This window comes from Apium graveolens, chromosome 2, assembly GCF_009905375.1.
Source record: "Apium graveolens cultivar Ventura chromosome 2, ASM990537v1, whole genome shotgun sequence".
Classification (NCBI taxonomy): Eukaryota; Viridiplantae; Streptophyta; class Magnoliopsida; order Apiales; family Apiaceae; genus Apium; species Apium graveolens.
Genome location: NC_133648.1, coordinates 10,049,586 through 10,121,674, shown reverse-complemented (window position 1 = coordinate 10,121,674; position 72,089 = coordinate 10,049,586). Strand labels below are relative to the sequence as shown.

General features: G+C 34.7%; 1 protein-coding gene across 1 annotated transcript; it reads right to left on the bottom strand.

The window, feature by feature from the left end:
* Positions 1–37,214: 37,214 nt before the first annotated feature.
* Positions 37,215–47,821, bottom strand: LOC141685344 (uncharacterized). The gene is made up of 4 exons (XM_074490454.1): positions 47,695–47,821; positions 38,039–38,994; positions 37,480–37,791; positions 37,215–37,226 (listed from the first exon to the last, which is right to left on the bottom strand). Exons 1-4 carry the CDS (start codon positions 47,819–47,821, stop codon positions 37,215–37,217), a joined length of 1,407 nt encoding a protein of 468 aa, XP_074346555.1.
* Positions 47,822–72,089: the final 24,268 nt, after the last annotated feature.

The window sequence follows — 72,089 nt, the reverse complement described above, 5'->3', positions numbered from 1 at the left end:
TATTTCACGAATCACCGATCACATAACTGATTTATTTCAGAAATTAAGTAATTTCATCGAAATAATATAAATCAAATACGCAATAACAGTCACAGCAACAACCAGGGACGGGTCCCGCTACCAGCACGCGCAACACGCGCGGCAGCGGCGAGTTTCACTGGAACAGGGAAGAGAAACAACACAAAACAGCCACACCGAACATCATAACAGAGAAATAGGGGACAATTACAGGATATACACATCAATCGTGTATATACATACGGACACGAACCACACGCCGCAACTATCACCTCGCCGGAAAAGCGAGGGAAGGCGGCGACGAAAGTAAGGGCAGAAGCGGCCGGAACAGGGGCACCAGAACAAGGACCAGGCGGCCAAAAGAAAGAAAGAGGAAAGAAAAAAACAGGCCAACAACACCTGGGACTTACCACTGTAGAGAGTAATTACAGAAAGAGGGGTGACAAAGGAGAGATTGAGAGAGTCGGGTAAAGCCCGGAAAAGAAAAGCAGCGGGTAGGGGGGGGGGTGCAGGGATGATTTGGGGGCTTTGTATTCTTTTTTTTTTCCTTTCTTGTTATAATTATCCTGACTCGTACCGCACTTACTGATTTCAACGAATAATTTACGAGTAGGAACAGCCCAAAAATTTATCAGAACAGATTTAAAATTCTCAATATAATTTAAAACTAATATTCTAAATTTTCATGATTTTTAAACCATTTTTAACTTGCCAATCATATCCGCATTTTAACGAATTAACGAATAAATGCGGGAGTGAATAAAAGCCAGAAAATTACCGGAATAATTTTAAAATTCTCGAAATATTCTAAACTTAATAAAATATGTATCTCAAGATTTTTGAAGCATTCTGGAATTAAATACTGATTTTACAATTAAATAAAATCAGGAAATCATTTAAAATTAAATAATTAATAAAATATTGATTTCTAAATTTTATAAACCTCTAAAAATAATAAATAAAATTATAAAACAATAAAATAATTTTAGAGACAATTTTAGCATTTTTAAGAATAAATATTCAATAAAATCGCTTTAAAATGAATTAAATGCATACAACTCGATAATTTATTATAAAATTAATCTTCGCGTCCAACAATTCACAAACAATTGATAATACAGCAACACATAGCTGACAGAACCATCACATATTTTATTTATTTAATAATTTGATAATTACATTTACAGATCGGTTCCGAAAATAGGTTACTTAGCCGCTAAGTAACTGAAAAGACGATACCATTTTAATACCAGAATTAGATAATTATCAAAACAGAGCTTCCTATAAAATTCTTTATACGAAATTAAGGTAATAATGTCTCGCATTTTGAGAATATGGGTTCTTATCGATATATAAAATGATTTGCGTATCGAAAATTTCATACCGGTACTCCTACAGGTCAAATCGTAACCCGGATCGAAAAAGTTAAAACACAGAAAATGTTCGGAATTACCAGATTAGGTTAGGAAGGAGTTTTCGGAAGAGTTTCGGGTTGTAAAAACGCAAAAACGATTGAAGTCGGACGATTCCCGGCTTTATAAAATAATTTTTATAATTAATCAGAAAATAATTAATAATTCATAAATCATCATAACATCATTTAACATTCCAAAAATTTTCCACAAAAATACCTTAATTATCTATGTTTTATTCTGGACATATTAAAATTAACATACTCGCATCTTATTACATACGAACATCCAAATATTAGTATCAAACACCAAATAATTCACCAAAATTCATATAATATTCACATAATAATCATATATTGATATAAATAATTACACGATATTTCCCGGATGTTACAGTTTCTGTGTCCGACATGATTGTGTTTGGATCTTTAACTGTATGTATGTTAACAGATAAGTTCTGATACCAATTGTTAGGTCACACACACACTGTAGAGGGGGTGAATACAGTGTATAGTACACTCAAATCGAACTTTAAGAACTTAAGTAACAGAAAACAAACTTTTATTGAAACAATAAACTCTGTTACAATATGGAACTGTTACCTCTCAGTGATGAACAAATATCACGAGAGCTGCTAGGGTTACAATGAATAATCTTTTCTAATAATGATAACACTTATAGTGTAAACCCTATGTCTGTGTTTATATACTACACAGTTACAAGATAATCGCTAATTGATATGGAATATAATTCTGCTTCTTAAAATATATCAATCAGATATCTTTTCTTCCAAGTATTCCATTCTTTACGGAATTCCTTCTTCATGCATATCTCTTCTTATGTTTATCTTGATCTTCTTTCCTTTAATCAGCTACTATCCTTATCTGATTATCCTTCAGCACTTAAGTTCTGATATTTATCTTCTGATAACATAAGTACTGATATCCTTAAGTCCTGACTTCCAGTATAAGTACTGATCAACGGTTAAGTACTGATATCCTTAAGTCCTGACTTCCAGTATAAGTACTGATCAACAGTTAAGTACTGATTTATCCTGTTCAAATAAGATCTGAAAGCTAAACATAAAACATATTAGCCATGACATTATCAAATATATCTAACAGATTGTCATGCTGAATTAATATTGAATATAAATTCAAAATCAATTCTGAAAATTCATAATATTAATTCAAAATTAATTAATCAATTAATTCAATTAATAAATAAATTAATCTTTGCAGATATAATTTATTTTCTTAATTAAATTATATGACTTAATTAATTAATAGAGAATTGATACTAGTCTTGAACAACAACCATTCTTCTGAAAATCACTAAAAATTATGAATCAATTCCACCACTTCAATGTTGACACTCGATGTACTGTCTGGTTCATGAGTGACTAACTTCCGTGACGTTTCTTCATGTCTTGACTTTGATAACTTGATTTTCTTCAGATTAAATCCCTGTAATTATCTGATACCCTGACAAGATCTCTGTCACTTGATTAAATCCACAATCTTGATTATATCACCGAGGCTTGATCAATTTCTTGAACTTCTTCCAGTGAAGTAATTCCTCAAGTCTGCAGATGAACCTTGTTTCTGAATCTTTTGACAGATGTTACTTTGTGAGATCTGTTTGACGATAGATCCACTATTTACTTGTTACATTCTTATTTGAGTAGATTTATATTCTCGAATAAACAATTAGGCTATGACATATGCCTTTCAAGTGCCATTATCACTTCTTATGATTTTCACAGAGTCTTTAACCAATTTATCCAGTTGTTTGACATGATCAATCAAGATAGATGCAGTTTCACTTTTTGTGTGCAAGAAATACACCCATGTGTATCTGGTGAACTTATCCACTATGACCATAGCATATTTCTTCTTTGCAATAGACATGACATTCACTGGACCAAATAGATCAACATGTAGTAGGTGATAAGGCTCAAGAATTGAAGATTCAGTCTTGCTCTTGAATGAAGATTTTCTTTATTTTGCCTTTTGACAGGAATCACAAAGGCCATCAGGAGCAAATATTGATTTTGGCAGTTCTCTCACAAGATCTTTCTTGACTAGTTCATTTATATTATTGAAATTTAAATGAGAGAGTTTCTTGTTCCAATTTCAGCTTTCTTCAATTGATACTCTACTTAACAGACAGATTGCAGAACCATTAGTACTTGTTGAAAGCCTGGCTTCATAAATGTTACCATGCATGTATCCTTTTAGAACAACTTTGCATGTAGATTTGCTTACAACTTCAAAATGTTCTTCAAAGAAAACCACATGATAACCTCTGTCACAGATTTGACTAACACTCAGCAAATTGTGTTTAAGTCATGAGACTAGAGCTACTTTTTTAATGATGACATTCCCAAGATTGATATTGCCATATCCCAGAGTTTTTCCCATGTTGCCATCTCCATAAGAAACGCCTGGGCCAGCTTTCTCCACAAAGTCTGATAGCAGGGCTTTATTTCCAGTCATATGTCTTAAACATCCACTGTCCATAACTAGGATATTTTTCCTGTTGCCCTGCAATCACAAAGACCACTAATGATTAGTTTTAAGGACCCAGACTTGCTTGGATCCTTTGGCCCTATTAAGTTTGTTAACATTTGCAACGGATTTAACATCAGAGTTTATGTTAACAGCTTTCTTATCAGAATTTACAGTATCAGACTTTGCATCAGAACTTACACTAGAAGGAATAATGCTAACTTTCTTTAACGAGGGTTTTATTTAATAATAATCATAGTACAAACTATGATATTCCTTACAAGTATAAATGAAATGCCATAAACTACCACAATGAAAACAAGGATTTTGTGGCCTATATCTAACAGACTGACTCTTAACTCCTGATTTTGAAGGTAAGGAGTTTATGTTCTTTTTCTTCCTGTAAAAAGATGTCAGATGGTTAGAATTTCCACAGTTATAACATTTCTTTCTTGGAGCATTAGGAACAGGCTTATAATCATTGCTTTTATTCACACCTACCTTTCCATTCCTATTTTTCCTAGGTGGCTTTACCTTGTTTACATTCTTAACATCTTTCAGTTTATGCTTAAGCTGCTTCTTTGTCATTAAGCCTATGTTAACTTCAGTTGGCTTATCCTGTTTTGGTTTGTCAGAAGTTAATTTCTCTTTACTTCTGATTTATCAATATCAGACTTTACAGCTACAAACTTAATAGGATTTAGCTTTGGCTTTTGTTTAACAACTATAGGCTCAATTTCTACAATTCCTTTATTATTCTTATCATCTCCATAACCTAAGCCCTCTTTCCAGTTTCCACTACTTAACAAATTCTGAGTTGTTCTGCCAGAGTTAGTTCGAGTCCTGATAATCTCTCTTTCCTTTTCTAACTCAGTTTTTAGAGATTCATTCATTTTAAGTACTTCATCTCTAACATAGAAAGCATCATCTCTATCTTTCTGAGTGTGATAGAACATAACTAACACTTTTTCTAAATAATCATTCCTCTTTTTATAAGCAAGATTTTCAGAAGTTAATCTTTCACAATTTAAAGTTTGATCTCTATAAATAATGAACATGGTTTTTAGATATCTTCTCAACTCAGTAATATCATCAGTATGAAAAGCATAAGTTGTTTGAGGTACCTTTAACTCAACAGCTTCAGAACTGCTATCAGCATTTGCCATCAAGGCATAGTTCACCTCACTTTCAGAATCTGAAGTGTCTGTCCAGCTTTTCTTCTTTGTGACAAAAGCCTTGCCTTTGTCACTTTTTGCTTTCTTACAATCAGGAGATATGTGGCCTTTTTTATCACATTTGTAGCATTTGACATTTGAGTAATCTCTTCTGTCAGACTTTCCTCCTTTGCCTTCAGATTTTCTGAAACTTTTCTTATCAGAACTTGCACCTTTCCTAGAAAACTTCTTTCCCCTTCTGAATTTCCTGTATGCAATCTTTGTGATTCCTTTCACCATAAGAGCATACAGCTTCATCATCTCTTCATCAGGGTCCATCTCAGATAGACTTTCAGTTTTTGAATCCTCATCACTATCAGGACTTGATGACTGAATATCAGATTTTGTGATGAGAGCCTTTCCTTTGCCTTTCTTTGAGACAGCCACTTTAGGGGATTCCTCCTCAGCCTTAAGAGCAACTGTCCTTGACTTTCTCCCATGCCTCTTGCTTCTTTGATCCATATCAAGTTCATGAGTCTTGAGCATACCATAAATTTCATCAAGAGTGGTTTCATCAAGAGCATAGTTGTCTCTTATAGTTATGGCCTTCAAATCCCAACTTTCAGGAAGAGCTAAAAGGAATTTAAGATTAGTATCTTCAAGATCATATTCCTTATCCACCAGTGACAGATCATTCAAGAGTTTGACAAATCTATCATATAAACCAGTTAATGACTCATCAGGTTTTGAGTCAAAGTGCTCATACTCTTGAGTGAGTATAGTCCTCCTGTTCTTCTTAATTGAATCAGTTCCCTGGCATCTTGTCTCCAAGGCATCCCATATCTCCTTTGCAGTCTTGCAGTTAATTACCCTGTTTGACATGACATTATCATTGGCACTGTGCAACAAATGGCTTACCTTTGCATCCTTTGCAATAGATGAGATATCTTCAGCTGTATATTCATTTTTCTCCTTTGGTACAGTCTGTGCTGGCTGATCTGCAACTACAACAGAGAGCTTGGTTGGCTTATGTGGTCCTTCATTGATTCTGTCAAGGTATTCTGAATCTGTAGCTTCCAGAAATATAGACATCCTCACCTTCTATATGGGATACTCAGAAGGTTTCAGTATGGGAACCCTAATAGTCTCATATCGATTATGGATTTGAGTCTTTGGAGTTCCTTCAGTTTTGGTGGGCTTGGTTGGAGTTTGTGCTTCTTCAGACATGATTGTTTTTGGATCTTTACTGTATGTATGTTAACAGATTGCTTTGATACCACTTGTTAGGTCACACACACTGTAGAAGGGGGTTGAATACAGTGTTTACTATAATCAAATTGAATATAAAAACTCAAGTAACATAACACAGATTTTATTCAACACAATAAACTCTGTTACAAAGAACTATTCTCTCTCAGTGATGAACAAATTGTTGGATTTTTAATCGCAGCGGGGCGTGGAAAAACACTTTTACACATACAAAATCAAAATAAAAGCATATAAATCGTGAATAAAAATTCGAGGGATCGAATCTAACCTTTAAATATTAATCGGAGACAACGATCAGAGATCCTTAGCAGTTGCTCCTCAAGTGTGAAGCACTCCACCGGTATCCACCAAGAAAACGACTTTTAGGAGGAGGAGGAGGTGGAGAGAATTTGGTTTTCTGAAACTTTTGGGTTTCTGGGATTAGAATAAAATAGGGTCTATAATAGTGTATTTATAGGCAAAATTTTCAGCTGAAATTTTCCCATAAATAATATTATTATTATCCCATTTATTATTCTCATTAATAATTAAAATACCTTTTAATCATTAATTCTTTTTCTAAACACTTTAGAAATAATTCTCTCTCTTGATTTAATTTCCAAAAATTAAATCCTTAATTAATAATATTAAGAACTTTTCTTAATTAATTTATAATCAATTAAATCTCATTTAATCAATTATTAAATTTGCCAATTAATTATTTATTCACAAATAAATAATTATTAAACATTATTAATTAATTCCTCCACCATAAAATCATTCTCTTTTTATGGTGTGACCCTGTAGGTTCAATATTAAGCCGGTAGTAGAAATAAATAATAATAAAACTATTTTATCATTATTTATATAAATTCTCTAATTTATTAAATATGATTAATTAATTAATCACATTTATTCTACATCGTGAGTGATGCTTTTCAACATATCGCGACTATCCGGATAATATGAATTCACTGCTTAGAATACCAAGAACCTGTCAGTGAATAGTTACCGTACAATAAATTCCTTCTACCCTACAATGTCCCGATTAAATACAAGGCATGGAACTCGTGTCAAGCCTATCAAATTCAATCACTTTGCTTACCATTTACTATGCGTAGTTCTATGCAAATTAGAAACTTCTTTCTAATTTCATTTACTCTGGCCAGAGATTCCTGAACTAGCATAAGTGGATCAGCCTTGAACATTCGCTTCCTTCACTGGAAGGGGTAGATCCTTTATTGATCATACACTATCTTCGTGTACAAATTCCTATACCCAGAAGAGCCCTAATAATTGTCCCTGGAGACTAAGAACTAAACCAAAGCATAGTTCAGTGTACACAAGATGACTATGATGATCTCAAGTCTAAGGATACTTGTACAACTATCACTAAGCGAACAACTGCTGACACGTGAGTGAACTCCATCAGTTGTTCAGCTGGGCGAGTCATGTTCAGTGAACTTATTCCATAATAAGCACCTACATACTAGCTATAGTGTCACCACACAAATGTCTATGAGAACAGACATCCTTCATAATGAAGCAAGCATAGTATGTACCGATCTTTGCGGATTATTAATTACCAGTTAGTAATCCTATGACCAGGAACTATTTAAGTTTAGAGTTATCATCTTTTTAGGTCTCACTATTATGATCTCATCATAATCCATAAAAAGCTTTACTCTAAACTATGGTATATCTTATTTAAACACTTAAATAGATAAAGCCCGTAATAAAAACAAAACAAGTCTTTATTAATATCAATGAAATTGAAAACAGATTACATAAAAGTTATTCCTAAATCCTAATACATGATTGGACTTAGGACATATTCCTTTCAATCTCCCACTAGTACTAAAGCCAATCACTCTGGTATCTAATACCCATCTTGACGATCAAAGTGACTTTCATAAAGTAGCTTTGTGAGTGGGTCTGCTATGTTGTTATGTGTGTCAACTCTATTTCAATACAATACAAGAAATGTTATCGCGCTCCCACTAACCCTTTTGTAGACACATGGTTCATCCACGTTTTTGATAAAATCAAACTCTTTGATTGTCTCATCAAAACGAATGTTCCATCTTTCGAGAAGCTCGCTTTAAACCATATTAATCGCAAGCAAAATCCGAACTGATTTTAACAGGGCTATAGGTAAAAGGTTTCATCAAAGTCAATCCATTGCCTTTGTTTGAATCCTTTTGCCACAAGCCTGGCCTTATAGGTCTCCACCTGGCCATCTGCTATAATCTATCTTTTGTATACCGTATACATAGATTCCATTCTGGATTTCATGGCACTATGCCATTTCTCTGAGTCAACACTACTCATAGCCTCATTATAGGTCACAGGGTCGTCATCATCAAATGATTGACAACTCATTGTCATTCTCAATGACAAGGCCATAATACCTCTCAGGTTGGCGAGACACTCTCCCTGTTCTATGAATGGGCTATTCCACAAAAGGTTGTTCAGTCAGAACAGGTGTTTCCATTTGATCCGTAGTAGTTTGTGCTTCTTGAACTTCATCAAGTTCAATTTTGCTCCCACTGTTTCCTTCAAGGATAAACTCCTTTTCCAAGAAGGTAGCATGTCTGGATACAAACACCCGATGATCGATGTAAAAGTAATACCCTAAAATCTCTTTAGGATATCCCACAAAACTACATTTTACGGATCGATATTCCAGCTTATCTGGGTCAACTTTCTTGACATAAGCTAGACATCCCCAAATCTTAACGTGTTTAAGACTCAGTTTCCTTACTTTCCATATCTCATATGAAGTTTGAGGAACAGATTTGGAAGGCACCATATTCAGTAAATATACCGAGGTTTCCAATGCATAACCCCATAGGAATACTGGAAGATTTGCATAGCTCATCATGGACCGAACTATGTCTAACAAAGTTCGATTTCTCCTTTCAGATACCAATCTGGAGGAGTCCACTGGGAGACTATACCATTTACTTTGAGATAATCTAGAAACACTCCATTAAAGTATTCACCACCTCGATCTGATCGAAGAGTTATAATACTATGTTTGGTTGTTTCTCCACTTCATACTTATATTCTTTGAACTTTTCAAAGGCCTCAGACTTGTGTTTCATCAAACACATATCTGAATCTAGATCTATCATCTATGAAAGTAATGAAGTATGAAAATCCACCCATGGCTTGCGTAGACATTGGTCCACATACATCTGTGTGTACCATTCCTAGCAAATCTGCAGCCCTCTCTCCATGTCCACTAAATGGAGACTGCAGTGCCACTATGAAGTGAGATTTTCATCATCCCTTTTCTTTTATTAGTTTGTTCAATCTGAAGTAAATTATGTCACATATATACAGACCATTATTTAAAGTACCACGTCCATAAAGAATATTATCTCTAAGAATAGAACATTCATTATTCTCAATAATAAATGAAAAATCCAGCCAAGTCTAACATGGGAATAATATTCCTCACAATCGAGGGAACAAAATAACAATTATTTAAAACAATAGTCTTGCCCGTAGGCATATGTAAATGAAATGATTCTACATCTTCAGCAGCAACTCTTGCTCCATTTCCCATCAGTAGAATCACCTCCTCTTCCTCAAGAGTCCTACTTATCCTTGGTCCCTGCAACAAATTGCAGATGTCAGAACCATAGGCGGTATCTAATACCCAAGTAGAAATGACATATTCACTTCTTTCATGAACATACCTGAATCAGAAGCGGTAGTCTCACTACCCTTCTTCTTCAATTCTGCAAGGTAAACCTTGCAGTTCCTCTTCCAGTGCCCCACCTTATTATAGTGAAAGCAAACAACTTTGCTCTTGGGGTCTTCAGCTTTTGGTGGAACCGGCGTTTTCTCACCCACTTTCTTCTTCTTGGAAGAGTTCCTCTTCCTTTTCTTAGGATTGGAACCTTCACCAATTAGAAGAACAGAACTCTTCTTAGGGGGAAAATTCGATTCCGCAGTCTTCAACATGTTGTGGAGTTCAGGCAGGCTGACATCCAACTTATTCATGTGAAAGTTCACAACAAACTGCGAGAACGAACTCGGAAGCGATTGCAAGACCAGGTCTTGGCTCAGCTCCCCATCCATGGCAAAACCAAGTTGTCCAAGACGTTCAATCAAATTGATCATCTTAAGCACATGGTCATTCACAGATGATCCCTCAGACATCCTACAACCGAACAACTCCTTCGATATCTCATATCGAGCTGTCCTCCCTGCCACATCATACAACTCTTGTAGATGCATGAGGATAGTGTGAGCATCCATATGCTCATGTTGCTTCTGTAGCTCAATGTTCATGGAAGCTAGCATGATGCATTGAGCAACATTCGCATCATCTATCCACTTACGATACACAACGTGTTCATCATTATGTGCATCATTAGCAGGTTCAGTAGGCTTAGGTGAGTCAATCACGTATTCCGGCTTCTCAATCCTGAGAACAATTCTCAAGTTTCGAAGCCAGTCAGCATAATTAGGACCAGTCAATTTGTGAGCATCCAGTATGCTCCTGAGTGATAGTGCAGAAGACATAACGTACAAAGTAAATCTGTAAATGATAAACACATAACAACACTTAGCAAATATTCGATTTCATTTTAAAACACTATATGAATCGGGTCTTTATTCATAAGTGGCTCCCACTAGTTTTCCTAATTTATTCAACCCCCTACGTGAAAAATTAAGCATTCATAATGCTAGTGGGAATAGGGATCCTACATTCCATTACACAACCCCGGCTGTAGCACGAACCGCCATGCAATGTTCAATAGGCAGACAACTCTTGTCAATTACATCTCATGTTATTCCCTAATCAAACTTTAGCCTCTTGAATAATTGAGTCTCGGCTGTAGCACGACAAATTCAATATTCTAAGTCAAGTTTAACCCAACATTCCGTACAGTTGAATCAGTCCCCAAAGGCCCACGGCTGTAGCACGTACCGACCTTTAGATTCTTATTCAATGTACACATCTCTATGTAATAGACAAGTATTTCTTATTTCGAAATCAAAGCCCTCGGCTGTAGCACGAACCGACAATGATTCAAAAATAAGAACTACTTTTCTATCATGTTGGAAGGCTATGACCGACACAAGCCCGTTGTGTCATTGGCCAATTACTACTTGATATTATTTAATTTTAGAGGGATTATATTACGTTACAATCATAATCATATTATAAAGAGATTCTTCCTTTTAAATTAAATATTTCAAATCAATAATCAATAATCAGATGATTCCCAGATCGGGTGGAGCATTGTCAAGAGGCGTCACTTAATAACCCTTTCTTACAGATAGAAATCTGTTGTTGACAGAATCATCCTTTCTCTCATATCGAAAATTCATATTCAATTACGTGTTTCACAAACACAAGAATCTCATGATTGTATTCATAATATTTTTATTAAGGTTATGAAACAATTTCACTATACTAGGTTGTCTAACAAACGCCTTATGTTCATTCAAGTTCACCTAAATCTATCATCGCATGATAAACTAAGCATATATCACATATATAAACATGAATAAACATCAAGGTAGGCATGTTACATCATCTAGCACATTCGTCTAAGCATTATACATCTCTATGTATCACATGAAGCATTTAAAAGAAACTAAAACAGTCAAAAATAGCTTAAAAACACTTCATGGAAATATAAACAGTTCAAAACTTTTATATAAACTAAAATTGATCACTCCATTAGATCCATCTCGGAAAAACGAATCCAACGGTATATTGCACGCCCAAAACGGAGTTACGAAACTCCCAGAAAATCAATTTTAAAATCAACAGAAGGACTGTAACGCATTCCGGTGATGCGTTACACCCTTTTTAAGCAATTAAAGGGTATAACGCATGCCGTGAATGCGCCACGGGTGTGTAACGCATTCCCGGAATGCGTTACACCCCTATAAATTTTTTTTTTTTCTTTTTTCTTTACAGCAGCCGCCTGACATCGTCTCGATACCCGTGCCTGACATCTCTGTCTTCTTTGTCTTCCGTGCAGCACAGCAGACAAAACAGCAGCAGAGCATATACAATACAAATATATATATATACTATATATACATATATTTATACTTATTTAATTACGAATTTAATTGAAACAACTTCAAAAATTCATAATAAAAAATCTATACATCCTAAAATTATGAAAAAAATACCCAGACGATCTACAACACTTGTAGAACCCAGATCAACATTCAAAATTATTCTGAGAAACGATTTCTCATCAGACAAAATTAATCCATAATATAACTTGTAAAAATCATAATTAATTCATACAAGCACAAAAAATTCTGAAATTTTTACCACAGATCTATATGCATACAACCTATGCTCTGATACCATTGTTGGATTTTTAATCGCAGCGGGGCGTGGAAAAACACTTTTACACATACAAAATCCAAATAAAAGCATATAAATCGTGAATAAAAATTCGAGGGATCGAATCTAACCTTTAAATATTAATCGGAGACAACGATCAGAGATCCTTAGCAGTTGCTCCTCAAGTGTGAAGCACTCCACCGGTATCCACCAAGAAAATGACTTTTAGGAGGAGGAGGAGGTGGAGAGAATTTGGTTTTCTGAAACTTTTGGGTTTCTGGGATTAGAATAAAATAGGGTCTATAATAGTGTATTTATAGGCAAAATTTTCAGCTGAAATTTTCCCATAAATAATATTATTATTATCCCATTTATTATTCTCATTAATAATTAAAATACCTTTTAATCATTAATTCTTTTTCTAAACACTTTAGAAATAATTCTCTCTCTTGATTTAATTTCCAAAAATTAAATCCTTAATTAATAATATTAAGAACTTTTCTTAATTAATTTATAATCAATTAAATCTCATTTAATCAATTATTAAATTTGCCAATTAATTATTTATTTCACAAATAAATAATTATTAACCATTATTAATTAATTCCTCCACCATAAAATCATTCTCTTTTTATGGTGTGACCCTGTAGGTTCAATATTAAGCCGGTAGTAGAAATAAATAATAATAAAACTATTTTATCATTATTTATGTAAATTCTCTAATTTATTAAATATGATTAATTAATTAATCACATTTATTCTACATCGTGAGTGATGCTTTTCAACATATCGCGACTATCCGGATAATATGAATTCACTGCTTAGAATACCAAGAACCTGTCAGTGAATAGTTACCGTACAATAAATTCCTTCTACCCTACAATGTCCCGATTAAATACAAGGCATGGAACTCGTGTCAAGCCTATCAAATTCAATCACTTTGCTTACCATTTACTATGCGTAGTTCTATGCAAATTAGAAACTTCTTTCTAATTTCATTTACTCTGGCCAGAGATTCCTGAACTAGCATAAGTGGATCAGCCTTGAACATTCGCTTCCTTCACTGGAAGGGGTAGATCCTTTATTGATCATACACTATCTTCGTGTACAAATTCCTATACCCAGAAGAGCCCTAATAATTGTCCCTGGAGACTAAGAACTAAACCAAAGCATAGTTCAGTGTACACAAGATGACTATGATGATCTCAAGTCTAAGGATACTTGTACAACTATCACTAAGCAAACAACTGCTGACACGTGAGTGAACTCCATCAGTTGTTCAGCTGGGCGAGTCATGTTCAGTGAACTTATTCCATAATAAGCACCTACATACTAGCTATAGTGTCACCACACAAATGTCTATGAGAACAGACATCCTTCATAATGAAGCAAGCATAGTATGTACCGATCTTTGCGGATTATTAATTACCAGTTAGTAATCCTATGACCAGGAACTATTTAAGTTTAGAGTTATCATCTTTTTAGGTCTCACTATTATGATCTCATCATAATCCATAAAAAGCTTTACTCTAAACTATGGTATATCTTATTTAAACACTTAAATAGATAAAGCCCGTAATAAAAACAAAACAAGTCTTTATTAATATCAATGAAATTGAAAACAGATTACATAAAAGTTATTCCTAAATCCTAATACATGATTGGACTTAGGACATATTCCTTTCACAAATTATCACGAGAGCTGCTAGGGTTACAATGAATAATAATCTCGATAAAGATAACACATATAATGTAAACCCTATGTCTGTGTTTATATACTACACAGTTACAAGATAATCTTCTAATTGATATTGAATATGATTCTGCTTCCTAATATATATCAATCAGTTATCTTTTTTTCCAAGTATTCTATTCCTTATAGAATTCTTCTTCATGCATATCTCTTCTTGTTTCAATCTCGATCTTCTTTCCTTTCAATCAACCGCCTTCCTTATCTGAAAGCCTCCTTAAGTCCTGATATTATCTCTTGATAAATATCTCCTGATAACTTAAGTTCTGACAACTCAAGTTCTGATATCTTAAGTCCTGACTTCAGTATAAGTACTGATTTTCAGTTAAGTACTGATTTGTCCTGTTAAGTAAGATCTGAAAACTAAACACAAATCATATTAGTCATGACATCACAAATATATCTAACAATTGCATTCAAAATTTTATACTTAAAATGACATGCAACACTTAAACACAAATATTTGTTGTAGGAATCATAGAACTCAGTCATGACATCACTGTTCACCACCAGCTCACCGGAGTTCATCGTCGGTGGCGGCAGTTTTCGGTGGTTCCCTCAATCTCGAGGGTTTCCATACGCGAAAACCACCAATTTCAATTAAAAAATAACACGATTTCATTCTTCTTCATCAAAACCGAATACACCATCAAATTCAAGCATAAAACTCGAATAAAAATTTAAGGGTTTCAAATTTCATCAACTCAAAATCGACATGCAATACTCGAACAAGAATCTAGAAGAGAACAAGAACTCGACCATGGTTTTAGATTAATAATCAAGTAAAAATCGAGAGAGCAAGGAGGAGAGTGTTGGATTTTTAACGCAGCGGGGTCATGGTAAAACTATTTTACACATACAAAATCCAAATTAAAAGCATATAAATCGTGAATAAAAATTCGAGGGATCGAATCTAACCTTTTAAAATAATTCGGAGACAACGATTAGAGATCCTTAGCAGTTGCTCCTCAAGTGTGAAGCACTCCACCGGTATCCACCAAGAAAACGATGTTAAGGAGGAGGAAGGAGGTGGAGAGAATTGGGTTTTCCAAACTTTTTGGGTTTTCGGGTTGGTTGTGGGTTAGAATAAAATAGGGTCTATAATAGTGTATTTATAGGCAAAATTTTCAGCTGAAATTTTCCCATAAATAATATTATTATTATCCCATTTATTATTCTCATTAATAATTAAAACACCTTTTAATTATTAATCCTTTTTCTAAACACTTTAGAAATAATTCCCTCTCTTGATTTAATTTCCAAAAATTAAATCCTTAATTAATAATATTAAGAACTTTTCTTAATTAATTTATAATCAATTAAATCTCATTTAATCAATTATTAAATTTGCCAATTAATTATTTATTTCATAAATAAATAATTATTAGCCATTATTAATTAATTCCTCCACCATTAAATCATTCTCTTTTTATGGTGTGACCCTGTAGGTTCAATATTAAGCCGGTAGTATAAATAAATAATAATAAAACTATTTTATCATTATTTATATAAATTCTCTAATTTATTAAATATGATTAATTAATTAATCACATTTATTCTACATCGTGAGGGATACTTCTCAGCATATCGCGACTATCTGGATAATATGAATTCACTGCTTAGAATACCAAGAACCTATTCAGTGAATAGTTACCGTACAATAAACTCCTTCTACCCTACAATGTCCCGATTAAATACAAGGCATGGATCTCGTGTCAAGCCTATCTAATTCAATCACTTGCTTACCATTTACTATGCGTAGTTCTATGCCAATTAGAAACTCCTTTCTAATTTCATTCACTCTGGCCAGAGATTCCTGAACTAGCATAATTGGATCAGCCTTGAACATTCGCTTCCTTCACTGGAAGGGGTAGATCCTTTATTGATCATACACTATCTTCGTGTACAAATTCTTATACCCAGAAGAGCCCTAATAATTGTCCCTGGAGACTAAGAACTAAACCAAAGCATAGTTCAGTGTACACAAGATGACTATGATGACCTCAAGTCTAAGGATACTTGTACAACTATCACTAAGCGAACAACTGCTGACACGTGAGTGAACTCCATCAGTTGTTCAGCTGGGCGAGTCATGTTCAGTGAACTTATTCTATAATAAGCACCTACATACTAGCTATAGTGTCACCACACAAATGTCTATGAGAACAGACATCCTTCATAATGAAGCAAGCATAGTATGTACCGATCTTTGCGGATTATTAATTACCAGTTAGTAATCCTACGACCAGGAACTATTTAAGTTTAGAGTTATCATCTTTTTAGGTCTCACTATTATGATCTCATCATAATCCATAAAAAGCTTTACTCTAAACTATGGTATATCTTATTTAAACACTTAAATAGATAAAGCCCATAATAAAAGCAAAACAAGTCTTTATTAATATCAATGAAATCAAAATAGATTACATAAAATTTATTCCTAAATCCTAATACATGATTGGACTTAGGACATATTTCTTTCAATCTCCCACTTGTACTAAAGCCAATCACTCTGATATATAATACCCATCTTGTCTTCACGACGATCAAAGTGACTTTCATAAAGTAGCTTTGTGAGTGGGTATGCTTTGTTGTTATGTGTGTCAACTCTAATTCAATACAATACAAGAAATGTTACCGCGCTCCCACTAACCCTTTTGTAGACGCATGGTTCATCTGCATTTTTGATAAAATCAAACTCTTTGATTGTCTCATCAAAACGAATGTTCCATCTTTCGAGAAGCTTGCTTTAAACCACATATGGTTCGCAGTAGCTTACACGCTAGGTTTTCATTTCTCTTGGAAAGAAAACCATCTGGCTAATTGTCAGATCTCATAGTCGTAGTAAGCAGCAATCGCAAGCAAAATCCGAACTGATTTTAACAGGGCTATAGGTAAAAGGTTTCATCAAAGTCAATCCATTGCCTTTGTTTGAATCCTTTTGCCACAAGCTTGGACTTAAAGGTCTCCACCTGGCCATATGCTATAATCTATCTTTTGTATACCGTATACATAGATTCCATTCTGGATTTCATGGCACTATGCCATTTCTCTGAGTCAACACTACTCATAGCCTCATTATAGGTCACAGGGTCGTCATCATCAATGATCAATAACTCATTGTCATTCTCAATGACAAGGCCATAATACCTCTCAGGTTGGCGAGACACTCTCCCTGACCTATGAATGGGCTGTTCCACAAAAGGTTGTTCAGTCAGAACAGGTGTTTCCACTTGATCCGTAGTAGTTTGTGCTTCTTGAACTTCATCAAGTTCAATTTTGCTCCCACTGTTTCCTTCAAGGATAAACTCCTTTTCCAAGAAGGTAGCATGTCTGGAGATAAACACCCGATGATCGGTGCAAAAGTAATACCCTAAAGTCTCTTTAGGATATCCCACAAAACTACATTTTCCGGATCGATATTCCAGCTTATTTGGGTCAACTTACTTGACATAAGCTGGACATCCCCAAATCTTAACGTGTTTAAGACTCGATTTCCTTTCTTTCCATGTCTCATACGAAGTTTGAGCAACAGATTTTGGAAGGCAACTTATTCAGTAAATATGCTGAGCTTTCCAATGCATAACCCCATAGGAATACTGGAAGATTTGCATAGCTCATCATGGACCGAACTATGTCTAACAAAGTTCGATTTCTCCTTTCAGATACTAATCTGGAGGAGTCCACTGGGAGACTATACCATTTACTTTGAGATAATCTAGAAATACTCCATTAAAGTATTCACTACCTCGATCTGATCGAAGAGTTATAATACTATGTTTGGTTGTTTCTCCACTTCATACTTATATTCTTTGAACTTTTCAAAGGCCTCAGACTTGTGTTTCATCAAACACATATCTGAATCAAGATCTATCATCTATGAAAGTAATGAAGTATGAAAATCTACCTATGGCTTGCTTAGAAATTGGTCCACATACATCTGTGTGTACCATTCCTAGCAAATTTGCAGTCCTCTCTCCATGTCTACTAAATGGAGACTGCAGTGCCACTATAAAGTGAGATTTTCATCATCCCTTTTCTTTTATTAGTTTGTTCAATCTGAAGTAAATTATGTCACATTTATACAGACCATTATTTAAAGTACCACGTCCATAAAGAATATTATCTCTAAGAATAGAACATTCATTATTCTCAATAATAAATGAAAATCCAGCCAAGTCTAACATGTGAATAATATTCCTCACAATCGAGGGAACAAAATAACAATTATTTCAAACAATAGTCTTGCTCGTAGGCCTATGTAAATAAAATGATTCTACATCTTCAGCAACAACTCTTGCTCCATTTCCCATCAGTAGAATCACCTCCTCTTCCTCAAGAGTCCTACTTCTCCTTGGTCCCTGCAATAAATTGCAGATTTGAGAACCACAGGCGGTATCTAATACCCAAGTAGAAATTTGATTTAATGACATATTCACTTCTATTATGAACATACCTGAATCAGAAGCGGTAGTCTCACTACCCTTCTTCTTCTTCAATTCTGCAAGGTAAACCTTGCAGTTCCTCTTCCAGTGCCTCACTTTGTTACAGTGAAAGCAAACAACTTTGCTCTTGGGGTCTTCAGCTTTTGGTGGAACCGGCATTTTCTCACCTACTTTCTTCTTCTTGGAAGAGTTCCTCTTCCTTTTCTTAGGATTGGAACCTTCACCAATTAGAAGAACAGAACTCTTCTTAGGGGGAAAATTCGATTCCGCAGTCTTCAACATGTTGTGGAGTTCAGGCAGGCTGACATCCAACTTATTCATGTGAAAGTTCACAACAAACTGCGAGAACGAACTCGGAAGCGATTGCAAGACCAAGTCTTGGCTCAGCTCCCCATCCTTGGCAAAACCAAGTTGTCCAAGACGTTCAAACAAATTGATCATCTTAAGTACATGGTCATTCATAGATGATCCCTCAGACATCCTACAACCGAACAACTCTTTCGATATCTCATATCGAGCTGTCCTCCCTGCCACATCATACAACTCTTGTAGATGCATGAGGATAGTGTGAGCATCCATATGCTCATGTTGCTTCTGTAGCTCAATGTTCATGAAAGCTAGCATGATGCATTGAGCAACATTTGCATCATCTATCCACTTACGATACACAACATGTTCATCATTATGTGCATCACTATCAGGTTCAGTAGGCTTAGGTGAGTCAATCACGTATTCCAGCTTCTCAATCCTGAGAACAATTCTCAAGTTTCGAAGCCAGTCAGCATAATTAGGACCAGTCAATTTGTGAGCATCTAGTATGCTCCTGAGTGATAGTGTAGAAGACATAACGTACAAAGTAAATCTGTAAATGATAAACACATAACAATACTTAGCAAATATTTGATTTCATTTCAAAACACTATATGAATCGGGTCTTTATTCATAAGTGGCTCCCACTAGTTTTCCTAATTTATTCAACCCCCTACGTGAAAAATTAAGCATTCATAATGCTAGTGGGAATAGGGATCCTACATTCCATTACACAACCCCGGTTGTAGCACGAACCGCCATGTAATGTTCAATAGGCAGACAACTCTTGTCAATTACATCTCATGTTATTCCCTAATCAAACTTTAGCCTCTTGAATAATTGAGTCTCGGCTGTAGCACGACAAACTCAATATTCTAAGTCAAGTCTAACCCAACATTCTGTACAGTTGAATCAGTCCCCAAAGGCCCACGGCTGTAGCACGAACCGACAATGATTCAAAAATAAGAACTACTTTCTATCATGTTGGAAGGCTATGACCGACACAAGCCCGTTGTATCATTGGCCAATTACTACTTGATATTATTTAATTTTAGAGGGATTATATTACGTTACAATCATAATCATATTATAAAGAAATTCTTCCTTTTAAATTAAATATTTCAAATCAATAATTAGATGATTCCCAGATCGAGTGGAGCATTGTTAAGAGGCATCACTTAATAACCCTTTCTTACAGATAGAAATCTGTTGTTGACAGAATCATCCTTTCTCTCATATCAAAAATTCATATTCAATTACGTGTTTCACAAACACAAGAATCTCATGATTGTATTCATAATATTATTCTTAAGGTTATGAAACAATTTCACTATACTAGGTTGTCTAACAAACGCCTTATGTTCATTTAAGTTCACCTAAATCTATCATCGCATGATAAACTAAGCATATATCACATATATCAACATGAATAAACATCAAGGTAGGCATGTTATATCATCTAGCATATTAGTCTAAGCATTATACATCTCTATGTATCACATGAAGCATTTAAAAACAATTAAAAACAGTTAAAAACAGCTTTAAAACACTTCATGGAAATATAAACAGTTCAAAACTTTTATATAAACTAAAATTGATCACTCCATTAGATCCGTCTCGGAAAAACGAATCCAACGGTATATTGCACGCCCAAAACGGAGTTACAAAACTCCCAGAAAATCAATTTTAAAATTAACAGACGGGCTGTAACGCATTACAGGAACGCGTTACAAGCCCTGTAACGCATTCCGGTGATGCGTTACAGCCTTTTAAGCCATTTAAAATGTGTAACGCATTCCGTGAATGCGTTACAGGGTGTAACGCATTCCCAGAATGCGCAACACCGTTTTCCGCCGCCTGACAGACTTCTCGATCCCCGCACCTGACAACTCACCTGTACCTTGTCTTTTCTTTAATTCCGTGCATCATCAACAGCAGACAACACATGAGTACTTTTATACAAAGCAGATAATATATATATACAACATATTATATATATATATGATTAATTAATTACGAATTTAATTGCAACAACTTCAAAAATTTATAATAAAAAATCTATACATCCTAAAATTATGAAAAAAATACCCAGACGATCTACAACACTTGTGGAACCCAGATCAACATTCAAAATTATTTTGAGAAACGATTTCTCATCAGACAAAATTAATCCATGATATAACTTGTAAAATTCATAATTAATTCATACAAGCACATAAAAATCTGAAATTTTTACCACAGATCTATATGCATACAACCTATGCTCTGATACCAATGTTGGATTTTTAACGCAGCGGGGTCATGGTAAAACACTTTTACACATACAAAATCCAAATTAAAAGCATATAAATCGTGAATAAAAATTCGAGGGATCGAATCTAACCTTTTAAAATAATTCGGAGACAACGATCAGAGATCCTTAGCAGTTGCTCCTCAAGTGTGAAGCACTCCACCAGTATCCACCAAGAAAACGATGTTAAGGAGGAGGAAGGAGGTGGAGAGAATTGGGTTTTCCAAACTTTTTGGGTTTTCGGGTTGGTTGTGGGTTAGAATAAAATAGGGTCTATAATAGTGTATTTATAGGCAAAATTTTCAGCTGAAATTTTCCCATAAATAATATTATTATTATCCCATTTATTATTCTCATTAATAATTAAAACACCTTTTAATTATTAATCCTTTTTCTAAACACTTTAGAAATAATTCTCTCTCTTGATTTAATTTCCAAAAATTAAATCCTTAATTAATAATATTAAGAAATTTTCTTAATTAATTTATAATCAATTAAATCTCATTTAATCAATTATTAAATTTGCCAATTAATTATATATTTCATAAATAAATAATTATTAGCCATTATTAATTAATTCCTCCACCATTAAATCATTCTCTTTTTATGGTGTGACCCTGTAAGTTCAATATTAAGCCGGTAGTATAAATAAATAATAATAAAACTATTTTATCATTATTTATATAAATTCTCTAATTTATTAAATATGATTAATTAATTAATCACATTTATTCTACATCGTGAGGGATACTTCTCAGCATATCGCGACTATCCGGATAATATGAATTCACTGCTTAGAATACCAAGAACCTATTCAGTGAATAGTTACCGTACAATAAACTCCTTCTACCCTACAATGTCCCGATTAAATACAAGGCATGGATCTCGTGTCAAGCCTATCTAATTCAATCACTTGCTTACCATTTACTATGCGTAGTTCTATGCCAATTAGAAACTCCTTTCTAATTTCATTCACTCTGGCCAGAGATTCCTGAACTAGCATAAGTGGATCAGCCTTGAACATTCGCTTCCTTCACTGGAAGGGGTAGATCCTTTATTGATCATACACTATCTTCGTGTACAAATTCCTATACCCAGAAGAGCCCTAATAATTGTCCCTGGAGACTAAGAACTAAACCAAAGCATAGTTCAGTGTACACAAGATGACTATGATGACCTCAAGTCTAAGAATACTTGTACAACTATCATTAAGCGAACAACTGCTGACACGTGAGTGAACTCCATCAGTTGTTCAGCTGGGCGAGTCATGTTCAGTGAACTTATTCTATAATAAGCACCTACATACTAGCTATAGTGTCACCACACAAATGTCTATGAGAACAGACATCCTTCATAATGAAGCAAGCATAATATGTACCGATCTTTGCGGATTATTAATTACCAGTTAGTAATCCTACGACCAAGAATTATTTAAATTTAGAGTTATCATCTTTTTAGATCTCACTATTATGATCTCATCATAATCCATAAAAAGCTTTACTCTAAACTATGGTATATCTTATTTAAACACTTAAATAGATAAAGCCCGTAATAAAAGCAAAACAAGTCTTTATTAATATCAATGAAATCAAAACAGATTACATAAAAGTTATTCCTAAATCCTAATACATGATTGGACTTAGGACATATTCCTTTCAGAGAGAGATTACCGAGAGTTCGAGAATGAGAGAGATAGAATATAGTTTACCCACATTCTATTCACAATCGAATATAGTTTTGATTCTTATCAACTAAAACATAAAATTAGCTTTTCACTAGTATTTTTAAATAAATTTTTGAACGGATAAATAATTTGTTACGGATTTTACAAATAAATCCAAATAATAGAATTTAATTTATATAAAATTATTTTAAAATCTCAAGTCCTCAAAATAAATTCAACTATTATTTTTTTTTAAAGTCCCTTGGGCTATTTTGAAAATAACAAAGCAAATTTCATACCTTGATCACATTTCTATAATTTTATAAAAATGATTAAAGACCAATAGAATCCTTAAAAATCCATTTTAAAAACATCTAAAAATAAAACCGATCTAGAATTCGAACATGCACACATCAAACAGTATGTAACCACATGGGATCATCACATATATTTCACATTCACACTTTTAAATATTTTCATCCCTTTTTAATACGGGTTCCGTTCAACTTGACGGCCCGATGACACGACTTAATCCCTTATCCGACTCATCAAACTGGAACGAGTTTCTTTACGTTCCCAGTTACTATTATACAATGATAACATTTAAACCATGTAATCATTTAACCTTTTATTTATTCACATAAATTCACAATTACAACATAAAATTATACTTTATTCAGTTAATCACATCGCGAAATTCCCAGTCGTTACAATCTACCCCCCTTTAAAGGATTCTGTCCCCAAAATCTAGTATAAACAAATAGATGGGGATATTTTTCTTACATTTCAATTTCTAATTCACAAGTTGATTCTTCTATCTTTGGATTTCTCCAGAAAACTCTAACTAAAGGCACCACTTTATTTCTAAGCGCTTTCTCTTTTTTATCTAAGATTCGTACCGGTTGTTCCACATACGACAAATCTTGATGAATCTCCACTGGTTCTAACTCAATCACATGACTAGCATCAGCATTATACTTTTTCAATAGTGACACGTGGAATACATTATGAATATGTTGCATATGCGGAGGTAACACTAACTCGTATGCCACTTTTCCGACTTGCTTTAACACCACGAAGGGTCCAATATATCTAGGATTCAACTTCCCTTTCTTTCTGAATCTGGATAAACCTTTCCGTGGAGATATCTTTAACAACACTTTGTCTCCGGGTTCGAATAGCACATCCTTTCGACTCTGGTCTACATACTTTCTTTGTCGATCTTGAGCAGTTATCAGCCTTTTGCGAATCACTTCCACTTTCTCTTTCATTTATTGCACTAATTCGGGGCCCAACAGCTTGCGCTCACCAACCTCGTCCCAATACGTAGGAGATCTGCATTTTCTTCCATACAACGCTTCATAGGGCGACATGTCGATACCCGCGTGATAACTGTTATTGTAGAAAAATTCAATCAACGACAAATGGTCATCCCAGTTCCCTTTAGAATCTATTGCACAAGTTCTCAACATATCCTCAATCATTTGAATAGTCCTTTTGCTTTATCCGTCTGTCTACGGATGATACGCGGTGCTCATTTTCAACTTCGTTCCCAAATGATCATGAAATTTTTGCCAAAATCTCGAGTTAAATCTCAGATCTCTATCAGATATGATAGACATTGGTACTCCATGATGCATCATGATTTCATCCGAGTACAACTTGACCAACTTTTCCAATGAGAATCTTTCGTTGATTGGCAAGAAATGCGCTAATTTTGTCAATCGATCGACTATTACCCAAATCACATCATGATTAGACTTGGTCTTTGGCAATCCTACCATGAAATCCATCGCGATATGCTCCCATTTCCATTCAGGTATATCCAGTGGTTGAAGCAATCCACTCGGCCACTGATGTTCCGCTTTTACTCTTTGACACGTATAACATTTACTTATCCATTCCGCGCTCTCCTTTTTCATGTTTGGCCACCAATATCGTACTTCCAGGGTGAATCAAAAACCTCGAGTTATGCACTTCATGCAAAATCCCGTGCTTTAGTTCCCCAACGTTAGGAATCCAAATACGCAAGCCAACACGATAAATTCCTTTTTCATCCATTTGAGCTCTCATATCTTCTCCTGACAATTTATCCTTTTCGTGACTCATCACTTGTTCTTGACAACATCGAATCTTTTCCAAACTTTCTGGATGAAATGTCATTGTATATATTACTTCATTTACAAGTTCTGGGACTTGCACCTCTATTTCCAACTTCTCAAATTCCTTGATTAACTCTTTGGACAAAGTCAACAAATTCAACCTTTCCTTGCGGCTCAATGCATCCGCTACAACATTCGCCTTCCCGGGATGATAACTTATCGTACAGTTGTAATCCTTGATCAATTCCAACCATCTCCATTCCCTCATGTTTAGTTCTTTCTGTGTGAAGTATACTTTAAGCTCTTGTGATCCGTGTAAATCTCGCACCTTTATCCGTATAAGTAATGCCTCCAAATCTTAAGAGCAAACACAATTGCTGCCAATTCCAAATCATGCGTAGGATAATTCTGTTCGTGCGGCTTTAACTGCCTTGATGCATATGTTATTACCTTTTCATGTTGCATTAGCACACAACCTAGTTCTTTATATGAAGCATCGCTGTAGATTACAAATTCACCATTTTCGTCTGGTAGAACCAACAATGGTGCAATTACTAACCTGTTTTTTAGCTTTTGAAAACTTTCCTCGCACTTATCTCTTCAAACAAACTTCTTGTTCTTCCTTGTCAACTTAGTCAATAGAATAACGATCTTAGAAAAATATTGCACGAGTCTTCTATAATATCCTGCTAATCCGAGAAAACTTCATACTTTCGTAGGAGTCTTTGGCCTATCCCAATTCATCACAGCTTCTATCTTTACGGGATCTACCTTGATACCTTCAATATTTACTACATGTCCGAGAAACTGAACTTTATTTAGCCAAAACTCGCATTTAGAAAACTTCGCGTATAACTTCTTTTTCCTTAAAATCCCCAAAGAAAACCTCAAATGTTCCATATTTTCTGCCTCCATCTTGGAGTATACCAGGACACTATTATGAACTTATCTAGATATTGCTTGAATACTCTATTCATGAGATCCATAAACGTAGTTGGTGCATTCGTTAAACCGAACGCCATTACCAAGAACTCGTAGTGTCTGTATCTCGTTCGAAATTCCGTCTTGGGTATGTTGTGGCGCCCTCAATCTCGGGGTTAGGATATAAGGACCCAAATACCATTAAACTAAAATAAAAACATAAGATATATTAAACCCCGATTAAGCACTAACATGATCTAAACATGATTAAGTATGAGACAATATTACAACTACCAACCAGAATAAATATATTACAACCCAAAATAATAATAATAAATTCAAATTTATTCGATTCCGACATGGAACCGACAGATAACCCATTATATCTGAACCAACTAGAAAAGCCCTGCTAACTATCTCGCTTGCTCACACACACATCAGCTACATGCTCTGGCATCTGAAAACCTACGACACGGTAGGGACCACCAGGAACGCTCTTGCGAGCGGTGTGCCTAAGTCTGGCCATCTTCTTTCTTAACTGCCATGGTTAGATCAAAGAAAATATACGAGCAAAGAACCTCATCAAGTAACTATATAAACAGTTCTACAATTCAATACCATTTAGCAATAGCAGTATCTGAGGCATTCTACTTTAAAAATTCTAGGTGGCGAATTTCTATCACTGGCTATGTAAGGGTTATGAAGAAAGATTTGGGATTTCAGGAATCAAGGCTCAGGATAGGGTGAAAGCCGATATTCATCACAAATCATTAGCAGGACTTTAAAGTGTTTCTCAACAGAAGGAAACTATAAATCAAACTTTGAAACTTATCATCAATATAAAGTGACAGGGTTCACAATATTACAACCAAAATGAAGACTCGAGTTGTTCCATTTCATTTTATTTCATTTTTAAAGAATAAGGAGCAAACTACTCGAAGAATGTAAACATTTTCATCTTTATAGAATATAAGGGAACCCTTGATTGGAATATCTATCTTTTAATTATAATACGGGTGATCAGCCCGTACCGACCTCCATATGGTCGTTATGGTGCCTATGGCATTATAGCCTTATATTGGACTAGCCCCGCTAGCCTCTTACGTGATCGGACTAGTCCCACTAGCCTCTTACGTCTCTATCCAATTCATCAGGAATTCATTGGGAAATTCTTTATATTGGAAGAAGTAAAGGAGTTGACTAAATTCATTTTAACATTACCAAGAATGTGAAATCATTTGGACTCATTCAAGTCGAAAATCATTCTTAAGATCAATTTAAGATTCGAAAGAAGTGAACGAATCAAAAGTTAACAAAAGTCAATACCAAGGACCTTGATCAAATGATAAACAGGGTACACTGGCTTGGCAATTAAAATAGTTATAACAATCAATACATGACAAGGTATATAGATTATCGAAGAATCTAGGTTTATCAAACTATTACGTGAGAAAGTTTATAAGATATTCTTCGGAACAAGGAATCATAAGGTTATCGAGGAACAAGAGTAAAATATTAAGTAATAAAAACAATAGGGTTACTATTAAAGTTCGTACGGGAATTGATAACAATGTGTCAAGGAAACAATAGCAGGGTTTCTCGAAAGCCAATAATAGATTCATCATAAGATTTGATAGAGCATTATAACAATTTCTACTTTATCATGGCATCAATAATATCCTCTCTATTATCAAATCAAAGAGAAGGCAGAGTTACTTACCTTAAATCGTTTTCCTGCTTAACGGGAGTCGAGCTACTGCCACCTAAGATCACTTTTCCTTTCCTAGCCTGAATGCTTCCGCTATCCGAATCTATAATTCAAAAAGAAATCCCTAATTAGCAACTTATTCGATACTCGACGTTTCTCAGAACGTCTAGTGATTACCCCTTATCGCAATAACCCTTAAAGCATATACTCGACCATATTCACATAACATGTATTACGATATACTCGTATACTCCAAATTTACAAGTAATCGTCGAATCACAAAGTGTTAGGAATAAGTTATGAACTTGATGATAAGGTGAACAAAACACCTTGGTAGAATCAACTTAGTGTATTTTTTGCTCTCGACGGATGTTCTACAATAGTCCTGACGGATGAACTTTATAGTCCCAATGGATGACAACTGAACATCCATCGAGAGTGTAGCTTATGTAATAATAAGTCTTGTAGCACATGCCTGCAAACAATAATGTATTAGTAGATGTTGTAGGATTCTTTAAGTCATGTTGACTACTAGATTGATATTGCATAATAGGTTGACTAATTGTAAATATAAGATGTCTTGTAATTATGTATAAGTGAAATAGAGTCAAGTGACAAAAAGGCTCTCGACAGATGATCTACAATGGCTCCTGACAGATAATCAATAAGGCTCCCGACAGATGACCATCATAGTCCCGATGGATGATCATAATTCAAAAGAGCAGTTGACAGTGACAACACAGTCACATACATCGGGTGTTTGCAAATGGAATATGACAGCCTAATTGCAGGATTTAGAGAACAAATAAGCATTACCATTTCCATGCAATTTTGAAAATATTCAAATATGCTGGATAGAGTAATGAAGTAGCATGGAATTAGACTATAAATAATTTTTGTTTTACTTGTTTATCTTTTTATCATGTAAATTGGTAGTATATAAACCAAGTGTAGCAAGTAGAACAAATTAACTAAGTAAGCATCATTTTCAAAGAGATAGATAAAGTTGTATCTGTTAAGCATCTCCCTGTAATTCTGTAAGTTCACTTGTAAGCAGTTGTGTGTTATTCAAGCATCACAGAGTTCTCATCTTTATATATATATATATATCTGGTGGATAAGTTCAAATCCACCATGTTAGGTCACACACACTGTAGAAGGGGGTTGAATACAATGTTTAGCACAATCAAATCGATTATAAGAACTTAAGTAATAGAAAACAAATTTTATTCAACACAATAAATTCTGTTACAATATGGAACTGTCCTCTCTCAGTGATGAACAAATTATCACGAGAGCTGCTAGAGTTACAAAGAATAATAACTTCGATAATCGTAACACTTCTAGTGTAAACTATATGCCTGTGTTTATATACTACACAGTTACAAGATAAATTCTAATTGATATGGAATATAATTCTGCTTCCTAAAATATATCAACAAGTTATCTTTTCTTCCAAGTATTATATTCTTCATATAATTCCTTCTTCATGCATATTTATTTCTGTCTTAGTCTCGATCTTCTTTCCTTTCAATCAGCCGCCTGCCTTATCTGAAAGTGTTTTTAAGTCACGATATTATCTCCTAATAAATATCTTTTGATCACTTAAGTTCTGATAATCTAAGTTCTAATATCTTAAGTTATGTCTTCAGTATAAGTGCTGATTTCCAGTTAAGTATTGATTTGTCATGTTAGATAAGATCTGCAAACTAAACACAAATCATATTACACATGACATTATCAAATATATCTAACACACCAGAAAGTTTTAAAGCCTTGTGTTTTATTGCTTTGTGTTTTGATTTCCATTTTACTTTAATTTCGCACTTCTTGCAAAATCAAACACAGTTATATATTAAGTAAGAACATTCTTAAAATCAGAAAAAGAAGCCAGAATTACATTCAACCCCCCTCTGTAATTCTTGTTGCATTGATTGGGAATAACATATAGCATATTATACCTTAATACTCCAAACCCTAATTATACAACCTTATATCGAAACGACTCATTTTTCCTTTTAATCTAAAAAAATTCGAGCCAAGAAAACCCAACAATTCATACTAATCTAACATGCAACCATTTATCCTCACATGCATAACTCCAAATCAACATCCAAGCTTAACTATGACTTAAATTCAATAAATAAGTTTATAATATCTATTTATCACCAAGTTTCAAATCAAACAAGTCATTTGATCAATTTCTTCCCTAAAACCAATGGACCATTCGGCCATAACCAAATAAAACAACATGCACAACCCACAAGCAACATGCAAATACAATTTTATCACGTAAACTCCATTTAAATCCATTTTAGCAAGAACAACCTTCTAAAAATCACTTCCTTTTAAATAAATCAAACCCAAACTTGAATTTAAACAAAATCTCACATACATGCATCAATTTTTACTTTCTAACAACTTTTATCAACTTAATTAATCAATTTTCGAACTAAACTTCAAGAAAAACAAGAACAAATTCGATCGTCAAATAAACAACACATGCAAGGTTAAAAATCGAGGTTAAGGACATATAGGGCTTAGTTATGACATCACAGCCCACCACCGGTTCACCGGAGTTCATCACCGGTGGCGGTGGCTCTCGGTGGTGCCCTCATTCGAGGGTATTCAACCAAAACCACCAATTTATACACCAAAAATGCAACAATCATCACATGCAACACTTATATATCACATAAATGAGAAGATTCAAGTCGAAAATCAAAGGGAATCAAGAACTCGGGCTCTCGGCCTAAACACCGAACACAAACACACACACAAAACCCACATGCAAGCACATACACACACACATATATATACATATATATATTTATATATATTAAAAGGACATCTTTGATTAATTAATTATTTTGGTATTTGCATAATTTAACATAAAATTTAAAACACGTATATCATCTCCAAATAGGCATAAATTTAATTGACATAATCAAAAGTAAAAAGCCATATCTAGAAAAATATTTCAAAAATGTTTTTCAAAATGTATTTATATTCTTTAATATAAATATAAGAGATATTCCAATTTGCTGAAAATTAAAATATATTTTTAAAAGGAATATACTCCAAAGCAATGAGATCGTAAAAGAACTATCGGAAATATGTTATTTCTTAGGCTCTCTTGCAATATTAATAAGTCAACAAGTTTGAAAAAGGAATATCAGAACTTGAATATTCTTTAGAAGACTCGTGCTAAATTTATTTCAAAAACAGATGTTTTAAAAGGGATAAAATATATATATCTTTCACTCCATAAATATTTATAAATCCAAATATATATTTTTATACTCTTATAAATTAATATTTGATATAGGAATATTAATATCTCATTTTATCCCCCTTCTCATATTTTTCAAAGTAATTTTTCTCTTGCACCTCAAATATATTATTTATCGGAAAAAATACTTTTAAATACTTAAAAATATTTCCCACACTCTCAAAATATTTTATATTTAATTAAATATATTCTAAGTATTTATTTTAGCCCAAACTGAGCCAACAAGGTCTATCTGCTTTCATAAAAGACCGTTCATATTTTATTTGGAACCGAACCCTGATTTAATCGTTTTAAATCCAAATAAAATACTTCCACTTGCTAGAAAATCTTGAAACTTAATATTTGTCACTTAAATGGTATTTTCTATACATGGTTAAATTTTCGTAATTTTTGAGAAATTTTGTCCGGTGTGATTTTTCTAGATGTTGACCAAGACTTTGACCGAGCGTTTGACCAAGCTACCTTTGACTAAAATTGACCAAAACTTGCAGATCATCATTTTATGATATTAAGATACTTATTATATTTTTTTTATATTTATTAAAGAGTTTTCAAAGTCATTATATTTAATGGTGTTAATTACTTAATTAATTAAGTAATTAATGATTAATTGAAAAAACTAAAATCTATTATTATATAATTAATAGTTGCTGGAATTTTTCTAGTTTGTCCTATATGGAAGTTGCAAAATAAACACACCTTATCCTCCATGTCATCAATCCACACCACTATCTTCATCCACCATTCATTTTAACTCAATCTCAACCACTCCCTTCACCTAATTCTTTCTATAAATAAACACCCACCCTCATCATTTTTCTCACAAGCTAAAAACTAATTAATTGCTGAGTATTTTCAAGAATTATTCTCTCTACACACTCTCTAAAATCCAGACCCAAATATTTCATCTCAAAAACATTCTCTCTTACAAATATATCATATATTCAAGGTTTTTGATCTTCAAGCTTAGTTCCACCAACCAAGCTCTATCGTCCCAAGTAAAGCTCATCCACACCACTTTCTTGCCTCCCGAAGGGCTGCCCAAGTTCGACCAACAAGCCAAAACCCGGCCGAACCTCCAGCGAACTTTTCCGTTCATCTCTTATAAGTGGTAAACCTCTTAGTTTTCATCCGAGTATTAACCGATCACTCTTAATATTCATATAAGAATCTTAGTAACACCTTCTCTTCATCTCTACAAGCTCTTATATAGAATAAATTAAAGAAAAACACATCCGTACAAGGATTGTTTTCTACAAATTATACACTTCTAAGCACGAAGTGATAATTTCATACAACGCTTGGTTTATATTCCTAACTAGCACCTTTAGTGTTTCGTGGGAATTAAATTACAAAGCTACCATTTTATTCTTCAAACTTAAACGCACTTATTTTGGCCATATATTGATATATTTGTTATAATTGTTTAACAAGACTTAAGCGACTTCCCTTACTAACACCTTTAGTGTTCCGTGGGAAAAACTTAAGGCTTATATTACATATATCTATATATACATATTTATTATATTTAGTTAAAAGATTTGAGTGAATTCCCTTACCAGAACCTCTAATGTTTCGTGGGAAGATCTTAAAGTTTTTAAGTAAATATAAGTATATATATAATCGTATAAGAATTAAGCGACTTCCCTTACTAGCATCTTCGGTGTTTCGTGGGAAAAACTTAAAGCTTATATTGTATTATATATATACACATATAAATTGTGCTAATATAATTTAAACTTTGCTCTTACATTTTAAATTACGCACCTTTTATTCTCTCGGCCAAATATTTTATAAGTGCAAATAGTTAAAGAATAAGTGTAACGTTCTCGATTTATAAAAGTCTACACACGACCATATTAAATGAGAAATTATTTTATCAAAGATCCGAAAGATATAACGCTTCACCAATGACTTGATATATTTATTACTTCAGAAATAAGATATATTATTCAAAACGAAGTAATACCAAGTATACTCTAACATTCATTTAATATAAAGAAAAGTATACATTAATATTCTTTTAAGAATATTTGTACGTCATCCGGTCTAGTTAAGTATATCACTATTCTAAACTCTGTTTATCTACAACGGGTATTGTTTCGTAGATATTGTCTTCTTCTTTTTGCAGTGAGGTGAAGTATAGTGAGGTGATTCTCGTTCTAAGACCCAAGTCCTAGACGTACTAACGGGAAGTTAGTAGTTTTAGCACCGTGAGGAAGAGGAAAGGCCCAAGACCAACTACTGAGATCCACGACCGGTAAAAGTTCAGAAGGACAAAGATTACACCAAGGGTTCTACATCAACTTTGAAGAAATAACAGGGTGTTATTGTCTAAGATAGGTTGTGTAGGTTTGCATATTTATTCTGAGATGGTAACCCGAAGTTACGCACCAATACAGATATTTGTGGGGTTATAAAGGCTTCTCCACCTACATAAGGAGCAAGGTGATTTTAAGGGAAAACTCGGGTCCTGGAGAGGAGCTCGGGGACTGGACGTAGGGGTGAGCGAATCTATTACAGGTTGCGCCATCGCGAACCAGGATAAATCTCTCATGTGGTATTTTCTTCCTTGTCTTTTATTTCCGCATATATAATCTGCATCGGTCAAATATTTAAAATGAGATAAATATTTTTAAAACGTCATAATATAATTTGCATCGGTCATATGAAACTCAAATATGAAATGGGTGTGAAGTTTTAATGGTGGATTCAAAGAAAATGAGAGAGAGAAAGAGAGCTACCGGAGAGAGAGAGGGAGTGAGGAGAGTTCGAGAGAGACGAGAGGGATGAGAGAAGAGAGAGAGATGGTCGGGGTGAAGAAAAGAAAAAAAAGAGGGGGAGGAGTGTATAAATATACACTCAGGGGCATTTCAGTAATTAGCACAATCCACTTTCTTTTTATTCCTTTTTTCTATTTACAAAACAAAATGAAATAACATAATTTCTCTTTACACAAATTTTAAATAATTAAACTTTTATTTTTATAAAATAGAACATTGATATAGATCATTTCTTATATTTTTAAATAAATTTTGAGTGAGTAAATAATTTGTTATGGACTTTACTAATGAATCCCAATAATAGAATTTAAACCTTATAAAATTATTCTTAAATGTCAAACTACTCACATAAATTTAACTAATATTTTTAGAAAGTCCCTTGATTTATATTGAAGACAATGAAGCAAATTTCATACTTTAATCACATTCCTTTGATTTTATAAAAATGTTCAAAGATCACTAAATCCTTTGCATATTTTTTATAATTATTTAAAATCCAAAAAATGACCCAGATTCGAATATGCACATAGCACGCAACACACAGACACGTAGGATCATCAAGTAATATCTCTCATACACATTTCCAAATATTTTAATCCCTTTATAACACGGGTCCCGTTTAACTTGACGGTCCAACGACACAGCTTAACCTTTTAGCCGACTCATCAAACTGGAACGAGTTACTTTACGTTCCCAGTTACTAATATACAATAACGACAATTAACCAAAAAAATCAATTAGCCTTTTATCTATTCACATAATCCGTAATTACAACACAAAACTATACTTTATTCACTTAATTACGTCGCGAAATTCCTAGTCGCTACAATCTACCCCCCTTAAAAGTATTTTTTCCTCAGAATCTAGTCTAATCAAATAAATGGGGATACTTTTCTCGCATTTCGCTTTCTAATTCCCAAGTCGATTCCTCTATCTTAGGATTTATCCACAATACTCTAACTAGAGGTACAACTTTATTTCTGAGCGTCTTCTCTTTTCGATCTAAAATTTGAACAGGTTGTTCCACGTAAGATAGGTCTTGTTGAATTTTTATTGGTTCCAATTTGATCACATGACCGACATGAGCATTATATTTCTTCAGAAGAGAAATATGAAACACGTTATGAAGATGTTGCGTCTGCGGAGGTAACGCTAACTCATATGCCACTTTTCTACTTGTATTAGCACTTCGAAAGGTCCAATATACCTAGGACTCAACTTTCCTTTCTTTCCGAATATGGATAAACCTTTCCATGAAAATATTTTCAACAATACTTTGTCTCCGGGCTCGAATTGCATATCTTTCCGGTTCTTATCTGCGTAATTCTTTTGTCGATCTTGAGCAACAATTAACCTTTTGCGAATCACTTCCACTTTCTCTTTCGTTTGCTGAACTAGCTCTGGGCCAGTTAGTTTGCGCTCGCCAACCTCATCCCAATACGTAGGGGATCTGCACTTTCTCCCATATAATGTTTCGTATGGTGGCATGTCGATACTTGCGTGATAATTATTATTGTAAGAGAATTCAATTAATGGCAAATGGTCATCCCAATTTCCTTTGAAATCCAATGCACAAGTTCGCAACATATCCTCTATTATCTGAATAGTCCTTTCACTTTTTCCGTCAGTCTGCGGATGATACGCCGTACTCTTTTTTAACTTAGTTCCAAAATGATCATGAATTTGTCACCAAAATCTCGAGTTAAATCTCGAATCTCTATCATATACGATATACACATGTACTCCATGACGCATTACGATTTTATTCAAGTACACTTTGACCAACTTTTCTAATGAGAACTTTTCGTTGATTGGTAAGAAATACACTGATTTTCTCAGTCGATCAACTATTACCCAAACTGCATTATGATTAGACTTAGTCTTTGGCAATCCTACCACGAAATCCATCGCAATATGCTCCCATTTCCATTCGGGTATATCTAGTCGCTGAAGCAATCCACTCGGTCGCTGATGATCTGCTTTTACTCTTTGACATGTATAGCATTTACTTATCCATTCCGCGATCTCCTTTTTCATGTTCGGCCACCAATAACTTTCTTTCAAATCCTTGTACATTTTCGTACTTCCAGGGTGAATCGAAAACCTCGAGTTATGCGCTTCGTGCAAAATCTCGTGCTTCAATTCCATAACGTTAGGAATCCAAATACGTGAGCCTACGCGATATATTCCTTTCTCATCCTTCTACAATCATCACTTTCTGAACTAATGCGGCATAATTCCTTGCTGAAATCTTTTTGCCTTCTTTGTTTCGGTATTCACATACTCGGGCGCGAATCTTGATAACTCTGAAAACTTCACTTCATATTCAGCCACGATCATATCTTCCTGCCTAAGATTCAAAAACCTCATTTCCAACTGGTCTTGCATATAACTTGGCAAGTACTTCTCTAAGAACATCTCTGTAAATTTTTCCCAGGTCGTAACTTTTCCTTCGAGCAACGCCTTAGAAGATTCCCACCAATAACTGGCATCATCCTTAAGATAATGATTCGCATATTGCGCCTTCTTGTCATCATTAACTTCTGCTAACTCAAAAGCCTTCTCCATTTCTCTCAACCAAGACTGAGCTTTTTATCGGATCTGGCAATCCTACAAACTCCGGGGATGTACAGACTGAAATTGCTTGAAATTACCAACTTTAGGGGCTGAAGGTTGTTGCAAAAGTTGAAAAATTCGGGTCATCATAGGAGTATCTTGGTTTTGTTCTTGACCTTGGGTTTGAGTTTCTTCTTATTGGTGATTTGGTGAAGCGGCCATTTCTTACAAACCTGATTGAGCAATTATTTTGCTATGGACTTTACAAATGAATCGTAATAATACAATTTAAAACTTCTAAAATCATTCTTAAATGTCAAACTACTCACATAAATTCAACTAATATTTTTAAAAAGTTCCTTGATTAATTTTGAAGACAATGAAGCAAATTTTATACATTAATCACATTCCTTTGATTTTATAAAAATGTTCAAAGATCATTAAATCCTTTGCAAATCCTTTTATAATTATTTAAAATCCCCAAAATAACTCAGATTCGAATATGCACAAAGCACACAACATACAAACACATAGGATCATCAAGTAATATCTTTCATACACATTTCCAAATATTTTAATCCCTTTATAACACGGGTCCAATTCAACTTAACGGCCCGACGACACAACTTCACCTTTTAGTTGACTCATCAAACTGGAATGAGTTACTTCATGTTCCCATTTACTAATATACAATAACGGCAATTAACCGACAAAATCAATTAGCCTTTTATCTATTCACATAATCCACAATTATAACACAAAACTATAATTTATTCACTTAATTACGTCATGAAATTCCAAGTCGCTACATACGTCTTTCGCCTTGATCTTTAGTTGATCGTATCCAGATCTTAAATCAATCTTCGAGAAATAGGTAGCTCCTTTCAGCTGATCAAATAAATCATCAATTCGCGGTAGAAGACACTTATTCTTAATAGTCAACTTATTCAATTCGCGGTAATCGATACACAACTTCATGCTTACGTATTTCTTCTTTACGAATAGCACTGATGCACCCCACATGGATACACTCGGGTGAATTACTCCTTTGTTTAACAATTCTTTCAATTGCATCGCTAATTCCTTCATCTCGACAGGCGCCATTCGGTAGGGAGCTTTCCAAACTGGTTCCGTTCCTGGAGCCAAATCAATTATGAATTCGATCTCTCGATCTGGAGGTAATCCAGGTAATTCATCCGGAAACACGTCGGTAAAATCTTTAACTACTGAAATATCCTCAATTCTTAAGGATTTCGCCTCTATATCCTTTACATGAGCCAAATACGCTTCGCATCCCTGTCGTAACAATCTCTTCATTTGGATAGGAGTTAAAAACTTCCTTTCTTGCTTCTTCCCTCTAGATATCACTTCAAATCCATCCTTGGTTCTCAACTTCACTTTCTTGCTTTTACATTCAATTTGCGTATCGTGGTTTGACAACTAATCCATGCCTAATATAACATCGAATTCTCCTAGCTTAAAAGGTATTAAGTCAGCAAAAAAAATGCCGACCTTCTATAACCAATTTGCAATTGGGGCAAACCTTATTGACAGTGACTCTTTCTTGATTCGCTACTTCTATAATTAAATTGGGCTTGAGAGGGTACACAATGCACTTTAATTTATCAATAACACTTTCAGCAATAAAAGATCTAGTAGCTCCAGATTCCATTAACACTTTGACTTCTACTGAATTTATTACAAGCGTACATGCTACCACATCCGCATTTTGCACTGCATCTTTCATAGTTATGTTGAATGTTCTTGCCCTTGGATGGGCTGCTGGTGCTGATGGGGGTGGTGGTCCATCAATCCTAAGCATGTGGGGTCTATTATCATTCACTAGTTGTCCCGTCTTCTGGAAACAATTCTTTTGATTTCCGTTCCCGGGCTTAAACTTCTGAAGTTTCTGGTTTTGATTTCTAGCATTCTTCCCAAACTTTCCTCCAAACTTAGAACTTCCTTGATCATGTTCAGATTCTTCAAACTTTCTTTTATTTCCTTCACTTTCTCTCTTAGTTGCTTCTATTTCTCCTTCTACAATCATCGCTTTCTGAACTAACGCGGCATAATTCCTTATTTCAAAAAGAGCCACCTGACTTCGAATCCCTGGTTTCAATCCTTGCTGGAATCTTTTGGCCTTATTCACTTCGGTATTCACATACTCGGGCGCAAACCTTGCTAACTCCAAAAACTTCACTTCATATTCCGCCACGGTCATGTCTTCCTGTCTAAGATTCAGAAACTTCATTTCCAGCTGGTCTTGCATATAAATTGGAAAATACTTCTCTAAAAACATCTCCGTAAACTTCTCCCAGGTTATAACTTTTCCTTCAAGCAACGCCTTAGAAGATTCCCACCAATAACTAGCCTCATCCTTAAGATAATAACTCGTGTACTGCGCCTTCTTATCATCCTTAACTTCTGCTAACTCAAAAACCTTCTCTATTTCTCTCAACCAAGATTGAGCTTTAATCAGATCTGGCAATCCTATAAACTCTGGGGGGATATACAGATTGAAATTGCTTGAAATTGCCGACTTTAGGGGCTGAGGGTTGTTGCAAAAGTTGAAAGAGTTGGTTCATCATATGAGTATCTTGGTTTTGTTCTTGATCTTGGGTATGAGTTTCTTCTTCTTGGTGATTTGGTGAAGTGGTTGTTTCTTACAAACCTGATTGAGAAATTATTTAACAGTACGATAGCATGGAATTGATATACAACAATAATGATTTTGTTTGAAAAATAATTTTGCGAGTTTTAAGTTTTACCCAGTTGCGCATGCAATCCTATTACCGCATAATTCTCTCATCAGTTAGGGTTCTCACATGATACAATATATGATGTCCATAGTATGTTAAGTACGGTTGCTTGGAAACATGGTATGCAAAATTATTTATGAAAGTTCCAAGGTCCACAATATAAGACAAAATGCATGGTTTATTTAACGATTCAAAGGTACATAGAAAAAAAGGTTCTAGTACAATAAGTGTTGATATAAGGTATGAAAGGAATATGTCCTAAGTCCAATCATGTATTAGGATTTAGGAATAACTTCCTGTGTAATCTGTTTTGATTTCATTGATATTAATAAAAGACTTGTTTTGTTTTTATTACGGGCTCTATCTATTTAAGTGTTTAAATAAGATATACCATAGTTTAGAGTAAAGCTTTTTATGGATTATGATGAGATCATAATAGTGAGACCTAAAAAGATGATAACTCTAAACTTAAATAGTTCCTGGTCGTAAGATTACTAACTGGTAATTAATAATCCACAGAGATCGGTACATACTATGCTTGCTTCATTATGAAGGATGTCTGTTCTCATAGACATTTGTGTGGTGACACTATAGCTAGTATGTAGGTGCTTATTATAGAATAAGTTCACTGAACATGACTCGCACAGCTGAACAACTGATGGAGTTCACTCACGTGTCAGCAGTTGTTCACATAGTGATAGTTGTACAAGTATCCTTAGACTTGAGGTAATCATAGTCATCTTGTGTACACTGAACTATGCTTTGGTTTAGTTCTTAGTCTCCAGGGACAATTATTAGGGCTCTACTGGGTATAGGAATTTGTACACAAAGATAGTGTATGATCAATAAAGGATCTACCCCTTCCAGTGAAGGAAGCGAATGTTCAAGGCTGATCCACTTATGCTAGTTCAGGAATCTCTGGCCAGAGTAAATGAAATTAGAAATGAGTTTCTAATTTGCATAGAACTACGCATAGTAAATGGTAAGCAAGTGATTGAATTAGATAGGCTTGACACGAGATCCATGCCTTGTATTTAATCGGGACATTGTAGGGTAGAAGAAGTTTATTGTACGGTAACTATTCACTGAATAGGTTCTTGGTATTCTAAGCAGTGAATTCATATTATCCGGATAGTCGCGATATGCTGAGAAGTATCCCTCACGATGTAGAATAAATGTGATTAATTAATTAATCATATTTAATAAATTAGATAATTTATATAAATAATGATAAAATAATTTTATTATTATTTATTTCTACTACCGGCTTAATATTGAACCTACAGGGTCACACCATAAAAAGAGAATGATTTAATGGTGGAGGAATTAATTAATAATGGCTAATAATTATTTATTTATGAAATAAATAATTAATTGGCAAATTTAATAATTGATTAAATGAGATTTAATTGATTATAAATTAATTAAGAAAAGTTCTTAATATTATTAATTAAGGATTTAATTTTTGGAAATTAAATCAAGAGAGAGAATTATTTCTAAAGTGTTTAGAAAAAGGATTAATAATTAAAAGGTGTTTTAATTATTAATGAGAATAATAAATGGGATAATAATAATATTATTTATGGGAAAATTTCAGCTGAAAATTTTGCCTATAAATACACTATTATAGACCCTATTTTATTCTAACCCACACAAAACCCAAAAAGTTTGGAAAACCCAATTCTCTCCACCTCCTTCCTCCTCCTTAACATCGTTTTCTTGGTGGATACCGGTGGAGTGCTTCACACTTGAGGAGCAACTGCTAAGGATCTCTGATCGTTGTCTCCGAATTATTTTTAAAGGTTAGATTCGATCCCTCGAATTTTTATTCATGATCTGTATGCTTTTATTTAGATTTTATATGTGTAAAAGTATTTTGCCATGCCCCCGCTGCATTTAAAATCCAACAATGGTATCAGAGCATAGGTTGTATGCATATAGATCTGTGGTAAAAATTTCAGAATTTTATATGCTTGTATGAATTAATTATGATTTTTACAAGTTATATCATTGATTAATTTTGTCTGATGAGAAATCGTTTCTCGGAATAATTTTGAATATTGATCTGGGTTCTGCAAGTGTTGTAGATCGTCTGGGTATTTTTTTCATAATTTTAGGATGTATAGATTTTTTATTATGAATTTTTGAAGTTCTTGTAATTAAAATTCATAATTAAACAAATCTTATATATATATGTATTGTATGTATGTATATATCTGTATCTGATGTGCTGCTTGTCTTCTACTGTTACTGATTGCACGGAAAGAAAGAGAAAGAAGTCAGGCGCTGTCAGGCGCGGAGTCCGTGACAAAAGCTGTCGGCTGCTGAAAAAAAAAGGGGGTGTCACGCATTCCGGGAATGCGTTACACACCTATGGCGCATTCACGGAATGCGTTACACTTTTTAATGGCTTAAAAGGGCTGTAACGCATCACCGGAATGCGTTACAGGGCTTGTAACGCGTTCCTGTAATGCGTTACACCCCACTGTCCTCATTAAAATTGTTTTTTTGGGAGTTTCGTAACTCCGTTTTGGGCGTGCAATATACCATTGGATTCGTTTTTCCGAGACGGATCTAATGGAGTGATCAATTTTAGTTTATATAAAAGTTTTGAACTGTTTATATTTCCATGAAGTGTTTTAAAGTTGTTTTTAAACTGTTTTAACTGCTTTTAAATGCTTCATGTGATACATAGAGATGTATAATGCTTAGACCTATATGCTAGATGATGTAACATGCCTACCTTGATGTTTATTCATGTTTATATATGTGATATATGCTTAGTTTATCATGCGATGATAGATTTAGGTGAACTTAAATAAACATAAGGCGTTTGTTAGACAACCTAGTATAGTGAAATTGTTTTATAACCTTAAGAATAATATTATGAATATAATCATGAGATTCTTGTGTTTATGAAACACGTAATTGAATATGAATTTTCGATATGAGAGAAAGGATGATTCTGTCAACAACAGATTTCTATCTGTAAGAAAGGGTTATTAAGTGACGCCTCTTGACAATGCTCCACCCGATCTGGGAATCATCTGATTATTGATTATTGATTTGAAATATTTAATTTAAAAGGAAGAATTTCTTTATAATATGATTATGATTGTAACGTAATATAATCCCTCTAAAATTAAATAATATCAAGTAGTAATTGGCCAATGACACAACGGGCTTGTGTCGGTCATAGCCTTCCAACATGATAGAAAAGTAGTTCTTATTTTTGAATCATTGTCGGTTCGTGCTACAGCCGAGGGCTTTGATTTGGAAATAAGAAATACTTGTCTATTACATAGAGATGTGTACATTGAATAAGAATCTAAAGGTCGGTACGTGCTACAACCGTGGGCCTTTGGGGACTGATTCAACTGTACGGAATGTTGGGTTAGACTTGACTTAGAATATTGAGTTTGTCGTGCTACAGCCGAGACTCAATTATTCAAGAGGCTAAAGTTTGATTAGGGAATAACATGAGATGTAATTGACAAGAGTTGTCTGCCTATTGAACATTACATGGCAGTTCGTGCTACAGCCGGGGTCGTGTAATGGAATGTAGGATCGCTATTCCCACTAGCATTATGAATAAATTAGATAAACTAGTGGGAGCCACTTATGAATAAAGACCCGATTCATATAGTGTTTTAAAATAAAATCGAATATTTGCTAAGTGTTGTTATGTGTTTATCATTTACAGATTTACTTTGTACGTTATGTCTTATGCACTATCACTCAGAAGCATAGTAGATGCTCACAAATTGACTGGTCCTAATTATGCTGACTGGCTTCGAAACTTGAGAATTGTTCTCAGGATTGAGAAGCTGGAATACGTGATTGACTCACCTAAGCCTACTGAACCTGCTAGTGATGCACATAATGATGAACATGTTGTGTATCGTAAGTGGATAGATGATGCAAATGTTGCTCAATGCATCATGCTAGCTTCCATGAACATTGAGCTACAGAAGCAACATGAGCATATGGATGCTCACACTATCATCATGCATCGACAAGAGTTGTATGATGTGGCGGGGAGGACAACTCGATATGAGATATCGAAGGAGCTGTTCGGTTGTAGGATGTCTGAGGGATCATCTATGAATGACCATGTACTTAAGATGATCAATTTGATTGAACGTCTTGGACAACTTGGTTTTGCCATGGATGGGGAGCTGAGCCAAGACCTGGTCTTGCAATCGCTTCCGAGTTCGTTCTCGCAGTTTGTTGTGAACTTTCACATGAATAAGTTGGATGTCAGCCTGCCTGAACTCCACAACATGTTGAAGACTGCGGAATCGAATTTTCCCCCTAAGAAGAGTTCTGTTCTTCTAATTGGTGAAGGTTCCAATCCTAAGAAAAGGAAGAGGAACTCTTCCAAGAAGAAGAAAGTAGGTGAAGAAAAGCCGGTTCCACCAAAAGCTGAAGACCCCAAGAGCAAAGTTGTTTGCTTTCACTGTAACAAGGTGGGGCACTGGAAGAGAAACTGCAAGGTTTACCTTGCAGAATTGAAGAAGAAGAAGGGTAGTGAGACTACCGCTTCTGATTCAAGTATGTTCATGATAGAAGTGAATATGTCATTAAATCAAATTTCTACTTGGGTATTAGATACCGCCCGTGGTTCTCAAATCTGCAATTTATTGCAGGGACCAAGGAGAAGTAGGACTCTTGAGGAAGAGGAGGTGATTCTACTGATGGGAAATGGAGCAAGAGTTGCTGCTGAAGATGTAGAATCATTTCATTTACATATGCCTACGGGCAAGACTATTGTTTTAAATAAGTGTTATTTTGTTCCCTCGATTGTGAGGAATATTATTTATATTCCCATGTTAGACTTGGATGGATTTTCATTTATTATTGAGAATAATAAATGTTCTATTCTTAGAGATAATATTCTTTATGGACGTGGTGCTTTAAATAATGGTTTGTATAAATGTGACATAATTTACTTCAGATTGAACAAACTAATAAAAGAAAAGGGATGATGAAAATCTCACTTCGTTGTGGCACTGTAGTCTCCATTTAGTAGACATGGAGAGAGGGCTGCAAATTTGCTAGGAATGGTACACACAGATGTATGTGGACCAATGTCTATGCAAGCCATGGGTGGATTTTCATACTTCATTACTTTCATAGATGATAGATCTAGATTCGGATATGTGTTTGATGAAACACAAGTCTGAAGCCTTTGAAAAGTTCAAAGAATATAAGTATGAAGTGGAGAAACAAACCAAACATAGTATTATAATTCTTCGATTATATCGAGGTGGTGAATACTTGAATGGAGAGTTTCTGGATTATCTCAAAGTAAATGGTATAGTCTCCCAGTGGACTCCTCCAGATTGGTATCTGAAAGGAGAAATCGAACTTTGTTAGACATAGTTCGGTCCATGATGAGCTATGCAAATCTTCCAGTATTCCTATGGGGTTATGCATTGGAAACCTCAGCATATTTACTGAATAAGGTGCCTTCCAAATCGGTTCCTCAAACTTCGTATGAGATATGGAAAGAAAGGAAACCGAGTCTTAAACACGTTAAGATTTGGGGATATCCAGCTTATGTCAAGTAAGTTGACCCAGATAAGCTGGAATATTGATCTGTAAAATGTAGTTTTGTGGGATATCCTAAAGAGACTTTAGGGTATTACTTTTACACCGATCATCGGGTGTTTGTCTCCAGACATGCTACCTTCTTGGAAAAGGAGTTTATCCTTGAAGGAAACAGTGGGAGCAAAATTGAACTTGATGAAGTTCAAGAAGCACAAACTACTACGGATCAAGTGGAAACACCTGTTCTGACTGAACAACCTTTTGTGGAACAACCCATTCATAGATCAGGGAGAGTGTCTCTCCAACCTGAGAGGTATTATGGCCTTGTCATTGAGAATGACAATGAGTTGTCGATCATTGATGATGACGACCCTGTGACCTATAATGAGGCTATGAGTAGTGTTGACTCGGAGAAATGGCATAGTGCCATGAAATCCGGGATGAAATCTATGTATACGGGATACAAAAGAATGATTAGAGCAGATGGCCAGGTGGAGACCTTTAAGGCCAGGCTTGTGGCAAAAGGATTCAAACAAAGTCAATGAATTGACTTTGATGAAACCTTTTACCTGTAGCCCCGCTAAAATTAGTTCGGATTTTGCTTGCGATTGCTGCTTACTACGACTATGAGATATGACATATAGCCAGATGGTTTTCTTTCCAAGGGAAATGAAAACCTAATGTGTAAGCTATTGCGAACCATATGTGGTTTAAAGCAAGCTTCTCGAAAGATGGAACATTCATTTTGATGAGACAATCAAAGAGTTTGATTTTATCAAAAACGCAGATGAACCATGCGTCTACAAAAGGGTTAGTGGGAGCGCGGTAACATTTCTTGTATTGTATTGAATTAGAGTTGACACACATAACAACATAGCAGACCCACTCACAAAGCTACTTTATGAAAGTCACTTTGATCGTCATAAAGACAAGATGGGTATTAGATACCAGAGTGATTGGCTTTAGTACAAGTGGGAGATTGAAAGGAATATGTCCTAAGTCCAATCATGTATTAGGATTTAGGAATAACTTCCTGTGTAATTTGTTTTGATTTCATTGATATTAATAAAAGACTTGTTTTGTTTTTATTACGGGCTCTATCTATTTAAGTGTTTAAATAAGATATACCATAGTTTAGAGTAAAGCTTTTTATGGATTATGATGAGATCATAATAGTGAGACCTAAAAAGATGATAACTCTAAACTTAAATAGTTCCTGGTCGTAGGATTACTAACTGGTAATTAATAATCCGCAGAGATCGGTACATACTATGCTTGCTTCATTATGAAGGATGTCTGTTCTCATAGACATTTGTGTGGTGACACTATAGCTAGTATGAAGGTGCTTATTATAGAATAAGTTCACTGAACATGACTCGCACAGCTGAACAACTGATGGAGTTCACTCACGTGTCAGCAGTTGTTCACATAGTGATAGTTGTACAAGTATCCTTAGACTTGAGGTAATCATAGTCATCTTGTGTACACTGAACTATGCTTTGGTTTAGTTCTTAGTCTCCAGGGACAATTATTAGGGCTCTACTGGGTATAGGAATTTGTACACAAAGATAGTGTATGATCAATAAAGGATCTACCCCTTCCAGTGAAGGAAGCGAATGTTCAAGGCTGATCCACTTATGCTAGTTCAGGAATCTCTGGCCAGAGTAAATGAAATTAGAATTGAGTTTCTAATTTGCATAGAACTACGCATAGTAAATGGTAAGCAAGTGATTGAATTAGATAGGCTTGACACGAGATCCATGCCTTGTATTTAATCGGGACATTGTAGGGTAGAAGGAGTTTATTGTACGGTAACTATTCACTGAATAGGTTCTTGGTATTCTAAGCAGTGAATTCATATTATCCGGATAGTCGCGATATGCTGAGAAGTATCCCTCACGATGTAGAATAAATGTGATTAATTAATTAATCATATTTAATAAATTAGATAATTTATATAAATAATGATAAAATAGTTTTATTATTATTTATTTCTACTACCGGCTTAATATTGAACCTACAGGGTCACACCATAAAAAGAGAATGATTTAATGGTGGAGGAATTAATTAATAATGGCTAATAATTATTTATTTATGAAATAAATAATTAATTGGCAAATTTAATAATTGATTAAATGAGATTTAATTGATTATAAATTAATTAAGAAAAGTTCTTAATATTATTAATTAAGGATTTAATTTTTGGAAATTAAATCAAGAGAGAGAATTATTTCTAAAGTGTTTAGAAAAAGGATTAATAATTAAAAGGTGTTTTAATTATTAATGAGAATAATAAATGGGATAATAATAATATTATTTATGGGAAAATTTCAGCTGAAAATTTTGCCTATAAATACACTATTATAGACCCTATTTTATTCTAACCCACACAAAACCCAAAAAGTTTGGAAAACCCAATTCTCTCCACCTCCTTCCTCCTCCTTAACATCGTTTTCTTGGTGGATACCGGTGGAGTGCTTCACACTTGAGGAGCAACTGCTAAGGATCTCTGATCGTTGTCTCCGAATTATTTTTAAAGGTTAGATTCGATCCCTCGAATTTTTATTCATGATCTGTATGCTTTTATTTGGATTTTATATGTGTAAAAGTGTTTTGCCATGCCCCCGCTGCGTTTAAAATCCAACAAGGTACAATAATAAAGCAGGGTTAAACAGAGGAAAAACTGGAAAATATCCCCCTATCTACCCCTAACTTCTACCTAACTACTACTGCAAGCAACACTAGTTCTGAAATACAATACAACATAAAAAAGAAAAAGGGATCCCGACATCTGACCAAGTATCCCAAAGCCTACAAGCGCTAAAAAATAACCACAATAACTACAGGCTCCACTAGATATCATGTCCGATCTTACAACCTCACTAACCATCAAGAATCTCCTCCAACACTGTCAGCATCCAACGAATGATCTTATGCACCCTCTGGGCCTCAACATCAGCATCACTGGAAGATGATCCCTCATTCAATCTCCTCCGGGCAACCTGCTCCACCATCTGAATACGAACTCTCCACTCATCCTCTAGCACTGACGTCTGTTACCTAGACTCACGAGATAGTCTATCCGCCAAAGATCCCAACTCAGGAATACGAGAATAAACAAAATTTCGATCCTGGGCCAACTTGCCACCAACATTGACAGGCACAAGCACAGGCATAACAGACTCTCGCTCAGGGGCTGGGGTCTCTAGATCTGGTCTCAGGGGAGAATCATGTATAGGGGCCTCACTACTCTCAGATGGGTCCTCCTCAGGGTCTGAACTAACATACAAGGTCTCCACTGAAGGGGGTGGAATAGAGTCCACCGGGGAACCATGCAAACTATGCTAAGAGTTTGAATTGCTACCACTACTAGGGTCCTGAGATAAAACAAAAGCAATAGCCAAGAAATAACATTAGGGTTAAATAAGACTTCAACTGACTACACACCCTAACTTTAGTTGCTACCTTGACCTAATAACTTTACTTAGACCATACCTAATAGTCTAACTCAACTTTATATGAGTCGAACACTTTCGCAATATATATATATACACCCAAATACCATTTTATCCTAACTTGTCTCAGGGACTAAATCTTATAGCTCTGATACCAATTTGTGACACCCTCAATCTCGGGGTTAGGAAATGAGGATCCATACACCATTAAACTAATATAATAACAGCATATATAATAAACCCCGATTAAATACTAAAAGGATCTAAACAGGATTAAGTTTGAGACAAGATTACAACTACCAACCAGATTAAATATATTACAACCCAAAATATTAATAAATTCAAATTCATTCGATTCCGACATGGAACCAACAGATAACCCACTGTATCTGATCCAACTTATACATTCCTTCCAACTAATACGCTTGCTCACACACACTGCTACCTGCTTTGGCATCTGGAAACCTACGACACGCTAGGGACCGTCGGGAACGCTCTTGCGAGCGGTGCACCTAAGTCTGGTCATCTTCTCGCTTAACTGTCATGGTTAAATCAAAGCAAATAAATGAGGACAAAAGCTCAGCAAGTAGCTATATAACAGTTCTATAATTCGATAACATTAGCAATAGCAGTATCTATGGCATTCTACTTTTAAAACTCTAGGTGGTAGATTTATGTCTTTGACTATGTAAAGGTTATGAAGAAAGGTTTGGGCTTTCAAGAATCAAGGGTCAGGATAGGGTGAAAGCCGACATTCATCACAAATCATTAGTAGGACTTTAAAGTCTTTATCGGCAGAAGGAAATAATCATTCAGACTTTGGAACTTAACATTAGCGTAAAGTGACAGGGTTCACAAAATTACAACCAAAACGAAGACTGGAGTTGTTCCATTTCTTTTTATTTCATTGAAAAAGGATCAAACTGCTCAAAGAAGGTAAACATTTTCTTCTTTAAAGAATATAAAGAAACCCTTGATTGGAATATCTATCTTTTAAATATAATACGGGTGATCAGCCCGTACCGACCTCCATCTGGTCGTTATGGTACGTATGGCATTATTTCATCCTTATATTGGACTATCCCCGCTAGCCTCTTACGTCTCTATCCAGTCCATCAGGAATTCGTTTAGAAAACCTTTGTGTTGAAAGAAGGAAGAAAGTTGACTAAATTCATTTTAATATTAACAAGAATGTAAAATCATTTGGACTCATTCAAGTCGAAAATCATTCTTAAGTTCAATTTAAGATTCCAAAGAAGTGAACGAATCAAACGTAAACAAGGATCAATACTAAGGCACTAGATCAAATGATAAACAGGGTGTACCAGTTCCAAGTTAGAATAGTTTCAAAGATCAACTTATGACAGGGTTCACAGGTTATCGAAGAATCCTGATTAATCAAGACATTAAGTATGGGAATTCATAAAGGTTCTTTTAGGGTTTACGAGATCATAAGATAACAAAGGCAATAATAAGGTAATTAGGGTGCAAATCAACAGGGTTACTATAAAGGGTCAAACAATGTTTGATATCAAGTTGTCACAAGAAACAATATCAGGGTTTCTTAGAATCAATAACAGGTATAACAAAATTGCAATAAAGAGTAGCTACTTTATCATGGCATCAATAATTTCCTCTCTAGTATCAATTTCACAAGAGACGGCAGAGTTACCTGCCTTAAATCTTTTTCCTGCTTAACGGGTATTGAGCTACTGCCACCTAAGATAGCCTTTCCTTTACTAGCCTGAATGCATCAGCTATCTGAATTCACAATCCAAAACAGAACGCCTAATTAGCAACTTATTCAACACTCGATGTTTCTCAGAACGCCTAACGATTACCCCATATCACGATAACTCTTAAAATATAAACTCAAGTATAAACAAAAGAAAAGAAAAAAAAAACAAAAGAAAGGAAAAAAGAAAAACAAAATAAAAAAAGAAAACAAAAAGAAAAACAAAAACAAAGAAAACAAAACAAAAGAAAGGAAAAAGAAAAAGGAAAAAAAGAAAAAGGAAAAACAAAAAACAAGGAAATCAAATAAACAGTCGCTAGTTAAGTTAACTAAACAAACCAGGCAACCAAATTTGTTGGTCGCAGGTTGTGAAGTTAATAAACTAAAGGAAACTAGACGTCACAAGTTGGTTTACCACTTACAAATAAACGTCACAGGTTACCTGTACTAGTTTATTTACTAGTCGCATGTTAGCTGTTTGTGAGAATAAAAGATCCTTGGTCGCAGGTTACAAAAGAATATTTTCGGTCGCCACTTACTCCTCAGCTACATCTTTGTTCATACATTCAGTTAATTTGTGTGGTTCAATTTCAGCCACATATTTTAATTGATATAAAAGACTACACTCAGCAGCATAAGGTTTTTTAGCAATCAAGAAATTGTATTGTTCAGTTCATCTTCTCTCCCAAAAGAGGTGAAGAATTGAAGCAAAGAGATACATATGAGATATACACACAAATCCATATCAGTTATTCTTCTCACTGGAGTAACGTTATAATGCTCAGTTTAGCTCTTGTATATTCATATGGACATTATAATCGTTATCCGGTAATTAAATCCTTAGACAAACAAAAGCTAGATCATTGTATAGGATTTGATTTCTAAATCTTTGTAGTAGCTAGGAACTTTGTTGTTATTAGATTGTAGCCGGTTAATTTATTTACCGGAGTATAGCAACACCCTTCGCAGATTTATATATGAATATATATTTTCTCGAATATCTTGTGTTCCTTATTTTATTGTTCCAAACACTATTCACCTCAAGAACACGCCTAACCGAGCACTAAATTTTATATCCGCACAAGATTCGAAATAATTTTTTTAATTTAGTGATTATCGTATTCAACCCCCCATCTATGATAATTCGAGACCTAACATAGACAAGTTACAATAACCCGTCAGAAAGCGATAGTATATATATATTATAATTTTTGAATGCCTTAGTTTGAGCATCAACCTTAAAAAATTTAAAACTATCAGCTTACAACCTCGAGACATTGATTAGTATGCTAAGCAGTTTAAAGTCATGCCTATATTTTCTATTGTTAATGCTAAGAATAATGTTAAAGTTTGTTTTTTGTGGGCTATATACAAGTGCACGATTCTAGTGCTAAAATAATTTATAACGTGGGTGCTCAATACTGACATGATTAATACTTGTCTCTGAGATAATCTCACTATCATATTTTTCTCTTATTTTTACATGTCTTAATCTCCACTTGTTTGTCTTTATAAGGTATTGTTTGTACCCAGTTTATTTTTCACCGTTCACACTCAACTTTACATTTCCAACATTCCAACATTCAATTAAAGTAAACTAGAGGTTCAAACTAAATTCATTGTGTAAAATATTACAGTTTATAGATAAATATAGAACTCTTTGAGTATCCCCTAAGTTAGTCACATGTTAGGTATAATATCTACTTGTCAGTCTATTATACATAACTAACATAATAACCCGTGCGAGGCACGGGTCATTTTCTATATTTTCTTTATACACCATAAAATTATATTAGTAAAATTCTTGATCGTTTTCTTATTGATAAATATTGTATAACTTTCTACAAGATATCAAATATAAGTTAGTATTATCAATGTGTATGATTTTCATGTAAAATATTAATAATGTCCATAACGTTTCTAATATATCTCACTAATCATAATACATATTTTCTTGTTTGTGTCGTGTAATTTGTATTTACTAAATGAATATAAGCAGGGTAGTCACTGTACGTGTAAAAGGAAAAGATTGAAGTTAATCCATCAAATATTGTCAATATGTTTATAAAAAAAACTAAAAATTGACATATATGTATATTGCAGAGTATAGTAAATTTTTTGAGTTTTTATCAAATAAACCCGTAGTAATTAGATATTTTATTACTAAAGTCATTACTAATTTACAATCACCTTGCTTAATTTAAAAGGATTCGTAATGCATAATTAAAGTGGTCAAGACCTATAATCGTAATATTCAACAAAGTAGAATTTACACTACATAAGTTTATTTTTTTAAGAAAAATGTTTTTTTTAATTCAACGTTTATGTTGATTTAATATCATTGCTAATGTCTTAATTCATTAACTAAAGTTGATCTCATGCGTATATTTAGCTTTTAATCCTCTCTATTATACAAAGTTAATTTTATAAGATGTAAGATAATTGTCAATTTATAAATTAAAATTGACGTAATATATTTAGTTTTTAACACATTGAAAAAAAACTTAAATTTAATTGATCATTCTTATTTTTAGAACATAAAAGACTTTTGTTATTTTATTCTAGTATATATATCAATAACTCTAAAATACACCATTAAAATTGAATCTTTTAATCTTGCTAAAGATAAAGTCACATGTGTGCGTATGTATGTAAAATATTATTTATTATATTTTTGAGTAAATTATGTTGGTCTCGTTTATTTATATGCTAGATATATTGGTCATGTATATATCTAATTATTATTCAGTAAATTACTCAAATAACATGTATTTATGATTATTCAAAAATTATAATTATCTAATAAATAAATTACAATTATTTATATATCGTAGTCGAAGTAGCATTGACAATCAAACAATATCTATTTTTACTCAATAGAGCATCAGTCATGGATGTGACATAAAAATAATTCATATATCGTAAAGACTAACTACCGATATTGAGAAGTTTTTTTTAAGAATTTGAAGATAAATTTGTACTAATTTCATCATTCAAATTATTTTGAAGTTTCTTTCACATATAATTCTAATATTTCTTTTTATAGTAACTTGATAACACTGTATATTATTTTTCTAAAATAAAATATATTCAATTTGATGATTTTTTTTTCAATATTAGTTGAACTTGTTAATCCTTTCAAAATATCGACTAATTTTAATTTTTTTATTTAGATAGCATAACATGGATTAAATCAAATAGTACAATACATTATAATATATCATTTTTTCAAATAATTCAAAATAATTGTACCACATTTTCCAACACTAAATATTTTTTTTGTAAATTTTTTATTGCTAATTTTATTTTATTTTTAAAATATTGAATTCTATAATTTTTCAAGTTATATATATATATGTGAGTTTTTTTTTGTCGGTTACATATATGTGAGTTAAGTTCTATTGAGTACTTGTTTTTAGTTGAGTACGGGAGTCCATATATGTTCTGCAAGTAAAATAGTATAAAATATTTTGTAAAACGTATTATAATGTGAATCATATTCTACAAATATCACTATTTTAATAAATATCTTGCAAATCTCATACATTTGTGAAGTTGAACATTGGAGAACATATGATTTTATAGAACATGATCGGTTTGATGAAACATACGTATTCAAGTTGTAGAACACGTAAATATTCAACTTGCTAAATATTAATGATATAACACCATAACACACGTTTATATCATGTAGTTTATTGTTTTAGTTCTTAAATTATTAGAAACATAAAACCTGAACCATTAGATTGAATTTTAATATAAAGTTAGGATTTCGGACTCCAGAACTCCATAAAAATAATATGGACTTTATCATATGATTACTTATAATAATCATATAAAATTTAGGATTGTTCTAACACATATTTGAATATAAATATATCTTTAATTAAATAATGCAACAAATAAACTATTTTTGTATGAAGAAGAATCAAATGAAAACATGTTAATGAAAATTATTAATTTTTCTTTATAGTTGTAGTTTAGTTTTTTCTAAAGAGAATGAACAAAGTAGGACTTTAGGAGCACCTCTTTATAAATTCATCATCATTGAATAATAATTTAAACCTAATTTCTTTAAAGTGAAACATTAAAAAATAAATCGATTTAGTATATCTTCGTAGTTTTAACGGAGCTCGTGACATCTCATGTCAAATTTTGAATATATTTAAATATTCGGTCAAGTTCCAGATGTAATAATGTAAAACCAGTCACTTAGTAATTTTGATACATAATATCAATTGACTTGATCGTATAAAGACCTCAAAAATATTATTTTTTATTAATATAAGATATTATAAATTTATCCTTATTGGTAAGATATTCTCGGCGAGCTCGTAATTTAAATTTATTAAACCTACATAGTGATGATGTATTTTCGGCTGCGTCATGTAGTCAAATTTCGAGTATTTTTTCAAAATGGGAAAAATTCTGATTTTGAAGCTAGTAAAGACCTCACATATATTATTTTTTACCAAGATATGATACCACAAAACTTCTCTTTGTTGGTAAGATTTTCTAGTCGGACTCATAATTTAAATTAAACCTAGGTAGTGACGTGTTATTTACGTGTAGGTCATGCAGTCAAATTTCGAGTATTTTTTGAAAAATGGGTCAAGTTCTAATTTTGAATTCGAAATACGCTAATTATAACTTATCTAAATATGTAGTACACATATATATTATTTATATAAGTGTATCTCTTTTCAACATATAAAAAAATTAATTATATGTACAATTTATTTTTTATTAAAAAATATATATTAAAAATGTATAAGACATAATTTTTAAATTAAAAATTGTTTAATAAATAAGGGAATGATCCGTTTATGTACTATGCTTAACTTTATATCTCAAATTCAATTGTTCAAAACTAACTCTCCAAATATTTTAGTAATCATGTTTAAAATTATATAAATTATTGTTATTTACGACACTCACATATTATGTGTATGATAAAAAATTTAAGTGATAATGTGGTCTAGTGGTAAGGTGATGTGTTTGTAAATGCAAAGATTCAGGTTTAATTCCTCCCAACAACCTTTTTATATAAATTTAAAGTACATGAATAAATTAGTCATTTTAATAAGACTTTTTAATTTTTAATCTCATGAATATTATCACCATATTCTCTTATTATATATAGAAGAGACATGTAACATATGTATCACCTCAATGCTAAGTTCTTTTGGGTATATTTTTTGATAAATATAATCTTTTTCATTATCAATAATTATCCACGTCAGTCATAATCCTAATTCTAGCCCATTATTAGTTTTGTTATTCATTTATAACATGAGCATACTACATTAAATTATATTTCTCAATATTTAACTTAAAATGTATAAGATAATGGTAAGTGTAAAAATATTATTCTAATATTAATTAAATTTATAAAAATTCGAATATAAGATATATTTTTAGTTATATATTTTATTTTATATGTAAGTAAAATTTGTTAATTTATTATTTTCATTTATTTTTAAATATATTATACTTTCAGTTAATCATAAAAATTATTTATTTTTATTTTCATAATGTTCAGTTTAAAATTTGATATAAATATAAAAAATGTTATAATATTATTATTGATTTTCTTTTCATTAAATATTATTATTCTATTTTATTTAATATATATCTTTGAAATTAATAAAAAATGAGATTTTGAATATAGCTAGTGATTATAGCTAATAACAGAGGGGTACAATTACTTACGTGTTCAACAAAATTTTACCTAATCATATTTTATCTAACAATTTAACTATTGTCGTCGGAGATACTCTTACAGCTTTTCTTTTGTGTGCGAGCGTATTTTCGTGTCTTATATACTATCAATATTATTGCGCCTCTGTTTAACATGTGCATTTTTTAATTTTAACAAAGTTGGTTACTATTTTTAGCACAGTCACTTTCAGTTTTTCATGTTGATTGCATATAAATAGATCAATTTGAAATCCATACAACAGCCTTTTATCAATACGACTTGTGGCCATCAAAACCTATAAAAGTACAGCTTGATAGTTGTTGTAATACAAACATAATCATACGTCTAAACTCAATATTCCTCCATTTATCACGGGTAAAGAAATTACCCTGATATTTTTTTATGCTTCAAACCTATACAAGTGGTTAAGAGGCTTCAACATCATCCGTTGTACCTCACGATCACCGTTGCCACCACCAAGTTTCATTTGAATAGATCCATTATTTTCGATCTTATCTATAAATTATAATAGATGAAGCGTGCTCCCTGTTAAATAAAATTTATAGCAGACCCGTGAAATGAGATGTTATCTATGTCATCATAAAAATGAAATTATAAAAAGACTTTCAACGAATATCCACTAAAAACATGGATATATTTATGAATTGAATCTAGTGGGGCATAAAAAGGGTACTTATATCTGAGCAGAAAAGCATTTTAGAAGTTGTAAATCAGTAGAGACGTTCAAATTACATATCTTTAAATGAGAATAACCAATAACAATCAACTTAGCAGATTTTAAACACGCCTGATAAGAAATGAGATAACATTTTTCATGGGGCACTAAATACAACAATTTGTGAGAAATGTATTACAAAAGCATATAATTCCTCGATATCAATCAGATAATGTTCTATCTATATACATAATTGTAGAATTTTTATACTAAAAAATGGAATGACATGTTTGCACCTGGTTCATACAAAAAAAAATACTTTATGAAACCGTTTAAAATCATTCAGTTTGGTATGGATGAGCTCTTGGTCTTGGTTTTGGGAGCTTTAATATGTGAAATATTTAAGATAATGAGAAAAAAAAGACATGCAATTCATTATTGAAGTGCGTTAAACAAGCCTGACCATAACCAAAAGTTCTTTAACCATTCAATAGTGTTATGGATTAAAAACTAATATATAATTGTTGTATTTATTACTAAGGAACATGAGCTCAAGGCCTTTAATGGCTGCTCTTGTGTTTCGTACCTTAACTCCGCCTTTACGAGATGCCTACGTATCTCTGTGAATTAGAGAATCAAGCCAAAAAACGTAGTTTTGATCTGTGGGGTGAGGCCCCTTATATAGATGTGGGAGTCCTTGAATTGGACTTGGTATAGGAGACTTGGTAGCCAAGTCTCAGAATTAGAATGGACTTTGAAGTCCTAAATAGTAGGAAACTGATTCCTTATCCTTCTAGGTCCCTTTGAGGCTAATCTGCAAGGATTTATGTCCTTATCGGGACTCTTCTCAATAGCTGATTTTTCTCTTATTAATTTAATTATGAAATTAATTAATATTCAGGGTTTTTGGGCCTTCTTTGTTCCATCAGGCCTGATCTGGTCCATCAGGCCTGATCACTGTGTTAACCTTTTTGGTCTGAATATCATACATCTCCTTATTGGGCCTAACAGCCCAAATCATGTATAATTAATGTAATATTTAATTACACAATCAAGATTTATTTATCCCTATCATTTGCCCCCCAACTTTTGGGAAACCGTATAAGATTTCACAAAAGTTAAGTTCGTTCATTCCCTTTCAGGGTACCGTTTTGGGTAAAGTGTGGAGCGACCTACATGTTTAAAACGATTTACCTTGTACGCGGCTTCAGGGTCGTTTAAAAACTTCCCCCTCTTTTTTTTATTTTCTCACATTCTCCCTATTTTTAGGGATTTTTTGGTATTTTTTCAGGAATTTTCCCTTTTCCCCGAGATTTTTCCAAATTTTCTGCAATTTTCTATAAATATTTTCAAATTTCCAGCCCTTTTTCGACCAGGATCCTAGTCGAAATTTCGACCTGGATCCTAGTCGAATTTTGGGCCAGCTTTGCAATCCTGGTCGAAGGACTTCAACTAGGATCCACGACCTGGATTTCGACGAGGATCCTAGTCGAACCTTCGACCTGGATCTAGGTCGAAAATTTGTCCTTGTTTTGATTCCTGGTCGAAAGGTTTCGACTAGGATTCACGACATGGATTTCGACCAGGATCCTAGTCGAACCTTCGACCTGGATCTAGTTCGAAAATTCTGTGCTTACTTGCTTCCTGGTCGTTAGATTTTGATTATGATTCACGACCTGGGCTTCGACCAGGATCCTAGTCGATTCTTCGACCTGGATTTAAGTCTGGGTTTCTGTACCCCATACTTGAAAAATGTCATGCTTTATTCGACCTCGATCCTGGTCTTGGTTTCGACCTCAATCCAGTTCAATTATACCCGTAATTTTCGGGTGTTTGTTCGAAAGATTTCGAGCAGAATTCATTACTTGAAATTCGACCTGAATCCTGGTCTTTTATACCCGTTATTTTCGGTTGTCTGTTCGAAAGATTTCGAGCAGAATTTACGACTTGAATTTCGACCTCAATCCTGGTCTTTTTGGGCTTCCTTCTAATCCAATTTGGATTGGGCCTTTGTTTGGTCCTAATCTTCTTTTTGGACCTTATATATATTTTTTAGGGCTTTGATTTGGGCTTTGTATTTTTCGAAATCCTAATTGGATTTGGGCCTTTTAATTCCTATTGGGCCTCTTATTGATCCGGGCTTAATATATCAAAATACCCTATTTAGAATTCTCTAGAATTCTCGGGAATTTTATTTAATTTCTTTCGAATTCCCTTGGAATATTCTGGAATGTTCCATTTTCTGGGCTTTTTTATTTGGGCCTCTATCCTTACTGGGCTTTTTGTCCCTTCAACTTCACTTTTCCTCCTATAAAGGAGTGAGTAGAGTCTACTGGTCCTCACTTTCTCATTTCTAAATTCTTATTCTTCCTTCTTCTATTAAGAATCTCAGAGCAATAACAGTAAGTCGGAGTATCTTAAGCCCCAAAGCCTTCATTACTTCAGGTAAAATTTCTCCCTTTACTTCTTGTGCTTGTTTTTGCATAGTTTGCGCTTTTAAAATTATCTTTTTTATGTGCCCTTTTTTCAGATGGCTGATAAGAAAACAACTTGTTTGGCCAAGATGAATGTGGCTAGAAAGTCCAATGAATTCCCCATTCGATCAAGGTACACTTCCTTGATTGATATGATCAACACCCACGGGGACGAGTACCCTTCTGATGCGCATCTAGAGGGCACAACCATATTAGTGCCTTGCGGGATCCAAAGGAGCTGGAAAAGTCGAGTGGTTGTTTCAGAATCAAGGATCCTTTCAAGCTAATTCTTGCAGGTCCGGCCGACAGGGCCTGTCAGTGGAGGAAGGACGCACTATGCGTCTACAGGGATACTCTAAGGGCAGGTATCAGACTCCCCTTTCACCCCTTTATTCCTGTTCTGCTAGCTGATATGGGCATCAGCCCTTGCCAACTCCCTCCTAACTCTTGGAGGTTGATTCTGTGCTATCTGTCGCAATGCGCCAAGCACAACGTCCCTACCCCTGTTGCTGTTTTCAGAAAGATTTTTCAGTTCAAGAATAACCCTGACAAGAATCTGGGTTAGGTTTCTTTAAACCAGTGCCCAACCGTTCCTCACATAGTGACGGGAAGTCCATCCCTGACAACAATTTGGGGTGGAAGAAAGATTTTCTGTTCGTCATTTGGGAGGGTGGCGATTGGGGCACCCTATTTCGCTCATCTTTTGGGCTAGCCGTAGATGGGAGCCCAAACGATATATTTTTTTCTGAGGAGGAGACCAGGGCTTTCAACCTCCTGACGCAAGATAATGGGACTTCCCATTCTAGGGATCTTATCAGGGAGACCGTTCTTGTAGAACGCGACCTTTCTCCCGTCCCTAAGAAGAGTACATTTCCTTCCTTATCTAGTTGTTTTTATTTCCTCCATTTTCTACTTTGCTAATTCTCAACTTACTTATCTCATTTGTTGCAGTGGCTGAGAAAATTGAGGAGGCTACAAAGCTTAAAGACCTGGAGACGACCAGGAGGAAGCGTGCCGGAAAGGTCTTTAAAGACCCGCGCCTTGGGGATCGCTTCCCGGAGTTCCTACTCCAAGCAATGGAACCGGGCGAAAAAGGCCCCAGCCAAGTTTTGCGTACCAAGCAAAAACCAGGGTCTTACTTTCAACCTGCTTGGGGAATCCGGGGCAAGGATTCGATCGTCGGCAACACAACGCTTGCCAAGGAATGGTCTAAGCATTCTATCTCCCCGGTTGACTATCAAGATTTTGTCCTTCAACAGGACTTGGAGGGGAACGAGCTTTTCGGAGCTCAGGCTTTGGCGCCGGTACGTCTTTTTCCTTAGCCCTTCATAGTTGCCTTTTTGATTTTCCCGTCTCTTACTTTTGCTGTATCTCTTGTAGGCGAACGCCCATTTTCAAGGGGCAATTCACCAAGCCAAGGCTTGGAAGGTTGGCCTGGAGGACGCGAACAAGAAGCTGGAGGAGGCCAACCAAAGAATAGAGTCCCTTGAAGCCTAACTTGCCTCATCTACTTCGGATTTGGAAACGGCCCGGGCTGAAAATGTTATCCTCAAGGCTCAGAAGGATAAAGCCTTTGACGGCTGGATGGACACTCAGGAGTTCAAAGATTTAATGGTGGAGCATGATGCCCTCCTTCATCCAGTTAGCTATAAGGAAGGCTGGGATGCCGTTGTGGAGGCCATTCATGATGAATTTCCAGAAGTCTTCGAACAGTCCTCCTTCCCTTGCCCTGTGCGAGTTCCAGCACTTGGGGGTGTTACAAACAAGCTTGCTGATTTGATCAAGGACGACCCATCGGGGAGTCAAGGCCAAGGCCAAAAGAGGAAGAAGCTCGAGTTCAGCTCTGAAGAGGAGGAAACTTCTTCTGAGGAGGAGCCTGAGCCCGTTATAAAGAAGGCCAGGGTAGAAGAGCCTCCAAAGGCAGCGCCTCATAAACCAGCATCTCCTGCAGCATCTAAAACGTCCGAAGGTAGTTCCGAGGGAACCTCTGTGGGGACTTCCGAGGGGACGACTGAGACATCCGAGGGGACGACTGAGACATCCGAGGAGACTTCGGATAGTGGTTCCGAAGAATCCCAGCCTTCCAAGGCCTAAGTTTTTTATGTATTTCTTCTTTATTTGACAATATTTAAACTTTGTAATTGACTTTTATTGTTTTCAGTCGTATTTTGCCCAAGTATCGTCGTATTTTTCAAACTCAAGTTTATAACTTTGTTTTATCTTTCATAATGCAATTAATCTAACATGCCAAGATTAAGTTGAAGGTTTTATACTATAACTTGGTATTCTGGATACCTTACAAGAAATGGGTTCAACCCTGATAAAATCTAAACATATCTTCTATATAGAAAAATCCTAAGCAAGCAAAGCTTCAAGGTGCTTTTAAACCTACTTGTCATTCTGACAAGTGAGAATCGTACTTTAACTATTTACACATAGTAAACCTTCAGGTTTTGTGCATGCCAAGTTCTCGGGACTTCAAAACCATCCATAGTCTCCAGCTTGTAGGTTCCTCTACCCCGAACGCTCTTGACTTTGTACGGCCCTTCCCAATTTGGGGCAAGTTTCCCTTTCTGCCCTACACCAGAAGCTTCCACTTTCCTCAAAACTAAATCACCTTGTTTGAAGAATCTTTCTTTAACCCTTAAGTTATAGTAGAACGAAGCTTTTTTCTGATATTCCACTATCTTCGCATGTGCCTCATCTCGTACTTCATCAATTAGATCCAGGGCTAACCTTTGCCCTTCTTCATTTTCCTCAGCATTGAAAGCTTGAATCCTGGGGGAGGAATGTGATATCTCTACAGGAACAACTGCTTCTGCACCATATGCTAACATGAAGGGAGTTGCTCCAGTCGTGACTCTACAGGTAGTCCTATAGGCCCATAGTATGGGGAGTATTTCATCCACTCAGTTATTCTTTGACTTCTCGATCCTCTTCTTTAGTCCATCCAGGATTATTCGGTTTGCCACTTCCACTTGCCCATTGGCTTGCGGGTGGGCCACAGATGTGAATCGTAACTCGATTTTATTTTCCTCACAATACTTCTTGAATTCCTCGTTGTTGAACTGTGTTCCATTGTTAGTGACTAGGATGCGGGAAATTCCATACCGGCACATAATACTTTCCCACAGGAATTGTGCAACTTGCTTAGTTGTGATCTTGGCCAAGGGTTTGGCTTCAATCCACTTGGTGAAATAATCAATGGCCACAATCAGAAACTTCCTTTGTGTCGTGGCCATGGGGAAAGGCCCTAATATATCCATTCCCCACATAGCAAAGGGGATGGGCAAGTTGATTGAGGTCAGCATCTCGGGGGGTTGTCTAACAACTGGTGCGTGCTTCTGACAACGGTCACATTTTTTCACATATTCTTTGGCATCAGCCATCATTTCTGGCCAATAGAAGCCTAAATGAGTTATCTTATGAGCCAAGGCCCTGCCCCCCAAGTGTTGCCCGCATATGCCTTCATGTACCTCTTCAAGAGCCAAGCGAGCCTCATCAGGCTTGAGACATCTTAAGTAGGGAACCACGAAAGATCTTTTATACAGAATTTCATCTATCAAAGAGTATCTTAGTGCTCAAACAACCAATTTTCGTTCTTCAGTAGCATCGTTTGGTAACCAGCCGGTTTGAATGTGAGCCTTAATGAGATCAATCCATGACGTCCCCGGGCTTATAGGAGCCACAAGCTTAACATTAATGCTCCGTGTTTTCAAAACGCGATAGTATACACTTCCAGAACTTTCTTCCATCTCAGATGAAGCAAATTTTGACAACGCATCTGCCTTAGCATTTTCCTCTCTTGGAATGTGCTCAACATGGCATTCATCGAATTGGGTCATCACGGCCCTTACTAGGCGGACATACTTAGCCATCGTCTCATCCCTTGCCTCAAACTCTCCATTTACCTGGGATATGACCAACTTCGAGTCTCCACAGACTTTTAAGTTCTTGACTCTAAGTGTCCCTGCTAAGCCAAGACCATCTATTAGAGCTTCATATTCTGCCTCATTGTTTGTGGTTGGGAAGTCAAGCTTCATGGCATACTCAATTAAGAACCCATCAGGGCTTTGTAAAACCAAACCTGCTCCACTTGAATTCGTTTTTGATGCTCCATCAAAATAGAGAACCCAATATTCTTTTTCCTTATTCACCTTCTCTTTATCCTCCTTATCAACTTCCTTGTCTTGAGGTATGTTATCTTCCTGCCCCCCGATTTCTTGGTTGGGTATGGTACATTCCACCACGAAGTCAGCTAGTGCCTGGGCTTTTATTGTCGTTCATGGCTTATACTTGAGATCGAACTCTCCCAGCTCTATTGCCCACTTGATCAATCTCCCACTTGCCTTGGGACTGTGAATAATATTTTTCAGGGGCTGATTCGTTAGCACCTCAATCTGATGAGCCTGAAAGTAAGGACACAGCTTTCTCGAAGCCATTACTAAGGCTAGAGCAAATTTCTCAATAGTTGAATAATTCAACTCAGCACCATGCAGAATTTTGCTGACATAGTATACGGGTTTCTGGACTTTCAGTTCCTCCTTAACCAATACAGCGCTCAAGGCACTCTCTGAAAAAGCTAAGTACAAGAATAAAACTTCATTCAAAACTGGCTTGGCCAACAACGGGACCTGCGCCATATATTTCTTCAATTCTTCGAAAGCCTTCTGGTTTTCCTCACTCCATATAAAGTCCTTAATGTTTTTTAGTGACTTGAAGAATGATAGGCACTTGTCTCCTGACTTGGAGATGAATCGTCTCAATGCAGCAACCCTTCCTGTGAGCTTCTGAACATCCTTGATAGTTTTTGGTGGTTCCATATCTAGGATTGCCTTTATTTTATCGGGGTTAGCCTCGATCCATCTCTTGGAGACCATCAATCCCAAAAATTTTCCAGATCCTACTCCGAATGCACACTTTGTAGGATTTAACATCATTGTGTGGTACCTCAGGACCTCAAAAGCTTCCCTTAAATGGGCTATATGATCAGTCTTTACTAGACTCTTGACTAACATGTCATCAACATAAACTTCCATAGTCTTGCCAATAAGATCCTTAAAAATTTTATTTACCAACCTTTGATAGGTGGCTCCTGCATTCTTGAGACCAAACGCCATAACAAGATAACAATAAACACCAAAGTCAGTGATGAATGGTACCTTTGGAATGTCGTCCTTGTGCATCTTGATCTGATTGTATCCACTAAATCCATCCATGAAGCTCAACATTTCATGCCCAGCAGTGGCATCTATCAAAGTATCGATCCTTGGTAACGGAAAACAGTCCTTAGGACAGACATCATTTAGATCAGTGAAGTCCACACACATCCTCCATTTTCCATTAGCCTTCTTCACCATTACAGGGTTTGCTAACCACTCTGGAAATTGAATCTCCTCAATGAAACCAGCCTCCAAAAGCTTCTCCACTTCCTGTTTTATAGCTTCTTGCCTTTCTGGACCAAAACTTCTTTTCTTTTGTTTTACCGTCTTCCGATTTGGGTCCACATTCAGCTTGTGAGTAATCAGTTCCGGGTCTATGCCTGGCATATCAGCTGCTGACCATGCAAAAATATCACTATTTTCTTGCAAAAATTTCACCAACTTCCCTCTAGGGGGCTTCTCGGGCGTTGCTCCAATAAAAGTCACCTTCCCAGGATTTTCGGGGGCCAAAGGAATTGAAACTAAGTCTTCTACTGGCTTCCCCCTTTTCTCATCATTCTCTCGGATATCTAGATCTTCAATAGGAAGAACCTGCCCCCCAACTCCATCTGCCCTCAAAGAGGCCACATAACAGCTTCTAGCCATTTTTTGATCTCCTCTTTCTTCTCCAATCCCATCTCGAGTCGGAAACTTCATAACTGAATGATAAGAAGAAGGGACTGCCTTGAAGGCATGTATCCCTGTTCTTCCCATGATAGCGTTGTAGGTCGAACTAGCCTTCACCATCACAAAGTCCAACATCTGAGTTGCTTGCCTTGGTTCCTGTCCTATGGTTGTTGGCAACTTGATTATTCCTTCTACGGGGCATTCCACTCCTGTGAATCCATATATCGGCATGTTGGTTGAGGTCAATTGTGAGTCATTATATCCCATCCTTAAAAAGGTGTCATGGAGCAAAATATTCACTGAAGCACCATTATCCACAAGGACCCTTCTTACCGGGTTGTTCCCTATTATCGGGGTTATGACCAACGGGTCGTCATGGGGAAATTTCACACCCTCCAGATCAGAATCATCAAAAGCCAATGTTACTCCTGTCCTGGCCCTCTTCGGGGCTTCTCCGACAATATGCATAACCTCTTTAGTTTATGCTTTTCTGGAGTTTTTGGACAATCCAGCATCAGTTGGTCCTCCAAAGATTGTGTTTATCACAGGCCCTCGAGGGCGTGGCCCTCCATAAATTATGTTTATAACCGGTCCTCTAGGCCAGGTATTCCGCCCCTAATCGTCTTGGTCCCTCCTACGATCTTCAAAGTTCTTCCTTCCATTGTTATTTCTATCCCCTCCTTCTCCAGTGTATTTGTTCAATCTTCCTTTTGAAATGAGGAACTCAATTTCATCTTTCAGCTGCCTACACTCATCGGTGTCATGACCAACATCTTTGTGAAATCTGCAATACTTGCTTTTATCTAGCTTGGCAGGATCAGCCTTCAAGGGCTTAGGACAATGAATATCTCGATCTTTCTCGATTTCCATCAAGATCTGGCTTCTAGGAGCATTCAGCTTAGCGTACTCGGTGAACTTTTGCCCAGGTCCTCCCTTCTTGGGGGTTGAATCAGGGTTTTGCTCGAATCTAGGATACTTGTCCTTAGCGATATACTCCAGATCGGTTTTCCGCTTCTTGCCTCCAGTGGGCTCATTACTTACTACGGTCTTCCTCATGCTTTCTTCAACCTTGATATACTTCCCTGCTCTATCCTGGAGCTGCAACATGCTTTTAGGGGGACGTTTGGCCAATGACATCTTAAAAAACTCATCCCTAGTCCCTTGTTGCAGTGCTATCATGGCTACCTTATCATCAATGTCTGGGACTTTTAGAGCCTCTTTTGTGAAATGATTCAGGTAATCTCTCAAGGATTCTTTTGTTCCCTGCACAATGCTCATAAGAGATGCTGAACTTTTCTCATGAACTCTCCCACTGATGAATTGCTTAATAAAAGCCTAACTTAATTCTCTGAACGACCCAATAGAGTTTGGGGGCAAGCGACTATACCACCTTTGAGCCATACCCGACAGGGTTTGAGGAAAGGCCCGACACTTAATAGCATCATTCATGGGCTGCAACAGCAGTGCATTAGAGAATGTTCTAACATGATTTGCGGGATCTCCCGTGCCGTCATAAGCTTTTATGGTTGGCATCTTGAACTTCCTTGAGATACGGGCATTCATTATATCTTCAGTGAAGGGTGGAGTAGGATCATCAGGATCTCCAAGGGGAAGAAGATTGCTTGGATCAGCCCTTGGGACAACAGCCCTTCTCTGCACTGGTCCATCCAGGTCTACGATGGGTGGAGGATTTCTCCCCCTAGGAGGTGATAGGGGTCTGGTGGTCTGGTGTGCCTCCAGGTCGCGCCTCAGCCTTTGAATCTTAGCCTCGTGAGCCCTGATTCTTTCCTGCACTTCTTGGGGATTCGTCCCTTGGGTGCTTTGAGGGCGTTGGCTACCATCAACCATCGGCTCTTTCCCAGCACGTCTCCTTCTTGGGGCTACTTCATCATCCGAAGATTCAGAGTCTCTCTCAGTGTAAGGACCCAAAAATTCCTGATCCTCAGGGATAAGAGTCAAACCTCGTATGTATGGGGGCGATCACCCTCGTGCTTCACTCCGCCCAGCATGTCTGCTTCCTCCAACCTCAGGGTAAAGGGGCATCCCATAAGGGGGGTTAGTAGTAACAACAGTTGAATATTCATACCCGACGGGTCGAGAATTCACAGGTGCATGTACTTGTTGAACTTGAGGATTCGTACCTTAAGTAGCTGAGGGGATCGTCCCTTGTTGCTGAGGTTCAGTTGCCCCTATCTGGGCTTCTCCTTGCGTGGTTGCATAGGTTGAATGAGGAGGCACCTCCACAGTTGAAGAAATCACTTGGGTTACTCCCGTTGGTGTTCCTCCTCCAAGGGCTCTAACTGTTCTCCGTGTTCTCGCCATGGTTATTGTTGTTTCTGTCCCCACAGTCGGCGCCAAATGTTATGGATTAAAAACTAATATATATATAATTGCTGTATTTATTACTAAGGAACATGAGCTCAAGGCCTTTAATAGCTGCTCTCGTGTTTCGTAGCTTAACTCTGCCTTTACGAGATGCCTACGTATCTCTGTGAATTAGAGAATCAAGCCAAAAAACGTAGTTCTGATCTGTGAGGTGAGGCCCCTTATATAGATGTGAGAGTCCCTGAATTGGACTTGGTATAGGAGACTTGGTAGCCAAGTCTCAGAATTAGAATGGACTTTGGAGTCCTAAATAGTAGAAAACCAATTCCTTATCCTTCTAGGTCCCTTTGAGGCTAATCTGCAAGGATTTATGTCCTTATCGGGACTCTTCTCAATAGCTGATTTTTCCCTTATTAATTAATTACGAAATTAATTAATATTTAGGATTTTTGGGTCTTCTTTGTTCCATCAGGTCTGATCTGGTCCATCAAAACTGATCACTGTGTTAACATTTTTGGTCTAAATGTCATACATCTCCTTATTGGGCCTAGCAGCCCAAATCATGTATAATTAATGTAATATTTAATTACACAATCAGGATTTATTTATCCCTATCAAATAGCATTCACCAAATATTCACCAATATATTTTTGGACCTGGACCAATTCAAAACCAGATACCGTGATAAAAGTACACTAAACATGGTGCGCCACTACTCTAACCAACAATGTCTTTTTTAGTACCCAGTGGTCCATGGAGTAAGACTTTAAATGTTTCCATATTTCTATTATATCAAATATTAAAGTCGAACATTTATCTTAAAAGTGCAGACTGCAGAGACATGATGTGGATTTTTAAAAACAAAGTTGGTTACTATTCCTAGCACAGTCACCTTTAGTTTTTCATGTTGATTGCATATAAATTTATCAGTTTGAAATTCATACGATAGTCTTCTATTCATGAACTGCATCTGATAAAACGGACCCATAAATGAATCAAAAACTAAACATATAATCATGAAATTAGTGAAAAAAATAGTTCAACCCCACAAAAAGAGTATAGTTGTGAAAAACAAAAAAGATCGCGAATAGGTCTTACACCGAATCCATATTCTTGTATATACTTTGGATACTCATAAAAATTTATATCTTGAAATTTAGTAAAGTTGAATTTGAGTTTGAATCGCATTACAAGACATGTATAAACAAAAGTACGAGAACTAATTAAAAATACACACAATATTACAGAAGACAAAACACATAGCATGAATATTTATAAATTGAACCTAAATATAATATATGCAAACATTTGATCAACCATGGCCAACTTAAATCAAGGTTAAACAAAGAAACTCATGATAATATGAAAAAAATCATAGATAGTGAAAATAATTATCTTATTCCGAGTGGAGTAGATGTAGTGAGGTCCGTAAAATTGAAGAACTCAATTGAATTACGTAGAGTCTGTGTGTGTTTTGGATGTTTTCCAGTTACCATGAGTGATTGTAGTATAGTAGAATTTATATTGTATAACGCGTGTATTATTTTTTTCATTTATTAAATATTTTATATTATATAAATTATTACAAGAAATAACTAAAAAATTATGGGTTTAACAAATCATAGCCTATTCTGATGATAGTACTTCAGTTTAGATTTTAGTCAATGATGTACATGTACATTATATTTTAATTTCTTCCTAGATTAATGCTTCTAACCGTTTTTGAACAGTTTTAGACTACACATTCAATTACCAAAAGTACTTAAAAGACTCCCAATACGAAAAAATCCACAAAATACAATCAAATCAACTGAAATGATTGAATGGTGAATTAGTTATATCAATTACAAATCTTAAAGATGATACATAAGGGGATTGATAAGAGGTTTTGACAAAAAAATATAACGCCACTAAAGTACACTAAAAAGAAAAAAACTCAATTCTTCCTCCATTTGTTTCCATTCCATTATAATTCAACAAATATAAATCAAATTTCTCCGATCATTGATTTCTCCATTGCCTATAGTTGGTTTTTCTAGACAACGAAAACATGCATTTCTGAAAATTATTGGTTTTAAAATTTTTATTATATCTTTTATTTCGTAATTCATGAAATACCAATGTCATATTTTATCAGACGGACAAAATTATAATTGTGAATCAGATTTTCGACAAAGGACTATTATTTAAATTATTTCAAAACTTTCTTTAAATATAATGAATTTTCATTATTTTTAAAAAATGTCCAACGCCCATAAGCGGAGCGCGGACAAAAAAAACTAATTTATTATATATGATTAGGGATGTCAATTCATAAAAAATAAATATATACCCGAGCCATATCGACCCGGTTGAATTTTATCGAAACCGAATATTTCGGGTTCCGGTTTGATTTTCAAACCCGAACTATTTTCGGGTTGAGTTTGGGTATAGGGTCAACCGTTTCGAACTCGGCCCAAAAATTTAAAATCCATTCCGTTTTGAATCGAACCCCACCTGAAACCCGTATTAAAATATTATAATATGTTATATATACATGTATAGTCCTGTAATTTGAAGTAGTATCAGTTGGATATATGATATATTATATTATTAATGTTAGTGCTAAAAAGTAATATATTTTATACAAACTATTGCATAAATATCAAACATTATTGAACCAATAGGAGCATGACTCATTACATTCCCTCAACCGTCATATTCAATCCCAACAATTTTAATATTGTTAGACCCGAGAACCCTTTAGCTTGAATCAAATTATAATAATCATTCATTAATCATTTTGGTAATCAAGGTATCATTTGGTAGAGATCCCACTAACACAATCCGAATAAAATTCGACGAATTTGATCTTGAATTTAGTGATTCAAAATTTTCTGAATTCGGATATAAAAAAATCGAATTCGGGTTTAAGTTTTACTAAACCTGTTTATGTTTCGATCTAACTAAACGATTTCCATCCCAATATATGGTAAATTATTCACTATATTTAAAATAAAATGAGTCAATATTTTTGTAAAAATATAATATTAGAGGTGATTACGGATTGATTTGGCCCGGATTCTCATATTTATGGAAACGAACCAGTAAAAACGGTTTTTCAAAACTCATTTTTTGGAACCGAACCAGTAAGAACGGTTTTTCAAAAATGAAAATCAAATAGACCAGTTAAACGCCGAGACCAAACCAGACCATATAATAATGAATTGGTTTGATTCCGAACCACAGTTTGAACCTAATCATTTATTTTTGTTTCGTTTTTATAAAATTTACAATCAAACAGTTATTTAATTAATTGCAATATAAAATTTATTACGTATCAGTATTATAAATTACATATAAGTACTATGATATATATATTTATAAATATTTAGTTTATATTTGACTTTCATATACTTTAATTTAATTTAAATAATACCAAGGATATGAATTAGAGTTTAACTAGGACATATGCAATTTTAAGTTGTTAGACCCGAGAACCCTTTGGCTTGAATCAAATTATAATAATCATTCATTAGTCATTTTGGTAATCAAGGTATCATTTGGTAGAGATCCCATTAACACAACCCGAATAAAATTCGACGAATTTGATCTTTAATTTAGTGATTCAAAATTTTCTGAATTCGGGTTTAAAAAAATCTAATTCGGGTTTAAGTTTTACTAAACCTGTTTATGTTTCGACCTAACCAAACGATTTCCATCACAATATATGGTAAATTATTCACTATATTTAAAATAATATGAGTCAATGTTTTTGTAAAAATATAATATTAGAGGTGCTTACAGAATGATTTGGCCCGAATCTCGTATTTTTGGAACCGAACCGGTAAAAACGGTTTTTCAAAACTCATTTTTTGGAACCGAACCAGTAAGAATGGTTTTTCAAAAATGAAAATCAAAAAGACCAGTTAAACGCCGAGACCAAACCAAACCAGACCATATAATAACGAATTGGTTTGATTCCGAATCACATTTTGAACCTAATCATTTATTTTTGTTTCGTTTTTATTAAATTTACAATCATACAGTTATTTAAATAATTGCAATATAAAATTTATTACATATCCGTATTATATATTACATATAAGTACTATGATATATATTTATTAATATTTAGTTTATATTTGACTTTCATATACTTTAATTTAATTTAAATAATACAAATGATATGAATTAGAGTTTAACTAGGACATATGCAATTTTAAGTTGTTAGACCCGAGAACCCTTTCGCTTGAATCAAATTATAATAATCATTTATTAGTCATTTTGGTAATCAAGGTATCATTTGGTAGAGATCCCATTAACACAACCCGAATAAAATTCGACGAATTTGATCTTGAATTTAGTGATTCAAAATTTTTTGAATTCGGGTTTAAAAAAATCTAATCCGGGTTTAAGTTTTACTAAACCTCTTTATGTTTCGACCTAACCAAACGATTTCCATCCCAATATATGGTAAATTATTCACTATATTTAAAATAATATGAGTCAATATTTTTGTAAAAATATAATATTAGAGGTGCTTACAGATTGATTTGGCCCGAATTCTCGTATTTTTGGAACTGAACCAGTAAAAACGGTTTTTCAAAACTCATTTTTTGGAACCGAACCAGTAAGAACGGTTTTTCAAAAATGAAAATCAAACAGACCAGTTAAACGCCGAGACCAAACCAAACTAGACCATATAATAACAAATTGGTTTGATTCCGAATCACAGTTTGAACCTAATCATTTATTTTTGTTTCGTTTTTATTAAATTTATAATCAAACAGTTATTTAAATAATTGCAATATAAAATTTATTACATATCAGTATTATATATTACATATAAGTACTATGATATATATTTATAAATATTTAGTTTATATTTGACTTTCATATACTTTAATTTAATTTAAATAATACCAAGGATATGAATTAGAGTTTAACTAGGACATATGCAATTTTAATATTGTTAGACCCGAAAACTCTTTGGCTTGAATCAAATTATAATAATCACTCATTAGTCATTTTGGTAATCAAGGTATCATTTGGTAGAGATCCCACTAACATAACCCGAATAAAATTCGACGAATTTGATCTTGAATT

Bases quoted from the DNA above. Each gene is read 5' to 3' on its own strand.
- LOC141685344 (XM_074490454.1), bottom strand. From the start codon at position 47,821: ATGGTGGAGCAGGTTGCCCGGAGGAGATTGAATGAGGGATCATCTTCC. The intron at 38,995-47,694 runs GTTAGTGAGGTT...ATATCCCCCCAG, and splicing joins GTTGGAGGAGATTCTTGATG to AGTTTATAGGATTGCCAGAT. The intron at 37,792-38,038 runs GTTTGCCCCAAT...TTGTTACGACAG, and splicing joins AAAGAGTCACTGTCAATAAG to GGATGCGAAGCGTATTTGGC.